At 36.2% G+C, this 72,089-nt stretch overlaps 6 protein-coding genes and 1 long non-coding RNA gene across 7 annotated transcripts in view; 2 read left to right on the forward strand and 5 right to left on the reverse strand.

The window, feature by feature from the left end:
• The first annotated feature begins 8,799 nt into the window (after window positions 1–8,799).
• Window positions 8,800–16,017, forward strand: LOC133285370 (uncharacterized). The gene is made up of 5 exons (XM_061482579.1): window positions 8,800–8,927; window positions 10,081–10,416; window positions 10,894–11,170; window positions 15,412–15,555; window positions 15,670–16,017. The coding sequence occupies exons 1-5, from the start codon at window positions 8,800–8,802 to the stop codon at window positions 16,015–16,017; spliced, it is 1,233 nt and encodes a 410-aa protein (XP_061338563.1).
• A 1,219-nt stretch (window positions 16,018–17,236) lies between these two features.
• Window positions 17,237–23,693, reverse strand: LOC133285371 (hevamine-A-like). Its single transcript, XM_061482580.1, has 2 exons — window positions 23,562–23,693; window positions 17,237–18,094 (listed from the first exon to the last, which is right to left on the reverse strand). Exons 1-2 carry the CDS (start codon window positions 23,691–23,693, stop codon window positions 17,237–17,239), a joined length of 990 nt encoding a protein of 329 aa, XP_061338564.1.
• A 9,108-nt stretch (window positions 23,694–32,801) lies between these two features.
• On the reverse strand, window positions 32,802–36,372 carry LOC133285372 (G-type lectin S-receptor-like serine/threonine-protein kinase CES101). The gene is made up of 8 exons (XM_061482581.1): window positions 36,327–36,372; window positions 35,723–35,934; window positions 35,449–35,659; window positions 35,125–35,362; window positions 34,889–35,036; window positions 34,498–34,789; window positions 33,313–33,552; window positions 32,802–33,187 (listed from the first exon to the last, which is right to left on the reverse strand). Exons 1-8 carry the CDS (start codon window positions 36,370–36,372, stop codon window positions 32,802–32,804), a joined length of 1,773 nt encoding a protein of 590 aa, XP_061338565.1.
• A 13,252-nt stretch (window positions 36,373–49,624) lies between these two features.
• Window positions 49,625–51,211, reverse strand: LOC133285373 (cysteine-rich receptor-like protein kinase 10). Its single transcript, XM_061482582.1, has 5 exons — window positions 50,892–51,211; window positions 50,610–50,820; window positions 50,282–50,519; window positions 50,042–50,192; window positions 49,625–49,933 (listed from the first exon to the last, which is right to left on the reverse strand). Exons 1-5 carry the CDS (start codon window positions 51,078–51,080, stop codon window positions 49,625–49,627), a joined length of 1,098 nt encoding a protein of 365 aa, XP_061338566.1. The 5' UTR covers window positions 51,081–51,211.
• Window positions 51,212–51,394: 183 nt separating this feature from the next.
• LOC133285374 (hevamine-A-like) lies at window positions 51,395–53,088 on the reverse strand. Its single transcript, XM_061482583.1, has 2 exons — window positions 51,659–53,088; window positions 51,395–51,406 (listed from the first exon to the last, which is right to left on the reverse strand). The coding sequence occupies exons 1-2, from the start codon at window positions 52,829–52,831 to the stop codon at window positions 51,395–51,397; spliced, it is 1,185 nt and encodes a 394-aa protein (XP_061338567.1). The 5' UTR covers window positions 52,832–53,088.
• Window positions 53,089–64,305: 11,217 nt separating this feature from the next.
• Window positions 64,306–65,182, forward strand: LOC133285390 (uncharacterized). Its single transcript, XR_009747999.1, has 3 exons — window positions 64,306–64,395; window positions 64,505–64,583; window positions 65,044–65,182. It is a non-coding gene; the product is annotated as an uncharacterized LOC133285390 (long non-coding RNA).
• A 5,550-nt stretch (window positions 65,183–70,732) lies between these two features.
• Window positions 70,733–72,089, reverse strand: part of LOC133285376 (cysteine-rich receptor-like protein kinase 10) — a 1,636-nt gene continuing 279 nt past the window's right edge. The window contains exons 2-6 of the mRNA XM_061482584.1: window positions 71,977–72,089; window positions 71,704–71,914; window positions 71,381–71,618; window positions 71,144–71,294; window positions 70,733–71,041 (exon numbers count right to left, since the gene is read on the reverse strand). The exon at window positions 71,977–72,089 is cut by the window's right edge and continues 99 nt beyond it. Coding sequence (XP_061338568.1) covers window positions 70,733–71,041; window positions 71,144–71,294; window positions 71,381–71,618; window positions 71,704–71,914; window positions 71,977–72,089 — 1,022 coding nt within the window. The remainder of the gene's footprint in view (window positions 71,042–71,143; window positions 71,295–71,380; window positions 71,619–71,703; window positions 71,915–71,976) is intronic.

Genomic DNA, 72,089 nt, shown 5'->3' on the forward strand with positions numbered 1-72,089 from the left:
CTTCTCCTCAGCCACAACTAGTTGCTTATTGTGATTCGGATTGGGGTTCAGACGTTGATGACAGACGCTCAACTTCTGGTTTTTGCGTCTTTCTAGGGGGGAATATAGTATCCTGGTCATCCAAGAAACAAGCAGTTGTCAGCCGATCTAGCACAGAGGCAGAGTACAGGTGCTTAGCAGCCACAGTAGCTGAATTGACTTGGATTCGATCTTTGCTTGCTGAGTTAAAGATTGATACTATCAAAACTCCTCAAATCTTCTGCGATAATCTCAGTGCAGTACTCCTCACTGCGAATCCATTGTTTCATTCTAGAACAAAGCATTTTGAGCTTGACTTGTATTTTGTTCGAGAAAAGATAGTTAATGGCTCTGTTGCGGTTTACCATATTCCCTCTGTTGAGCAGATTGCAGATGGTTTAACAAAGGCTATATCCAGTTCTAAGTTTGATGACTTCAGTTACAAACTCACTCTTCGTTCCTTCAAGCATGAGTTTGTGGGGGGGTGAAAGTGTAACTGTACTAACGGTTAACTGTTAGTAACAGTATCCGTGAAAGTAGCTTAATTAGTTAAGATTCAGTTCAGCCTTTTGTATATATAAACCAATGTAACAGATAGGAGTGTATTCAAGATTCATAATTCTCATTCAATACTAGATCTCTTTCTTCCTCTTTCTCTCATTACTCAGCTTCTGATACCTTACAGATGCCAAATGGTTTCTTCCAATCCATCAAAATCTTATCGTTGGAATCCGTACCAGATAGTGGAGAGTTTACAAGTATGAACATCCTATTTTGACGAAGGCTGCTTTGATTTCAATGTCTTTTATTTTATTTTTCTGAAAAGAAATATAAAAATGAAAAAAAAGCGAGGTAAAGGAAAAAATGATTTCTTTTATTTTTATTTACTTTCTTTTTATTTTTGCAATTGAAAAAAATAAGTTTGAAGAATTTTATTTCCAAGCATTGTGGTATGAAACACCGATACTCCGAATTTTTTTCCCCAACGTATTGGATACGCGTATCGGAAACGTATTGTATCGTATCGAAGAATTAACGGTCGTATCGAGAACGTATTAGGAATGTATCAAAAACGCCGTATCGGAGTCGGTGCTTCATAGGTGGAGGGGTTTGCCTCACCACTAACAGATGGCTTCATGTAAGAATATGAGCTATATGAGTTTGACTGCCCACTTTATTGATAATGTCTGAAAGTTGCATAAGAAGATATCAAATTTTCGCAAGTCAAAGACAATTCAAGAGAAACTATGGTGAAGATTGTTGTGTCATGTTTGAATGATAGAGGGCTGACTTGTGTTTTTAGTTTAACTGTGGATAATGCCTCTTCAGATGATTCTGGAATTCAACACCTAAAGAGAAGCTAATGTTTATGAACAATTTAGTTCTGAATGGAGAATATATTCATATGCAATTTTGTGCCCATATAATGAATTTAATTGTGAAAGGAAGGCTAAAGAAGACTGATAATTCTATTTTGAGGATTCATGGTGCAGTTAAATACGTCAAATCTTCTACTTCTAGATCTGATCGATTAAATGAATGTGTTGAAAAGAAAAAAATTAGGTATAATGGTTCAGTTTTTCTAGATGTTGAAACGATATAGAATTCGACATATATATTTGATGTTAGAGGTTGTATTGAAACTCCGAAAGGTATTTGAGGAGCTTGAATTATTAGACAAGAAGCATAGAGTTACAAAAAGGAAATGGTGTGCCTAAAGATGAAGATTTGGGATCGCCATAGCTTGATTATACCATTTTTGAATATCTTCTACGAATCTACTTTGAATATTTCTGTTACTTCTTATGTTATCAGTAATCTATATATATGATAGAGGTATTTGAAATTGGGATGAAGATTCGACAAAAGTGTGACTCTAGTGATGCAAGTATTAGTCTAATGGCTGAGAGGATGAGAATGAAATATATAAGTATTGGAGAAATTTTGATAGTCTTAACATGTTGTTATTGATAGCTGTTGTGCTTGATCCTGGTGCAAAATGTGATTTTTAGATTGGTATATTGAAGAACTTTTCAGTTGTAGCGAGGCAATTGACTTCAAAATAAAACTAGAATCTTGTTTGAAGTCACTTTTCGATGAATATGATACTCGGGAAATGGGGTTTGAAGGTGATTCACATGAAGCACAATTTGATGGTTATAATAACCCGAACCACTAAATTATGATTTTAAGAATTTAATTAATAATTAAAGGAAATAATTAAATGGAAATTTTAATTTACGTAAATTAAATCACCTTTTTGAGAAAAGTGTGAACAATGATAATTTTGGGAAAAAATACGGATAGGCAAAATTACCCGAAACTCAAAAATAAATTAGAGGATATTACGACAAGCCAATAAGACAAGTTTGAAAGAGAGTTAAATGAACGAGATAGAGGAGTCTTTACCCAGTTGGATGTTACATATCACTTAAAGTAACAAAAGACACACTCTCTCATTCACTTTTCTTCCTCTCCCGCGGGTGTCTTCTACATAGCCAAATAAGAGCTTCTCTTTCCCCCACTATTGTGTTTCATCTTCACTCTCTAGAAACAAGAGAAATCCACTCTCAATCTTCATCTCCACCTCATCCCCTCATCATTTCCACTTAGTAGTTGTGTTTGAGAGAAAGAAAGAAGACCCACTAGTTGCGATTTTCGAATTGTGCAAGAACTAGTGTTGAAGGAAGTGAAAAGCTAGGGGGAAAACCTTCATTTCTTGGTTGTTAAAGCTCCCAAGGTAAATACTATGACTTCCTCTTGTGTTTTTATGGAAATGCCATGATCTAGGTTTAGAAAAAACAGGGTTTTTTTATTACAAAAAAAAAAAAACAGGGTTTTGATAAATGAATAGTTGGAGTATGAACCCATGTGTAGAAATGCATGCTAGGGTGTTGAGAGAGTGGTAATTGGCTATATTTTGGTGTAAAATGGACTCCATTTAGTGTTGGTTACTGATTCTGCATACTGACGCGAAATATCCGGATATGATATCTAGATATGGATGTCCAAATATACCCCGAGGAATATTCATATATGACCCTATTTTTTAGAAAAGTGATATTTTCCTATACAAAATAGTCTTAATACTGTTAAGAGGGCTTAATGGGCTTAATTAGAGCCAACCTACTATGAAGTGGTTAATAATTTTATTTTATAAATTAAAACAAATATATTTTAAAATTTTATTAATAATTTTCATAGTTAATTTAAGATAAACATTTTAACTGAATATATTAGGATATATTAGAGATGTGATGGAATTAAGTTTCCATTAGTTCTTTTGTTAAATTAGACTCTAAACCTCCATCTTAAATTTTTAAAGATCAATTTATAAAATAGAAGATTTTTTTTTCAATTTTTTCAGTTTAAATTAAATTCATGATTCTTCTAGTATTTTATTTATTTTTGAATAAGTTTTTGGGTTGCTATAATAAGCATAAATGTCATTATGACAATTTGACCTAATTAGATAAAAACTAGTTGTTAAATTAATTAAGTTTGCTGGATCAACAAGAGGTTTGCATAAGAAAAAAAAATGTAAAAGTCTAAGCTTTTGTTACATAGTTGCATTTGATAGCACAACTAATTGAGGTTTAGTTCAACTTTTAGTTCTATCTACTATTTGGTAGTTGAAGGACAACAAAAGCAATTTTGTTATTGCATATTATTTAAGGGTTAATATTTCTCATGTTACATGAGAAAATATTTTTCTCCTACACACACAATTCAAATGTGGAGCCCACTCAATGCTTTTTCTCTCTCATCTATTCTCTTTCCTCTCTCCTTTATTTTGTGAGTGTAGGAGATTAATCTTTTCTCATGTAACATAGAAAAGATTATCCCATTATTTAATGGGGAAAGATATTGTGACAACCAAGTTGTGTTACTACCAAGTGACTACCAATCAATCTTACCGTTAGATCGATTATATTGATCCAACGGTTATATTTATTTCCATCTTCGTATGATCATGATTCCCCAAATTTAATACTTTATATTTATTTTCACCTTTGTATGTTATGATTTCCCATATTTAATGCTTTCACTTTAAATATGGGGAATCATGACCATACAAAGATGGAAATTGTAACACTCCGTGTATACCCGGTTGTTAACATTACATCGTATTAAGCTGCGCTTAATAAAAATTGCGGAATATCTTTTTCTTTTCCAATTATGACGTCATATACTTAGCCAAGTTGATTACTTAATCAATTTCATAAAATATCGCATGTATGTAAATTGCAATAAGACGTCTACTGAAATACCTCAATATATAAATAAAGTGTGTATCTAAAATCATGGATCTACAACTCGTAGACTGGATCATAATCCTGATACATTATTACAACTCCAAATAAAACAAGACATAAACAAGACTATGTGTCATGGACAATCTCCATGCTCACCAAATCAACAACGTCTCAACAAGATGATATACAATCATAAACTGAAGCTAAAAGCATAAAGCAGCATGCTTAACCACCATCCAACAAGTCAGCATAATATAACAGCAATATCTAACTCAGCTCCGGCCTCTTGCCGCCTGAGGTCTCAACCCCAACATTTACATGAACCTGAAATAAGCGCCCCAAACGTGGGGTGAGATCTCTAACAGAAATCTCAGTAAGACAATGGGTCCTCAAGGATCTTCCACTCCAAGCTCACTTACATGTGCAATATAAGTTCAAAAGCAATTTAACAATATAATTTCCAAAATAGTGCAATGCAACAGATAATCATGTCATGTGGGTTATAACTATTCTACTGATCAGAGAAACGCAGGAATACGTCTATTACCCACACAGTACCAGCCCATGTTGTATCAGCTCATGCTGTACCCACCCCCAAAGGGCCACCCCATGGTTTCCCTTTAAGGCAAACACCACATAAATATCATACAACAATTGCACTTAACAGCTCCATAGCATTTCAATAAAACAGTACATGAAGACAACATCATGCATATAACCATACCCCCATGGGACATGGTGGAACCACAACATGGCTAAACCGAGGACACGAAAGCTTACCTTGCAAGCTCACTTTCCAATGCCAAGAGTCCACACGACTCAAGTCCAACACACAGTAGATCACAATATGATATAGACCAATAATAAATCAATAAACATGCACTACAAGCATAAATATGAAGACTTGGAGGTTTCTCATGCAAAGGTGACCAAGGAGAAGGGCGGAAACAACCAAGCTCTCAAAATGTCACGTAGGAGGCACCATTTCTGACTTAGAAATGTGTGCCATGGCCTTATATAGGCCCACTTAAGAATGAACGCGCAGTATTAACTTTAATTGCTATGCTTAGTATTTTAATCTCAAACTCAGGATTCCTAACCTACTCAATTTTACATGAATTATCATATTTTTCTTATATTTTTCGGAGCACCTTTCCGGTACGCGCTTTTCATAGCCAGTACCAGTTTTCGGCACCAGTTCTCATCATTTAGACTTGAAACTCGTTTTACAAGTCCTACATATTATTCTAGTAATTATCACGAACTTATTATAATTTTCCGAGATACTTTTGCGGTACGCATTTATACCGACTAGCAGAACCGGTATCTGCACATTTCTTCCGAAAAGCGACTTTCAGCATTCTTACTCACTAATTATAATTATTAAAGCCTCATAATAATTATTAGGGTCAATTATAGAATTATTTCCTAATTTCACATAATTAATTAATTAAATCCCTTAATTAACGGTGCGGGTTCTTACAGAAATAAATATAACCGTTGGATCAACATAATCGATCTAACGGTGAGATTGATTGGTAGTCACTTGGTAGTAATACAACTTGGTTGTCACAATATCCTTCCCCTTATTTAATACGCAAAAGTACTGAAAATATATAATACAAATTTTATTATAATACCCTTCGTTTTGTAAATTATTTATTTTGCATTAAAAAGTATATAAGATAATATTTTAATATTATTTAACTATTTTAATACTTTAATTTGATTTAATTTTATTTAATTTTTACATTTTTCATATGATTATAAAAAAATAAAATATTTGGATGGTGATATAATATATTGTAATAGAGATCGATGATTTATTTATTTTGTAAGGTAAATAAATTTAAAAAATATAATTTTTTTTCAATAAGGTGTTTTCAATTGTTATGGTATTTAACAAATTCAACTTCTAAATAATTATTTACATATTTACATGATTTCAATAGGGTTAAAAGTTTGGGTAAGTTATGTCCTTTTAGCAATTTATAACTATGTACTAAGGGTAGTACATAGTTATAATATTAAAGTTATACTTTTGACACTTTTCACGTCAGCAAACAATGTCTGAAGAGAGAAAAAGAAATAAAACTTTAATATTATAACTATATAGTACACTTAGTACATAGTTATAAATTACTAAAAGTACATAAGTTACATCCTTCAAAAGGACAAATCATTTCCCCATCTCAATAATATCACAAGTCATAATTAAATTAAATATTATTATACGATAGCATAAATTTATGTATTTGTCACTTAGGGGCTGTTTGGTATGCGGATTTTTCTTGAAATGCTGGGAAAGAGGGATGGGAAAAATATTTTTCCACATTTGGTAAGAGGAAGAGTAAAATATTCCGAGGAATTTTTTTCTCCATCATTCCATTTTACACTACAGATTTCTAAAAGAAAATACCGTCTCACCGATAGTATTTTTTTCCCCACCACATGGGAAAATGATTAACAATTTTGTCAAACGAAAATGTCCTGAACTAGGTTATCAGCTGTGTGAAAAAATCTTGCACAGATACACCATTTTAATGGCGGTGAAAGCATCTGCCATTGGCATTAGATTTTCTTCGATCACTGATGGTCCTCAAAAGTTGAGGACCATTAAGTGTAAATTGTTCCACAAAACCCATGTTTGGTTATAAATCACTCCCTTCAACCTTCTTCTCTCCATATAGAGCAACTGTTTTGAATAGTGGACCGGAGCAATACCGAAAATGGAAATTAAGGTAGACCTGGAGCAATTTTAACATTATCTTTTTCACATATGACTATTGGGTTAGTTTGCTTTGTTCAGGACACCTAAGGCCCATCAGAAGGAACCACAAAATGAAGAGAGAAGAAGGAGTGTTGCGCAGAAAGGAAAAGAAAAACCTGTTGTAGTACAACAGCAGTCAAAGGAAGCAATGGGAAGCCGCCACGTCAGCCACAACAGAGAAGGTGGAGGTGCTACCTCTGCTACAGTACGAAAGCAAAGGAGTTGAGCAATAAAAATCAGCCACGTCAGCTGCAGCAGAAAGAGTGGAGGTGCCTCCCTGAATCCGATACTCCTACTCACAAAGGGAGCCAAAAAGCAAGGGGGACCATCTCCATTTAAGGCCAAGCTGGCAAAAAGCAAAGCTACCATTGGAGAGGATTTAAAAAAAGCACAACCCTTGATGAAAGGAACAATGGAGATCAAATGAAGAACCCTATAAAAGGAACAAGCAATCCTCATGAAAGGTGGATCAGCGCCCATCCTAGGACTCGTTATTTTTCTTTGTTTTTTCTTTTTTGTAAAAATGCTCACTAGGAGCTAACTTCCTCTAAGTAGGTGAGGGTTCCATAGAAGTAATCCCTTTTGTCTTAGGATAACTTTGTAAGGAACACATATTTTATAAATGAATTTTGAGTTGCTCTTTGGTTTAATTTATTGATTTTGTGAAACCCTTTGGGCTGGCAACCTCATCCCGGGACCACTCGGTTGATGAAACACTGACAAAGGCGTGTGGAGCATTATCAAGATCCTGGGGTAGTTTAGCCTGAAGAAAGGAGGGAGAAACACCTGGAATGGGGAGCACTGCCATGTGAATCCATGCTCTTTTGAGAAGGCAGCATGGTTTCCTTGCATATTACTCCAAGTACTATGGAGTAACGTGGATAGTAAGGCCTTACCCTCTGCTTACCTATAGCAAAACAAGGGAAGGAGCAAAATCCACTTATAAATTATGCTACCAAGCAGGGTTAACCAAAGGGATGAAAACATGGAACCCGTAACACCTACTTGACTTTTTCTGAAATTAATCTTAACTCAAACTTCTATCACAACCTTTTCCTCATGATAACTGAACTGTGTTTTACCAGCTGATGCTCTTACTTCCATTTCGTTGACTGCTCTTGAAGTTACTTAAATTGATGCATTTTTCTTCAATGACCGTGCTAAGTCATTCACTGCTCTCATCTGGTTCAGAATGGTTAACATTGTTTAACTAGCTTCCCAGAGATTGCTCTTCGTGAAGCTTAGCTGAGAATAGTACTTTCTTTTATTGCTCCATTTTACAAATTAAGTTTCCTTTAGCGCTTCTTACTTCACAACTGCTCCCTGAGGACGATAAATCTGGGGCTACAATACCCTATATTGCTTGACACGTACGCTTGCGTATAGTTGAAGAGGGTTGCTCTTAGTCAGAGTAGATTGCTCCTGTTGGCAATCCTGATTATTACTCTGCACTCTTGCTCTCTGAAAAGATATTCCCGAGCAGCTCTCGGTTCGACCAAGCAATTGGCGCCGTTGCCGAGGATCATTTGGCAAGAAAGGGCATTTTTAAGGAAACATTTTTTTTTTTTTTTTTTTTGATAACATTAAGGAAACATTTTTGTTGTTTAAATTGCAGTCTTTTTGTTTTGATAGACCTCCTCCATTTGTATGAGCACAGAACCTACAGAACTTGGACTGAAAATAGTACTTTTTGATCCAGAACCCGAGAGAACCTTCAGAAATAGAAGAAGAATTCAAAGGTTGAGAAACATTACAATGGAGGAGGTTGTAAACAATGATAACAATGGAAATCATAATCATAAGCCTGAACAAGGACCAAATGAAGGAAGAGGGCCATCATTGAATGATATGGCTGCTCCCTTCAGAAATGGTCCAGAACGAGGGTATGTTCCCCCTCCCTTGAATATCCCGAACTTTGAAATAAAACCTGCAATGTTCCAAATGATTATGAACGCTGGTCAGTTCCATGGACTGCCCATGGAAGACCTTCACAGTCATTTGGACAATTTCACTGAGATAGTTGATAATTTCAAAGTTCACGGTATTTCGGAAGAAAACATACGGATGCGGCTTTTTCCATTTTCCTTAGCTGGAAAAGCCAAAGAATGGAGGAGAACATTGCCCCCAAACTCCATCACCAGTTGGGAGCAATTGGCGGAACAGTTTGTTACCCGATTTTTCTCCCAAGCAAAACAAGCCCAAGTGAGGGCTTATATAGTTTCCTTTCAAATGTATGATGGAGAAAGTCTGTATGAAGCGTGGGAACACTTTAAAGAGTTGATACGAATTTGCCCGAATCATGGAGTTTCTGATTGGGGCATCATTCACACGTTCTATCATGGCTTAACCCCACCATTGAAAGCAACTGTTGATGCAGCTGCAGGAGGAGATCATTTGGATTTTACTTATCCAGAAACCTACCAGTTGTTGGAAAAACTTTCAAAAAAACATATTTTATGGCCTACCTCACGACACAGTGCTCCTAAGAAAGCAGGAGTTCTTGAGCTAAGCTCAGCTGATGCTCTTTCAGCACAAATGGCTTCGCTCCAGAACACTATAAAAAACTGGAAGCCCATGGAACAGAAAAAACCAACTGACCAACTTCTCTTGACTCAATCAAGTCAGAGTTGCCCCACTTGTGGATGTCCTCTTGAATATGAGGACTGTAACAATCTAGCTGTTGTATGCTATGCAGGAGGGTATGGCAACAACAACAGGAGCAATGACAACTATCAAGGGAACAATAACCGAGGCTGGAGGAATCAGAATAATGCTGGAGGTAGTGGAGGAAACTACCAGAACCGACCCCCGTATCCCAGGCAGAAACCAACAAAACTGGGATAAGGGTGAAGGGAAGTCCCAATCTTTTGAGACTTCTGTCAAGGAGTACATGAATCAGAACAGTGCAGCCATGCGAAACCTAGAAACCCAAATTGGTCAGCTAGCTGGAGCACTCAAGCAGAGGCAACCAGAGACACTCCCTAGTGACACAGAAAAGCCATCTCAGAATAACCAGGAGCATTGAAATGCTATAAGCCTACGAGATGGAAAGACTTTACCACCCCCAGATTTAGTGGCACGACCTCGGAAGCGCGAACCAGCAAAACAGCCCATAGGAAAGGAAGCCGAAAAAGCCACTGACCCTTCACACCTTGAAGCTCAGACAGGACCAGAAGAGAAGGTCCAGAGCAATGAGTCTGCTGAAATCAAACCGGATGACGCAACACCTGTAGCAGACCTTAGAGCAACAAAAGTCAGTGAACCAGTTTCAGTACCAACCTATGTTCCCCCATGCAAGAGAAGGAGTGAACCGATTGAGCCTCCTTTTCCACAGAGGTTGAAAAAGCAACACGAGGATAAGCAGTTTAGCCAGTTTCTCGACTTGATGAAACAACTTCACATAAACATTCCTCTAGTAGAAGCTCTGGAGCAAATGCCTTCGTATGCAAAATTTATGAAGGACATTTTGTCAAAAAGAAGAAAGATCGAAGAGTTTGAGACTGTAGCTCTCTCTCAACAATCGTGCAAGTACCTGACTAAAATTCCTCCCAAACTAAAAGATCCTGGTATATTCACCATCCCGTGTACAGTTGGGAAGAACTATCTTGGTCGGACACTTTGTGATCTGGGCTCAAGTGTAAATCTAATGCCAGCTTCCATCTTCAAGCAGCTTGACATAGGAGCAACAAGACCAACCACAGTCACTCTTCAACTTGCAGACCGATCTATAGCCAAGCCAGAAGGAAAAATTGAGAATGTCCTTGTCCAAGTAGACAAGTTCATTCTACCAGCTGACTTCATCATCCTAGATTGTGAAGCAGATCAAGAAGTTCCAATAATTCTGGGCAGATCATTCCTGGCTACCGGTGATGCTATCATAAATGTCAGAAAGGGCGAACTTTCCATGAGTGTAAACGGAGAAGAAGTGAAGTTTAATGTCATGAAAGCAATAAAATTTGATGAAGATAACACTGAGGAATGCTCTAGCATTTCGATCCTTGACTCGGTCATAAGAGATGAACAGCAGGAGCATTTGCAGCCAGAGATAGGCATGAAGGACTTTGAAGAGCTGGAAGAATACCTTGCATCCATCAGTTTCCACCAACCCCAGGGAAGGAAAGAAAGGGTCTTTGAATCCTTAAACCGATCAGAGCAGGAGCAAAGACCGAAACTGCCCATTAGGTCAAGTATTCTAGGTCTTGTATTCTCTATAAATAGAGAACCTTTTTGTACAGATGATTTACACAATTAATAATATATTTCTGATTACCCTTTTTCAAGTCATAGACTAATATTCTTTCATCCCTCTGGATGCAGAACCCTAAAAGCTTTACGAGATTAGTGTGCTGGAGTTTGGCCATGAGTTTAGCTTCATTCTTAAACTCTATCAACCCTTGTCCTGAACTTTTAGAAAGTCGCTTTATTGCTACCTCTTGTCGATCACTTAATGTTCCCTGAAAGTGTTACTAATTATATCAATTCCTGTCTAGACAATTTTAAATTTAATTATGCAGATATTACCTTATAAACAGGACCAAAACCACCCTCTCCTAACTTATTCACAGTTGAGAAATCGTTTGTGGCAGCAATTATGCTTTCGAATGTGAATATTTCGACCTCGTCGCTTGCCTTACCTCCAATCTCATGCAATAGGTTCTTCTGCATCACTTTTCTAGCCACTAGTGGGGTGACATGAAAATATAACTTATAAAGAGGCCTCAAAGTCTTAAAACTCATAGAACCGTATTTAATATTTATTATGTTGTAGTTACATTTTCCTTTGTATTTTCTCCACATGGCACGTCCTGAATAGAACATCATAGGTATTGAAAGGGCTGCTCCCACCCCAATGATGAGGCATATCCACCACCTGTTTAAGGTAACTGACAGGAAAATAATTTTGCACTCTGAAAAAGGTAGCTGAAACAATTTTAGATGGAGGTTAGTGGGTCTATGTCTAATGAATTCTTAATTTATATCCTAGCCAGGTACCTCAAAATACTTCCAAAGAATCAAGAGATATAACTAATTGATTTGGAGCCAATTATGAGTAACCGCATTTGTTTTTTTTATTGTGATTACTTCTTATTGATGATCATGTATATTCAGTCAATCTAAACCCTTTAATTTTTATTTTTCTCATTGGAAATCTTAGGTCAATAAAAAAAGGTTGAAAGAAAAGCAACCTTTTATTCAAAAACATAAATATAAATTTTTGTAGAAAACTGGTAAAACAAAATAACAGCCTTACAGGTTGGGAATCTGGCCGTACATTTGCATTTAATAACGTGGATTGTCCGTGCTTTTTCCCCAGAAGTAATGAATTTCGACCCTTCGCCCCATATCTGGCATCCAGTATTGTTAAAGTGATTTGTTGGGGCATATGCTTCACAGGAACAATTGTTCCTACACATGATCTCACAGCACTGTGTACCAATGCTCTCGTCCTCATAAACTTTGATACCATCCGTGGACGTTTTCTCACATGACCTCACAGAACAGTTGTGAACGTTTTCGACGGAAAATGAATTCCGTCGAAAACGGATGAATAAAATAAATGCAAAAGAAAGTAATTTTGTGAAGGTTTTCGACGAAAAATAGATTCGGTTGAACATTTTCGACGAAAAATAAATTCAGTCAAAAACGAATGAATAAAATAAATGGAAACGAAAATGATTATGTGAACGTTTTCGACAGAAAATGAATTCCGTCGAAAACGGATGAATAAAATAAATGCAAAAGAAAGTAATTTTGTGAAGGTTTTCGATGGAAAATAGATTCGGTTGAACATTTTCAACGAAAAATAAATTCAGTCAAAAATGAATGAATAAAATAAATGGAAAAGAAATTGATTATGTGAACGTTTTCGACGGAAAATGAATTCCGTCGAAAACAGGTGCATAAAATAAATGCAAAAGAAAGTAATTTTGTGAAGGTTTTCGACGAAAAATAGATTCGGTTGAAGATTTTCGACAGAAAATAAATTCCATTGAAAACGAATGAATAAAATAAATGGAAACGAAATTGATTTTGTGAACGTTTTCGACGGAAAATGAATTCCGTCGAAAATGGATGAATAAATATAAATGCAAAAGAAATTAATTTTGTGAAGTTTTTCGACGGAAAATGGATTCCGTCGAATATTTTTGACGAAAAACTAATTCCGTCGAAAACGGATGGATAAAATAAATTCAAAAGAAATTAATTTTGTGAAGATTTTCGACGAAAAATGGATTCCGTTGAAGATTTTCGACGAAAAATGAATTCTATCGAAAATGAATGAATAAAATAAATGCAAAAGAAATTGATTTTGTGAATGTTTTCAACGGAAAACAAATCCGTCGAAAATGGTTGAATAAAATAAATTCAAAAAAAAAATAATTTTGTGAACATTTTCGACGAAAAATGAAATCCGTCGAAAACAAATGAATAAAATAAATGGAAAAATAATTGATTTTTTGAACATTTTCGACGGAAAATGAATTCCGTCGAAAACGAATGAATAAATATAAATGCAAAAGAAATTAATTTGGTGAAGTTTTTCGACGGAAAATGGATTCTGTCGAAGATTTTTTAAGGAAAACTAATTCCGTCGAAAACGGATGAATAAAATAAATTCAAAAGAAATTAATTTTGTGAAGATTTTTGACGGAAAATGGATTCCGTGGAAGATTTTAGACGGAAAATGAATTCCGTCGAAAACGAATGAATAAAATAAATGCAAAAGAAATTGATTTTGTGAACGTTTTCGACGGAAAATGGAATCCGTCAAAAATGAATGAATAAAATAAATGGAAAAGTAATTGATTTAGTGAACGTTTTCGACGGAAAATGAATTCCGTCGAAAATGGATGAATAAATATAAATGCAAAAGAAATTAATTTTGTGAAGTTTTTCGATGGAAAATTGATTTTGTCGAAGAATTTTGACGGAAAACTAATTCCGTCGAAAACGGATGAATAAAATAAATGCAAAAGAAATTAATTTTTGTGAAGGTTTTCGACAAAAAATAGATTCTGCTGAAAATTTTCGACGGAAAATAAATTTCGTCGAAAACGAATGAATAAAATAAATGCAAAAGAAATTGATTTTGAGAACGTTTTCGACGGAAAATAAATCCGTCGAAAACGAATGAATAAAATAAATTCGAAAAAAATTAATTTTGTGAACATTTTCGACGGAAAATGGAATCCGTTGAAAATGAATGAATAAAATAAATGGAAAAGTAATTGATTTAGTGAACGTTTTCGACGGAAAATGAATTATGTCGAAAATGGATGAATAAATATAAATGCAAAAGAAATGAATTTTGTGAAGTTTTTCGACGGAAAATGGATTTCGTCGAAGATTTTTGACAGAAAACTAATTTCGTTGAAAACGATGCATAAAATAAATGCAAAAGAAATTAATTTTTGTGAAGGTTTTTGACGGAAAATAGATTCAGTTGAAGATTTTCGACGGAAAATGAATTCCGTCGAAAACGAATGAATAAAATAAATGGAAAAGTAATTGATTTTGTGAACATTTTCGACAGAAAACAATTCCATCGAAAATGGATGAATAATATAAAGGGAACGGACTGAGACGCATTTAATGCACCTGCTCCACTCATTTAATGCCTCTGTACACTTTGCAAGAAACGTGGATATAAAGTCTTCTTAAAGTAGAGGCGGTGCACCACTTAAGCATTAGGAAACGTGAAGAGCAGAGAATCAAGAGTTCTCATTAGCCAACGAAGAAAGCAAGGCATGGTAATTGAATGCAAAGAACGACTAATCATCAACCAACACTGTCCCATCCAGCAATTTGCACAGCTTCTACACTCTATTGCCACCGCCCCGTCCCTTCACGCAAGAACTCAGCTCCAAAGGATTTACAAGACTGCCACTTCTCTTCCACCTATAAATAGGACGTCCCACACACAAAAACATCATCGAATCCTGGAGGAATTGAAGTCCTAACGAAAGAGATCACCTAGTAGTAGTAGTAGCTTAGTTTTATTTAAGTTGTAACTGTAGTTAAGTGACAACCCCCTTTCTCTTCTCTGTATTTGCCCCTAAGACTCCTCACGAGCATCAAACCATCCTTCTCCATTTTTGTTTCTTTGTAAACTGTCTTTTAATTTAATATAAGTGTTTTTCTCTTCATTCCATTCGTTATCTCTGAACTGAATCTCGGGTCTATGTGATTTCAGTTCGGAATAATTCTGTTTAAAATATCAGCCATGAGATGAAATATCTGTGGAACGGTTAAACTGCAAAACTTTTAAAGAACTATTTTCAAAACTCTTGACTGAAGCTTTTTGTATTTATTTGGCTAAGTGAGCTATATTCATTGTGTATCAATGGAAATTGAACACATACTGAGAGAGGAACTTCTATAGCGAAGGGATTTACGAGACTTAGGGAAGAGAGATACAGTCAAGTCATTCCAGGAGAGGATGCTAGCAGTGTTGCCTCGGATAATGATTTGATCGTGCAGGCATCTGGTGGGGTTAACCGTAAAGGACAGGTATACGATTTAGGTACACTGGGAGGAGCATATAAGAAATGTTGACTCTCCAATAGGCTACCACTTGGAGTGTCCCAGCAAGAGCATGACAGGATGCGCACATTGATTATGCAGTTGCAGGGTACAGTTGCACAGCAAGAGGAGAGGGCTGCACAGCAAGAGGAGAAGGCTGCACAGAAAGAGGAGAGGGTTGCACAACAACAAGAGATGGCTGCACAACAGGAGAAAAAGGCTCAGCAACAGGATAGTTTCATGGTTATAATGCAGAGGCGAATGGACAAAATGGAGAAACTTTTGCGAAGGCTTCCTGAGGCATTTTTAGATACTGAGAATGACGACGAGACTCAGCCCCCGTCTCAAGACCTAGGTGATGACTCTGATCATGCAGGTCATCCACCAGTATGGCTTTTGTATCTTTGTTGGATGTATATGACATGGACTATTGTACATAGACTCTTTTGATTAGTATATGATAGGGACTTTTGTATATGTATGTCCCTTTTGATTAGCATATGTCTTGCACATTTATAGATATGTGACACTTTTGATTAGTATATGACAGAGACTTTTGTATATGTATGTCCCTTTTCATTAGTATATGTCTTGGATATTTATAGATATAAGACTGTTTTTATTTGTATATGACAGAGACTTTTGTATATGTATGTCCCTTTTGATTAACATATGTCTTGGACATTTATATATATAGCACTCTTTTGATTAGTATATGATAGAGACTTTTGTATATGTATGTCTCTTTTGATTAGTATGTCTTGGACATTTATTCATATAGGACTCTTTTGATTAGTATATGACAGGGACTTTTGTTTATGTATATATCTTGGACATTTATATATATAAGTCTCTTTTGATTTGTATATGGCAGAGACTTTTGTACACATAAATTATAGTAAGATCAAATAATTTTGATATGTTACTTTCATTATATTTATTTATCATGTGTGAAACATAAATTGGTATTAATTTTGTAGAGAAACAAATGAAAGTTCGCAATTTCGTCGAAAATTGAGACAAGATTTTTCGATGGAATTATATTCATTTTCTGTTGAAAATTTTCGCCGGAATTAGTTTTCTGTCGAAAATTATTACAAGATTTTTCGACGGAATTTAATTCATTTCCGTCGAAAAATTTCGACGGAATTTGTTTTCTGTCGAAAGTCATTACAAGATTTTTCGACGGAATTACATTCATTTCTGTCGAAAAATTTTGACGAAATTTGTTTTCCGTCAAAGTTCTTTACAAGATTTTTCGACGGAATTTCATTCATTTCCGTCGAAAAATTTCGACGGAATTTGTATTCTGTCGAAAATCATTACAAGATTTTTCGACGGAATTTCATTCATTTTCCGTCGAAAATTTTCGACAGAATTTATTTTTCGTCGAAAATTGAGACAATATTTTTTGACGGAATTTTGTTTATTTTCCGTCAAAAATTTTCGACGGAATTATTTTTCCGTCGAAACTTTCCACATTAAATATTTCGTCGAAATTTTCGTCGAAATTTTTCGACGGAATCTATTATTTCGTCGAAAAAAGTTGTTATCCACGAAGATATTTTCGACGGCTTCATTTCCGTCGAAAATTCCTTCAAAAATATCATTTTCGACAGAATTTTCAGTATTTTCGACGGAATTTTTGCGTCGAAAAAAAAAACATTTTCTAGTAGTAACTGTGGCCACTGTTTTTATCAGAGAACCTTGACCACAACATCACACCTCCATAATTTGGTGACTCCTTTACTGCTGGTAGTATCGTGGATATTAATACATCTGCTGGAACATAACCACTTGTAGCTGATGCTGAATCTGCTGGCAACCCCAGAAATATTTTTCCACCTTTTAATGATGTCGTCCATCGTTTCCATGAATTGACAAAGTTATCGAAATTTCCTTGTGTATAATCGCATGAAAGGTGGTTGTAGAATAGTACCCAAACATAATCAAAAAGGTCAGTATCAAGGGCCGTACCCCAGTGATCGAGGAATGAGCACTGGGGTGCTGCAGACAAGTACACATTTGTGTGTGACTTAAGGTAACGTGCAAGGTCATCCACGTATGGTATATCTTGGCCCATGAAAATATCAATACCATCTAATACTGCATCTCCAAGTAGACGTGATGACGTGGAGCCACCCAGAAAATTGTCCCATAAGTAATCTGAGACATTTTTAGCATCCGCAGAGGAAGCTAGATAGCTCACAGCTGCTCCTCCGATGGAGAGCATGACCTTGATCCCTTGCTTTTGACAATTCCTAATGTCTCTGCCAATTTTAGTGCACCCAATAGAAGAAGGGTCACAATGACCTGCGAGGTTGATACGAGGGATTTTGCCATATCCGAAGGTGGAAAGGAAGGCTATATTGACATAGGAGTATAATCCTGTTGCATATGTTTCATTAAGGCTTCCCTCATTGCCGTTTTGACCCCAGTAAATGCCAATATCCTCGGCTGCAGAGGGCTCAAGTACGAGGATGAGGAACCGCAATACGAGGAGGATCCTGGGCATCTTGCTGTGTTTCTGTTTTAGGTTCACTTCCACTTGTGACTTTGTAATATATCTATCTCACTCTAATAAAATCTGTGACCCCCAACATCACCTTCCACGCGTTTTGTTGTCCTTATGGTTACAATTCCATACACTCGTTTCGTGTTGGAATCTGTAAACCCAATGTTCCCCACAAGAGAACAAGAAGATAAAGACAAAGTGGTGTAAGAGTTGGAATCATCTAGAAGTCAACCCCGGAGAGTTGGGATCTTCTAAAAGTCAACCCTGGAGCTTCGTCAACAACGAATGAATTATTATCATTATTATACTATTATATAGAGCAAATATCATTTTAAGTCCTCCTCAATTAGTCTCTTATAAAAAAAAAATAATCTTGACTCTCGAGGTCCATGAGAAATTGAAAGTAAACTTGTTTAGTTGAAACTGTGGTCCCTCATAAATTCAAAAAAGATCTACATTAATTCCTCAAAAGAACTAAAATAGGTCCACTTTGAATTTTATAGGAATCAGGCGACTAATTTTTTTTTGTAAGAATTAAAACGAAGACCGAATTTTTTATTAGAAAAAAAAATATTTACTTATTATATATTTTGCTGAACTTAGAATCTAATATTAAAAAAATAGGGAGGCGGGACGTATCATACATAGCAAAGGACAGTACAATGTTTGAATTGTATTTTTAATTTTTAATTTTATTTTTAGAATAAAAATTAAAAAAATCAAATATTTATTTGATAAGGTTTATTTTATAAAAATAGTTTTAAAAAGTATAACTATTTTTTTTATTTTAGAATCAAACAGAACTTATAACTATTTATTTGATAAGTTAAAACTATTTTTTTCATGAAGATATTATATTACTCATTATCATCTGACACTGCTTTATGCAGAGAGTTCAAATGTGAATGAATTAGGCTTTGTGTGATGGGAAATTGACTAGTATTTGGTTAAAATTAATTATATTCGCGTATATATTTAAAAGGTATGGAGGATAAAGACTCTGGGAGGTTAAAGAAGCTTATTTGATGATTAAGAAAACTTGGTTAAGTGGAACTAAGGCTTAGGTATACGTTGAAAGACTGAGAACAAGTAACAGATGTTTTTAAAGTTATAAAAATGGATTTTGTGTATCAGTTAAGCTTTTTGTAACTCTATAATTATTTTAATATTAATTTTTTTCTTATATCATAAGGTTCATTTCATAATCAAAATATTTCATAATGAAAATATTTCATTTTCTAAAGAACATGTAAGCGTATAACTTACCCAACTACGTAAAAAAGACTAATGATAATAAATATTACGTGTATGTATATGGGGAGACGTGGCTTCTCTAAAATCTTCACATTGTATGTATATTTCGTAAAAAATAGAGTAAATACTCTTTTTAGTCCCTGGCAATATCTACGAAGCCCTTTTCAGTCCCTAGCAATAAAAAAGGGACAAATTGGTCCCTGAAATAACAAAAAAGAGGCCACGTTCATCCTTCTGTTAACTCTCACATAACGGCCCAACTAACGATGCACAGTTGGCACGTTAGTTTGCTTATGCGGCTTGGATGTGGGACACCGTGGAAGAGGAGATGACGACGTTTTGGTCCCTGTCAAAACCACGAGGGCCATTTTGGTCCCTGTCAAAATGCACGAGGACGTTTTTAGTCCCTGACAAAAAGCACGGGGCCCTTATTGGTCCCTAACCAGAGAAAAATAAGCACATGACTTCATTGCTTTTCTATGCAGTCCAATTTTGCAAAACAGAAGTGCATTACATCAGAAACAGAAGTGTAATCCAATTTTGCAAAACAGGAACATGACATTAAATTGGATTTGTATGCAGTCCAATTTGTTAAACCAGAAGACATGGATGTACAAGAACTACAACTACGTATATTAGTTAAAAAACATCAAAAATGGTAAACTTAAACATTCATCAACCCTGTGAAACATAATAGCTGGAATATGATTTGAGTATCATTATATTTGAAGACATGGATGTACAGTAGCATTACAAAATAAAGCCAACTGCCAGGAATTGAAAGAAAGGCCTCTAATACAATATGGCCAGAATTTACAAAAAAAACATTGACATAATAAGGCCTCCAAATACATAATGGCCAGAATTTTCAAAAAAAGTCAGTCACATAATAATAAACCCTTCTCAGTTGGCTCATGCACTACTCCCAGGTCATATACAGCAGCAGGTCATTTTCTTGAGGCAGGCTTTGGTGGCCTAAAACTAGGTGTGCTCATGAAGGCCAATAATCTGCTTCGTGTGCCACTGGTTGCTGCATTCATTGTTTCATTACTCAACAGCTCATTTTCCTGTTGTGGATTTGATAGAGGTGGGTTGTTTCCTCTCAAGTTGCCTTCATGTGGCTGAGAACTACCAACTACTGCAGTCTAGTCAACTGCCATGCATTGCAATTATCAACAATCATTTACCTGGCTTCTTCTCTGTATTTAAATATCAACAATCATGCAATTATCTTTTATAGAAAAATAAATAGTATAATTGTAATGCTACACTACTGAAGATATTGCTCGTAAATCGCATAACGCTATGTCTTATATAGACTAAGAGAATTAAAGCAGTTCATAGTATTCTAAAGATTGTAAAAGCTGTTTGCAAGAGCCAAGAATCCCTTTTAACAAAGTGGGAAGCTTAATTAGCATTGAAAAAGAAATGAATAATCGTTAATAAGGTCGAAACTTCAGTTAGAAACACAAACTTCATTGAAATAAAATGCCAACAAGGAGTATTTTACTTTGTGATGAAATTTAGTTTAATTACTTTGTGATGAACAAATGGATTGCACTCCTGTTTCTGATGTAACGCTCTTCTGCTTTGCAAAATTGGACTGCATAGAAAAGCAATGAAGTCATGTGCCTATTTTTCTCTGGTTAGGGACCAATAAGGGCCCCGTGCTTTTTGTCAGGGACTAAAAACGTCCTCGTGCATTTTGACAGGGACCAAAATGGCCCTCGTGGTTATGACAGGGACCAAAACGTCATCGTCTCGTCTTCCATGGTGTCCCACATCCAATTCGCGTCAGCAAACTAACGTGCCAACTGTGCACCGTTAGTTGGGCCGTTAGGTGGGAGTTAACGGAAGGATGAACGTGACCTCTTTTTTGTTATTTCAGGGACCAATTTGTCCCTTTTTTATTGCTAGGGACTGAAAAGGGCTTCGTGGATATTGCCAGGGACTAAAAAGGGTATTTACTCAAAAAATATTACATGCTTAACCAAACACTCACTAACGTATACTTGAGCCAGAATATCCTCTTATACAAAATTGGAAAACAGGTAGTTGAACAAGAACAACATTAATATAAAATTGGAAATATGAATCTATATATGTATGTTACTTTTGTTTTGGATTGAATGAAGAACAATTTTCACTGAACTAAATGCAAGAAAAGAACAAGGTTTTTGTTCTGATGGCCCCAACCAGTTAGTTCATTAAGACAGGCTTAATCCCTCTTCATTTATCCATGTCAACCTTCCTGACCATAGCTTACCAACTCTGCACTCTTTTTGCTCACATGTGACAAATTTCCCAATGTAAGACACCAAAATGTCCTACGTTGGGATGTTACCTTCCTTTGGTAGCCCTCCCAGATCCTCTAAATAGATGTTTTCACTTTACAGCTACAGTAGCAGTGACTGCCACCGAGATAACAGAAACCGAAAAGGGTGCTGCAGCAGCAATGCCTTAACACTTTCCAAGGAGAGTTGACCTAGCTCGCCTTCCTATATGAGCAAGGCATCCCCTCCCCCTATAAATACCCCTTCCATCACCAAGCAAGGGTATTTGATCTCTATATTTCGTTACCCTGCCGATTTCATGAGCCCACACTATAACTCAACACCCCCTCCCCCCGGTTTATTGTTGAACACCATATTTGGGACGTCATTGTCTAGCTTGGTCTCTCTCTACCTTTGCTAGTAACACTACCCCTGTAGTGACCTTTACCCCTCTCAAGGGTACATATTAGGCTTGCAGCTCTCAACGGTACATTGACGCTGTCTGTGAGAAACTGTAAACTCCAATTCTCATTCTTTTGCCAGAGATTCTAAGAAAACCAAAAACTTCATAACATTATAACCACACTTCATATGGCGGTCACCACCCGAAGAATACATCAACCCAGGGCGACCACTCCAGAAAGGCAATTCCAAACTGTCCATTCCAGCTCCCCACCGTCAATACAGTCAGCTTCAGCCCCCCGCGCGATTGCGACAACGCTCTCACCAGTTTAACTCACACCTTAAGTTCACCCATCCGCCGTTGATCCACACATTTATCACGCCATGGAAGAAATGCAAAGAGAAATCGCCCATCTTCGTCAAGTCACTCATGTGGACAATCCACCAATCTTACAAGAAGAATAGGGGGAGAGTTTCATCCCAGCTCCACCACCTCTCCACTACGTCATGCCCCCACAAATCCCAGCTGCCCAACATGCAGTCCCCATCATCCCTCAACAAGCACCCCAGCCTCAACAAAGCCAATTAGTCATCATCTACAATAACCATGGAGTGCCGATCATCACCAAATACCCACCAAGACCTTACACTCAACAAGTCGGAGCTCCCTACCCCATGCTGCCGTTGGCCGTTGTAATACCATTTTATGGCCACACGGTACCAGCAGATAATGCGTTCTCCCAACCTCAGGGATCCTATATGATCATGGGCATTCCACAACCACAGAATGACTTCATTGTCATTCTAGCCCCCTCCTACTTTGTCCATTATCAGCCCGAACCACAACAGCCTGCCCCTCATGTTTAACATTCTTCGACTCACCTCAATACCTCTTGGCTTTAAGGGACCATCCATCATTCCCACTTATGTTGGAGATTCTAATTTGTTTGAGTAAATTTAAAAGTTTGAGGCGTGATGATCCTCCATGGTCAAACCAACCTTCTTATGTGCCGAACTTTTCCCATATTACAAGGCGAACGAATGTTGACCTGGTACACAACGATGTCAACCAGAACCATCTCCTCTTGGGATGACCCGGAAAACAATTCCAAACTCAATTCGCAACAAGAAAACTGGTTCCAAAGTCCGTCCACTCACTCTAAAAGATCCGCAGCAACCTGTAGAATCTGTCATATCTTTCCTAGACCGCTTCGATAAAGAAGCCTTGCTCGTCAAGGAGCTTTCGCCTATGAGCTAGCCCACCACAAAGTCACCCTTGAAGAAGTGATGAAGAATGCTCAAGAGTTCATGAGAGTCGAAGAGTACAAAGGAAGCAGAATGGAAGAAAACCCTGGACACGACATGAAGAAAAAGTAGAAGATGATAAGAAGTTTCAGAAAGCCACCGCCAAGTACACCGGCTACGCCCTAGGGTGGACATCACATCCCCGCCCTACGCATAACATAATGCAGACTGATTACAAGGGCAATTATAAAAAAAATGCCTCACATTCTAAAGTACTGAGAGAATCTGTTGGGTATTACAAGTACCATCGCAGCAACAATCATAGCACAAAAGATTATCGATTGCTCAGAGAAGAGATTGATGAGCGAATCAAAGAAGGGGTGTCCAGGAAGTGCGGCACCCCTCCCCACAAAGAGACAGACGAAAGACGGCGACATCACCCTAAGCGTAGCCTATCCCCAGAAAACCGAAGACCAAGCAAAATTGGGTACGGGCCCCCTAGCCATGATCCTGACAAAAAAAATGACGTCTAGGGCACACAAGGAGGAACTGAATCCCGCCAACAAGAATGGTCGAGAAAGCGAAAGTTCTGTCGTCATCAAACATGGTTTAATCAATATGGTATCTGGAGGCTTGAGAAGAGGAGGTGAAAGTGAAAATGCCAGGAAGAGGAACCTTAAACATATTGCCAAAGGCAGAGATCCGCAGGCGCTCAAGAAGCCAAAAGTTGTGTGGGATAGGGACGAACTTGACGAGATTATCCCCAGGCATGATGACCCCCTCGTCATCCAAGCTATAATCGCCAACTTCGATGTCAACCGGGTATTTGTTGATCACGATAGTTCAGCTGATATACTCTTCTTGCCCTGCCTCAAAGCTTTAGGTTACAGTACAAAAGATTTGAAACCAGTCATTGGCGAGTTGTCAGGCTTCAATGCAACCATTACCAAGCCGCTCGGCATAATTGATATACGACTCTCGCTCGGAACGCCACCCACCTCCAGGTCCGCAAACGTACAATTCCTAGTACTCGATACCCCTTCTGCTCATAATGCCAACCTGGGCCGCCGAGTGTTTGTCGCCTTTGAAGTAAGCATTTCCCACCCTTACCGAGCTATGAAGTTTATAGCAAAGAACAACAAGGTGGAAATAGTCCAAGGAGACTAAACCATGGCTAGAAGTTGTTACAATATAAGCCTTCACCCACCCTCAATTGTTACATTTCAAGAAAAGAGCCAACCTAAAAAAGAGAATCTCGCCCAGTCAGAGAACTCCAACAAAGGAAAGAGTCATGAACATTGTTTCTTAGTAGAGTTCGATGCCAGAGATGACCCGCGAGTTGAACACTCTATGCCCACGACTGATGGAGCACTATAACGCATCATTTTGAGTGCGACTGACGAGCAGACAACAACCATAGGGTGACCATAACCCCAAACTGAAAGGAAGATTAATCAAGTTGCTCAGAGATAATAAGGATCTTTTCTCCTGGAAGCCATTGATGTGCTGATAAGTATTAAAGACACTATGTTTCTAGGATCAAAGATATGTTAAATAATGTTAAAAATGGTCAAGAACATAGTGTAAATTAAGTAAATGCAAAGAATTACAGTTTTAATATTTGAATATGATTCTGACTTCGTTTTGTGTTATTTTCAGGTTTAATATGACAAATTATAATTATGAAGAATTATTGAAGTTGGGAGATATGAAAGTCAAGAAGAATTGAAGAATTAAAGAAAAATCAATAATATTATATGCTCGCTCACTTGCTCGAACAAGCGAGAAATTGAGCGAGCTGATAAAATTACCTTGCTAGTTTGCTCGATCGAGCGAGCAATTGAGCGAGCGGCATCTTAAATGGAGGCCCATGGATATTTTCATTAAAAAGGACGAACTAGGGTTATTCCAATTATTCATCTGCGGCCAGAGACTTCTTGAGGGAGCAAAAGGAAGAGCTTTTGGATAGGAGAAGAAGGAAGGAAACATTAAGGCTTCATTGTGGATCATCTCTAATCAAGTTTTATCATGAACTTTCTTTACTTTTCATCTTTTGCTTTAGTTTTTATGAACATGATAGGCTAATTTCCTTTATGTAGTTAAGGTGAGACAGAACCAATGGATTCCTAACGCTGTTTAATTCTTGATGTAATTATTATCCGTATTTCAATTATGCAATTAATCTGTTTAAAACTTAGTCTTATTTATGATCTAATCAATCCTAAGTAAGCAGTAGATTCTTGAATGTTAATAGGCATATTACATTCTTGATTCTGATTGGTTAATTGCTAGAATTTGTATGTCCTAGGAATAGGTTTATAAATTCTATGACTTATGATTCTTGACCTTAATGTTTGCTCTGGAAAAAGGCTCTAAGGGGTTAGGGTCTTTGCCTAAAGTGAAGAACTAAAATCACCAAGGGATTGGGCGTTTAGTTAAATTAGAAAGAATCTTCAATAATTAATTTGAATGGTAATTACATGAAAGTTAGACTCATTAAGAAACTATTAGGAAAGTCGAATCCCTAGCTACACTTGTTCTTAATTAAAAGAAAATCGTTTTCTTGCATTCTTTGTTCTTGCATTTTGTTCTTGATTCTTAACATTAAAAATTAAAAAGACTTTCTTTAAAAATTCTGTTTTACAATTAAAATTAATATTCTCAACAAATTCATTTTAAGATCGATCCTACTTTAATCGCATAGATAAGTTAGTGATTGGTAATCAGTCCTCGTGGGATCGACAATCTTACTTTTAACACTTTATTACTTGTACGACTAGTGCATTTGCCAAAGTTGCAACATATGCCCGACATCGATCCAAAAGTCTGCTGCCATAGGTTATTTATTGACCCGAAAGCAAAACCAGTCACCTAGAAGAAAACAAAGTTTGGCCCTAATCGCCAGAAAATCATTGATGCAGAAGTAAAGAGACTCTATGATGTCGGTTTCATCAGAGAAATAAACTACACCACTTGGCTACCCAATCCGGTATTGGTAAAAAAACCCAGTTGGGCATGGAGGATGTGCGTTGACTAAACAGACCTGAACAAGGTATGCCCCTGATGCCTACACTTTCCCAAGCATCGACCAACTCGTAGACATCGCCTCCGGTTTAGAAATGCTATCCTTTATGGATGCATATTCCGGCTGCAACCAAATCTTGTTGCTCAAACAAGACGAAGACAAGATAACCTTCATCGTACAAAATGCAAACTACTGCTATGCCATAATGCCTTTTGGTCTGAAAAATGCTGGAGCTACCTATCAAAGAATAATGAACAAGGTGTTCAAAGACTTGATTAGCGATGTAATTGAAGTATACATCGATGATATGATCACCAAGTCTCGATCAATAGAAGATCACCTCCAACACCTTGAAAAAGTCTTTAACCGGTTGAGAGAGTATAACATGAGCCTAAACCCCAGCAAGTGCGCGTTTGGTGTACCGGTCGGGAAATTCCTTGATTTCATGTTAATCGAGAGAGGTATCGAAGTCAACTCAGAAAAATGCAAAGCAATTTTAGAAATGAAGAGTCCCTAGACAGTTAAAGAAGTACAACAACTGACAGGGGGGATCCTAACCCCCACCTCCTCTTTTCAGCCTGTTAAGGAAATGAGTTAGTTTCCAGTGGACCAACGAATGTGAAAAATTCTTTCAAGAGTTTAAAATTGTGTTTTCGTGCCCGTCCGTCCTCACCAAACCAGAAAGCGGTGAGACTCTATACTTATACCTCACTGTTGGTATTGAAGCCATAAGTGCAGCCCTTGTCAGAGAATCCAAAGAAGACGATCAGAGACCGGTCTACTTCGTCAGCAAAGTTTTGTAAGGCGCAGAGCTACATTATCAACTGATAGAAAAGGTAGCCCTTACCCTAATCTTTGCATCCTGGAGGCTAAGACCATATTTCCAATGCCACCCCATTGTAGTCCAAACCAATCAGCCACATCTTTTTCCTGCCTGGACAGAGTTTCATAACCAAACGAGTAGTGATCGAGCTTAAGCCCCCTACGACAGAGAACTCCTTCACGCACAGGTCCTCCAGGGCGCTTAAGCCCTCTAATAGGCGCTTAAGCCCCCTTATGAGCGCTTAAGCCTCCATTTGGACGCTTAAACTCCCTCCGATGGATAAATCCTCAAAAACTTTCTGTCTCAAAGCGCTTAAGCTCCCTCCATCTGTGCAAAACACTAATTTTTTCTATTTTCATGTATTTCTCTTGGGGACTTCCTATCCAATGTCATTACACTCAACAAACTTTACATAATCATTATACAATGTTTCAATGAATCACATACAATAATGTTCTTCAAAATAAATACATGCTAAGGAACTTAATATACCATATGACCAAAGTCCCTATCTAGATACATAAGGGCTATACAAAATACCAATTATCATATCCTAAGTCCAACATGTAAACATATATCAATGATACTTCCAAAATGTCTGATACATGGGAACTACCAAATCACATGCATAACCAAAAGAATGCAGCATCATCATGTATCTATCTAGCTCAAGTATGGCCACTTGCCACCAGAGGCTCCTGCAACATCTGTATCTAAAAGGGGTCCCCACAACACGGAATGAGATATATGAATATACCTCAGCAAACCAGGGGTCCTTAGAGCATCTCTCCACCCCATAGTTCATTCATAGTATAATAGCAATAACAATAAATAATGCAGTAAATACATATCCATGCAGTGTGTCAAACATCTCCAATAGACATCCCTCGAGCTCTCATGTTGTCCTAAGGATACTCAGATGCAAATAGTCCTACTGGCCAGCTAAATTACCAAGTAAGCATTACGCAACGTCTTGCAACTAACCCCACACTCAAGCTTGATCGTCTTGCATGGTTTACCCGTACTCTGGATTTACCATCTTGTGTGAAAAATACAACACATGCATATATATATAACAATGCATTATACCACTCTATTGTGGTTGCAACCACTACCCTTTCAGGGCTTGGTGAAATAATAAAGGGATCAATTCCCAAGGTTCAAAGGCTTACCTTAATTTGCTTCCCAATTCAACCTTTGTTCTTCACCAACTCAAACAATCAAGTTTTACAATTATTACCAATAATCTCACAAACAAACACCTACACAAAGGTGCAATGCAATCAATCTATTGCATCCAAGAATATATCAATATTCATCAATCAACAACCATATTCACACCACAATTAAGGCATGAACTTACCAATCCAAATGAGCTAATCAAGATCCATTGCTTCCTCCAATGGGTGGTCATTCAAAGTTGGTCCACTTGCCTCAATCTTAGCAACACAAGGGACAAAATCAATCATCCAATTCACTAATTGCTCAAAATGCTCAAACACTCACAAGCCCAAGCATGAATTTTCTAATATATTAAACAATAACCAAATGACTATCTAGACTAATTTCTACCGTTTATTTATCATTTCTAACAACTTGTACAATGGAATCAAGCAACAATCCAACTCAAACTCATACCAGCCACAAAACACTATTCATAATCTTCAACCCAAATGCAATCTCCATGGAAACAAGGTTTGAGAAGTGAATACTTACCCCAAAAGATCATACAACCAAGGAACTGTGGTCTCCTAAGCTCCTATGGGAGGAAATACCTTCAAACTCCTCCAAACATCAAGTAGGTCGAATTCTTGAGAAGGAGATATCCCTATCCACAAAGCTTCCAACTCCAAACCAAGCTTGGATTCACAATGAAGGAAATATTCTAAGCAATTTTGGCTTTGGAATGAGTTGATTTGATGGAGAATTAAGGGAGTTAGGGTTTGCGTTTGGAAAAGGATTCTCTATTCCTTTCACTCTCTCTTTAGCCGCGGGAAGAAGAAAAAAAAATGAGGTGAGTGGGTTTTTCTTTTCAATTAAAATAGGTTTGGTAAGTTCAACTGGGTAAAAATTTATCTATGTAGTCACCTTCATCCACTTTAAAACTTTTCCTAATAGACTAGAATATTTTTACAGTCATACTTTTATTTTTACATTTACATTCCAGGCAATTTTTCCTACACACATTTTGTAATATCCCGAGCGCTGACGAGGACGGAGAGTGATCGCCGGTGCGAAAGGGCATGGACAAGGAGCTGCTCCTGACAGGCTTCTAGCGGGGGGTTACATGAATGAATCGAATCGACACCTGAAAGAGAGGGATTCCAAAGACTGTGCAGGTATGAGACTGCACAGTTTAAGATAGCTTATAAGAATTAATTGGAACTACCTATACTAACAAGATGCATCTACTTTTCGGTAGCTCAGAATGGAAGAACTCCATAGTTAAGCGTGATCTCTTAGGAAATTTTCCCGAAAAGTGTGCGAGTGAGGAAAAAGTACACTGGGCGTTACACATTTTTACCCCAACACACTGACTATACTTTTAACCCCAAAGTAACCTTAATTTATTTATTTAAGCCTTTTACTCAATTCAACCCAACATTGTATGATTAAATATTTAATCCACGCTATTTTCTAATTAAACAGGTTAGGAATATTATAGTATTTATCTTATATACTTGAGAGATATATAAAATATGTATAAAAGAGAAATATAAAATGAAATAAAATTAGTTGTAATGATCAAAATAATAATATTTAAATAAATATAAAATAATGTGTATATACTACATATAAAACTAATATTATTCATTAAAAAAAAAGTGTTAGTAGTATTGTACAATGTTATGCACTTACCCTTGGATTTTTCTTCTATAATATTAGTAGTATTTGTTGGATTATCTCGGATGAAGTAAATTGGCCTCCCACTAGGAGATGCATTAAAGTCAGCGCCGTTATCCCACATCTCACGGAAAAATTTATAATGTACCCAAACCACCTGGAGCCTTTTATTGAAAAATTGACACCTGATTTAAAATATGGGAAAAGTGTCTATCATTTAAAATTACACAACTTACATCCTTTCACTCTCACAAAGAGGTGGGACCACACCTTTATTTTTTTTTGTTAACTCTCTCTCCTCCTTTATCTAAATGACACAACTTTACATCCTTTAAAATTATACACACTTTTCCCTTAAAATATTTTTAATCTCTTTCCTCACTCCTTTCTTCTCGCATTTTTCTCTCCTTACTCCTTCGCCCATTGAATACTGGGTGATCAGGAGCACTAAATATGCTCTACAATATTATCGTCCGTTGTGGGGGAAAAGAAGAAACATGAGCAACTAGTGAAGCATATAACGCCGCAATCATAAAGAGCAATAATTTCCATTCTGTCGCCCTTGTAACCGAGTGTAGACATGTAACCATGCTTGAAGTCCCCCAATGACAAATAAGCATCTGGGTTCCTCACTTGGGAGGTTTAAGAATAGGCACACATCCTCTAACAGGTGCATTGCACGAGACAGAAGCTCCACCAGTGAGTTGACCCTGGAAATCTAAAATACTAGGATCTTCATGAGCCGAAGATGCCACATAAATGAAGCTAGTTTCGTTTTCATTTGAAATATATGCAAAATAGTGATCCTTTTTGGCAGATGTCAATATTAAATTTGGAAACTGTACGATTGCTCAAATACATAACCAACAAATAAAACAACTATTTAACAATGTCGTGAAAACTTGTGGAGAAAGAGAACAATCTTGTATGAAAATTTTTACTAAACTTCATTGCTTCTCAAATTCTATGTTTTTTCAAACAATATACTAGACTATTTATAGGCTATATTTTGCCTTTCTAAAACTACAACACTAAATAACCATAAACCACAATTAAAGCCAAACTTAATAACAAAACATAACAACTCGCTCTTTACTTTCAAAACTCCTAAAATAAATGCTAAACTTATGACTCATAAACTATTCATAACTAACAAATTTAAAACCATTAAAAATTAAACTGACTTAAACTCATTAAAAATTAAACTGACATTTAACGTTTACTTAACAAAACTCCCCCGTAAACTTAAATGCTTCTCCCATCCTTCATGCCGATCAATTTCTTGCAGTTGTCGAGAAATACCATCTCGAGCGGTTTCGTGAAGATATCCGCGACTTGGTCCCGACTTGCCACGTGCACTAATTCCACACTTCCTTCATTTACATGATCTCGAATGAAGTGAAAACGAATGTCGATGTGCTTGCTTCTCTCATGATTCACCGGGTTCTTTGCCAACTCAATTGCTGATTTATTGTCAATTCGTATCACAGTTGCACTGAGTTGTTGTTGCCCCAACTTCCCCAACAGATTTCTGAGCCATATCGCATGACATACACACCAAGATGCTGCCACATACTCAGCTTCACATGTCGAGAGCGTCACAATTGGTTGCTTCTTTGAAACCTAAGTAAACGCTGTGTTACCCATAAAGAATACATATCCCGACGTGCTTTTTTGATCATCTAAGTCTCCACACCAATCACTGTCAGAGTACCCAATCAACTTATAATCATCCGACCTCGAGTAGTATAACCCGAGTGACACCGTTCCCTGAACATACCTTAGGATCCGCTTCAATGCCTTCCAATGTGAATAGTCTGGCTCCTCCATGAACTGACTTACAATGCCAACACTTAACAAGAGACTCAGCCTTGTACATGTGAGATAGCGAAGACTTCCCACCAAACTCTGGTATTTTCTTGCATCGACTCGTTCTCCTCCATTAAACTTCGAGAGTTTTGCACCAGGTTCCATCGGAGTTGAAACCGGGTTGCAACTTTTCATTTTGAACTTCTTGAAAATCTCTTTTTCATATACCTCCTGAGACACAAAGATACCCAACTCACCTTGTCTTACCTCTTGTCCAAGGAAAAACTTCATCAAACCGAGATCCGTCATCTCGAACTCCCTTGTCATTGTGCTCTTAAACTCTTGTATCATCTCATCATTGTTCCCATAAAAATAAGGTCATCAACATAAAGAGCCATAAATAACATATTAGGTCCACTCTTCTTCACAAAAAGAGCATGTTCATCGGGACATTGTTGGAACCAGTTCTCCTTAAAGTAAGTATCAATACGAGTATTCCATGCCTGCGGTGCTTGCTTCAACCCGTAAAGTGCCTTCTTCAATCTCAGCACCTTCTTCTCTTCTCCGACCTTCATGTACCCCAGTGGTTGTTCGACATAGACTTCTTCTTCGAGCACACCATTCAAGAATGCTGACTTGACATCCATTTGAAATATCGTCCATTTGAATTGAGCCGCTTGTGAAAAGAGTAATCAGATTGTCTCCATTCTAGCAACGGGAGCAAACACCTCGTCATAGTCGATCCCCGCCTTTTGCTTGTATCCCCATTTGTGTGAAGTGAAGTTCAAGAGAAAGATGAATGCTCAAAAAACTAACAAGGTGTACCTCACTTGTCGAATCATATAGGTCTTGCAAACTTCTCATTCTTAGTTGTTGTGGTTCATCATCAGAAATTTCAGAACTTGTCGGGATGGCTATTGTTGTATGTGCCATCAAAAAAACACCTCCTTCTTTCGTTTCTCCTTCCGTGGCTAGGTTGAAAGTCTCTTCCACCTTTTTCTCATCTTGGCTATCTCTTACGAAATGTCCAATCTTGCCACAATTCTAACATTTATCCGAGTTACAATCTTTTGCATAGTGACCATACTTGCCACACTTGTAGCACTCAATGTTGGAGTAATACGACCGACCTCCTTTTCCACGACCTCGTCCTCTTCCACGCCAGTTCTGTTGGCTAAATTGTCCTTTCTCCTCACTCTGTCTTTCTTGACCACGACCTCTACCACCACGACCATTTCCACGTCCCCCACGGCCACGACCTTTACCTCGGAAGTTTTGATAATAGAGGGCCTTCTCGTCTTTGATTGACGCCTTGGTTTGAAGCACTTGCTCAAGTGTCTCCTCCTCCTTCTTCTTCTTACGTTGTTCATGTGCCTCAAGGGAACCAGCGAGCTCTTCAATAGTGAGCGTTGCTAGATCCTTTGATTCTTCTATGGCACATACGACATTCTCAAAATTGTTGGTTAAAGATCTCAAGATCTTTTCCACCACTCTCGCTTCGGGCAACGCTATGGGTTCACCACGGTTTGAACACGCGTGATGAAGTCGGACACACCTTCCGTCTCCTTTATCTTCATTCCTTCCAACTCGCCGCGGAGGGTTTGAAGTCGGACTTGCATAACACTGTCAGCTCCTTTGTAGACATTTGTCAAAATATCCCACGCTTCTTTTGAAGTTGTAGCACTCGCAATCTTCTCAAAGCTTGACTCGTCAGCAGCTCGGAATAGCATGTACAATGTCGCCTTGTCTTTTGATCGCGTCTTTTTCAACGCCTTATTTTGAGCTGCCGTATAACCTGTGATAGATGCCGGTTATGTGAAACCATCTTGAACTACCTCCCAACTATCTTGTGATCCAAGAAGAGCTTTCATTTGGATGCTCCAATTCTCATAGTTTACCTTCGTTAGATGGGGCAACAACATATTACTGGTCACAACCTCCATTGGCTCTAATACCAATTTGTAGGATCGCTCAAATACAGAACCAACAAATAAAACAACTATTTAACAATGTCGTGAGAACTTGTGGAGAAAGAGAACAATCTTGTATGAAAAATTTTACTAAACTTCGTTGCTTCTCAATTCTATGTTTTTTCAAACAATATACTAGACTATTTATAGGCTATATTTTGCCTTTCTAAAACTGCAACACTAAATAGCCATAAACCATAATTAAAGCCAAACTTAATAACAAAACATAACAACTGACTCTTTACTTTCAAAACTCCTAAAATAAATGCTAAAATCATGACTCATAAATTATCCATAACTGACAAATTTAAAACCATTAAAAATTAAACTGACTGCTGAATCAAACCCATTAAAAATTAACAGAAACCTCCCTTGTTCATTCGGTGGTCCACTTTTACAAAAGATGTTCCCTTTCCACCAAATGACCAATTGTTTTGTATCACGTGGGTCCACCCCAAGAGTGAAGGAACCCAAAACTGGCGTGTTTGGTCCTACCCATGATGTTAGGTTCCATAATCGTCACCATACTCTAAGACGGCGAAAAGCATCACTGTGATTCCTTTGTTTTGGAATTACAACGTATCAGTAATTTATTTATTTATTTTACAGAGTCGGAGTTATCAAGCATATGTATATATAATATGGGTTACCATGTCTCAACAAGTACAATTCAGAAATTGAGAATTTATCACTTAAGAATTTAAAGTGGAAGTCTGCGAATGCAATCATCTAGTTGGGTACACGATGTTACAATTATCTTCCATAAATACTAGTATTTGTTACATCATTTAAGGAATGATGTTCTTGCTTGCTGTAAGGAAGTTCTGACACTTCCACAACCACATTGATGAAGAATGCTGGCTGCTTTGGTTGGGAAAGTTGTATTGTATCATTTGATAGAAAAGAAACAATATCTAACATTGTAGGTCTATCTGTTGCTTGATCTTGTACACACAAGAGCCCGATATGAATGCATCTTAAAACTTCATTTTGAGTATTTAATTCATTTAATGCTGGCTCTACTAGCTCGAGAGCTCTACCTTCATTCCAAAGCTCCCATGCCTACAAGAGTCCCAGCATCCACACCAAACAACAATATATTCTTAACCATCGCTAATGATAAAGTATAACTTTTAGGCACAATTGATTTGAGAAACTTACATATCCTATGAGGTTGAGTGGGCGATCCGAATGATGGCGACTATGATTCTTCTTGCCACTAAGAATCTCTAATAGCAGAACACCAAAGCTAAATACATCTGTCTTGATAGACACAACACCCCTTATTATCTCTGGAGCCATGTAGCCACTGCAAAGATAGCAACATGAACAAATGTTTGCATAAAGATAAATAAAAACAGAAGATTTTGAAAATGCATGATCATTTATAAACTTACTATGTACCAACAACTCTAGTAGTATTTTCTTCTGATATTCTTTGACCAAATATTCGAGCCATGCCAAAGTCAGATATTTTAGGATTCATCTCTTCGTCAAGTAATATATTGCCAGCTTTCAGGTCCCGATGTATCACCGTTAGTCTTGAATACTTGTGAAGATAAAGAAGTCCTTGAGCTATGCCTCCAATGATGTTCAAGCGTTTGTCCCAGTCTAGCAAACTCTTTCTAGTTGAATCTATTTTGATAGAAGGATTCTAATTAATATGCTATATGCTAACGTTTGACAGATTCTTACTTTTGTTAATATAAAAGAAAGCCTACCAAAGAGGTAGAAATCTAAGCTCTTGTTAGACATGTACTCATAGACTAATATTCTTTCATCCCTCTGGATGCAGAACCCTAAAAGCTTTACGAGATTAGTGTGCTGGAGTTTGGCCATGAGTTTAGCTTCATTCTTAAACTCTATCAGCCCTTGTCCTGAACTTTTAGAAAGTCGCTTCATTGCGACCTCTTGCCGATCACTTAATGTTCCCTGAAAGTGTTACTATATCAATTCCTGTCTAGACAGTTTCCAATTTAAGTAAGCAGAACTTACCTTATAAACAGGACCAAAACCACCCTCTCCGAGCTTATTCGCAGCTGAGAAATTGTTTGTGGCAGCAATTATGCTTTCGAATGTGAATACTTCCACCTCATTGCTTGACTTTTCCTTTTTCTTACTTTTTCTGGCTTTGCCGTACACCATCGAAAGCATTGCATTACCTCCAATCTCATGCAATAGGTTCTTCTCCATCACTTTTCTAGCCTCTAGTGGGGTGACATGAAAATATAACATAAAGAGGCCTTAGACCCCGTTTGTTTCATCTCCTAAAAAAAAAGTAACTTTTACCTCTTTTTTATTTTAGAAGTATTTTTTATAAAAGTTAAAGTTATTTATATTTTTATAAAAATATTTAGCTTTTGACTTCTGCTTTTTTTAAAAGTTAAAAATTTTAGCTTTAAAAAAAAAAGTAAGTTTTTAACTTTTTTTGTGACTTCTGCTTTTCTTAAAAGCAGACATCCAAACAAACTAAAAACGAGAAGTGTTTTTTTTCTTTAAAAAAAAAGCTTTTGAAGAAAAAAAAAAAACTCATCCAAATGAACCCTTAAAGTCTTAAAACTCATAGAACCGTATTTAATATTTATTATGTCGTAGTTACCTTTTGCTTTGTATTTTCTCCACATGGCACGGCCTGAGTAGAGCATCGTAGGTATTGCAAGGGCAGCTACTCCCACCCCAATGATGAGCCATATCCACCACCTGTTTACTGTAACAGACAGGAAAATAATTTTACACTCTGAAAAAGGTTTCTGAAACAATTTTAGATGGAGGTTAGAGGGTTTATATGACTAATGAATTCTTAATTTATATCCTTGCCAGGTACCTGAAAATACTTCCAAAGAATCAAGAGATATAACCAATTGTTTAGGAGCCAATTATGAGTAACCTGTATTTGTTATTTATTGTGATTACTTCTCCTTATTGATGATCAAGTATATTCAGTCAATCTGAACCCTTTTCTTTTTTATTTTTCTCATTGGAAATCTTAGGGCAATAAAAAAGGTTGAAAGAAAACCAACCTTTTCTTCAAAAATATAAATATAAAATTTTGAAGAAAACCGGTAAATCAAAATAACAGCCTTACAGGTTGGGAATCTGGACATACCTTTGTGGTTAATAAAGTAGATTGATTGAGCATTTTCCCCAGAAGCTCTAATGAATTTCGTTCCTTCGCCCCATATCTGGCATCCAGTATTGCTAATGTGATTTGTTGGGGCATACGCTTCACAGGAACAGTTGTTCCTACATACGATCTCACAGCACTCTGTACCAATGCTCTGGCCATCATAAACTTTGATACCATCCGCGGACATGTGACCTAAACGTTCCACGAAGCCGCTGTAGCGGCTTCTGCATTTGGGAAGGCTTTGCTGTGTGCAAAGAGGACTTACTTGAATGTTGGTACTGTAGCCACTACTTTTATCGGAGAACCTTGACCACAACATCACACCTCCATAATTTGGTGACTCCTTTACTGCTGGTAATATCGTGGATAGTAATACATCTGCTGGAACATAACCACTTGTAGCTGATGCTGAATCTGCTGGTAACCCCAGAAATATTTTCCCCACTTTTAATGATTTCGTCCATTGTTTCCAAGTATACACCAAGTTATTGGAATTTCCTTGGGTATACTCGCATGCAGGATTGTTGTAGAATAGTACCCAAACATAGTCAAAAAGGCCAGTATCGAGGGCCTTACCCAAGGGTGCAGAAGGAAATGTGCACTTAGGTGCTGCAGACAAGTACACAGTTTGATTTGCTGTTCCTGAGTGTGACTTAAGGTAACGCACAAGGTCCTCCACGTATGGTATATTCTGCTCTATGTCAAAATCAATACCATCTAATATTGCATCGCCAAGTGGGCGTGATGGCGAGGAACCACCCAGGAAATTGTCCCACAAATAATCTGAGACATTTTTAGCATCCGCTGAGGAAGCTAGCCAATATATCGCAAAACCTCCTCCAATGGAGAGCATCACCTTAATCCCATGCTTTTGACAATTCCTAATGTCTCTACCAATTTGAGTGCACCCATTAGAAGAAGGGTCACAATGACCTGGGAGGTTGATTAGAGGGGTTTGGCCATTCCCAAAGGTGGAAAGGAAGGCTAGATTGACATAGGAGTATAATCCCGTTGCACATGTTTCACTAAGGCTTCCCTCATTGACGTTTTGACCCCAGTAAACGCCAATATCCTCGGCTTCAGAGGACTCAAGTACGAGGATGAGGCACAACAATAAGAGGAGGATTCTGGGCATCTTGCTCTGTTTCTGCTAGGTTCACCCCCACTATGGTACATACGACGTTTTGTACACCGACGATACGTACGACTTCCATTTAAAAAATTACACTTGCATTTATTTTTATTTTTTCATCCTATTCCGAGAAGATGGGGCATTTTTATATAGTGTCCTAAAGACTTTGCGTAGCTATTTCGCTCTAGTAAATAAAATCTGTGGCCCCCAACATCACATTCCACGCGTTTTGTTGTCCTTATGGAGGAAGATCTTTCCACGCTCTCTCTGTCTCACTAACCTTTTGAGTTTGACCTTGATACAGTAATCATTGACTGATGATCACCTTAAGGCTTAAACACTGCACATTTAGTCTTTCTGTCACAATATTAATAATATAATATGAGTTAGTCTTGGATATAAGTTAATTCTGCTCTTATTATAAATAATATCACAATTAATTTATTTCGATATTACAATTAATACCTTTAGTTATATAAATATCTTTCTAATCTTTTTTAATGTTTATATTTATACATATTATATATTTTTGTACTTTTAAATAATTATCTTTTTTTCTTCTTCAAATAAGTATTTAAGAAAAATGGCGAATAATATCTAATTTTAGTGTAATAATAAGTTTTAATTAGTTATTATTTTATTTCATAATTTCATGCAATGTACTAGTGCTAATATGATTTTATGCAAATTATATGAATTCCCGCGGCCTATTTATTTAGTGCTGATTATGTGATGTTTGTCAATTGGAAAAGAAGACATAATAAGTGGAATTGAGAAGAGAGAGTCTCCACGGTAACTAAATTTACGTGATGAAAAAAATAAATAAAATCATCTTTTAGTAAATAATTTTAAAATTTTGTAAAATCTCAATTTTTAACCGCCACACACCAAGAAATAAATTTTTTTAAATTTTGCTTATCCACGTGATGAATCATTGTAGTTCTGAGACAACTTCAAATCACCACCAAGGGCACAAAATTATGGATACCGTATGGCTATTTTCAGAATGGTTTCCACATGATCACGAACAAATCTCTGGTACTACTGTAGCACTAAAGATTCAGTACATTCCACCAATAAAAATATTACATGTTAGCTAAAGTTTTATTTTCTCTGACAATTTTTTTCTCTCTCCTATGATGTGTAATGCTTTCATTGATGATATGCACTGAATCTTGGTGTAACAGTAACACCAAAAATTTATTCCAGGATCACACCCTTGTTCAATTTTGGACGTGCATTCATCACCTCAGTTGATGTTAGGGCGTTTATCTACCTATTGGGAGAAAGCAACATGTTGAGAGAAATCCCAAGTTCGCAACAATGAGGGCTTATATTGCTTTCCTAATAACTATAATACACAAGCCCTACTTACTAGTTCAATCCTAATAACTCGTATTGCTTTTTCCTTTTAAGTATCTCAATATGTTTGAAGATAAACAAGACCTGATGCTATTCCTTGAATGATGCCAAGTGGTCTCTTCCAATCCAACAAAAGTTTATGGTTGGAATCCGTACCAGATAGTGGAGAGTTGACAAGTATGAACATCCTATTTTGACGAATGCTGCTTTGATTTCAATGTTTTTTTATGTTATTTTTCTGAAAAAAAATGAAAATGAAAATGAAAAAGAAGAAGGAAGTAAAGCAAAAAAAATGATTTCTCTTATTTTTATTTACTTTCTTTTTATTTTTGCAATTAAAAGAATAAAAAACTGACCACGGAATAGTTGTTATTATCTTCTTCTTTTCTTAGGTTTTCCCTTGTTTTTATTCCACTGAAAGTTGGCATTTTGTGGGCAAGTAACAAGGGCTCTTTCGACCAAGACAAAAGCACAATCGAACCCTGGAACGCTGACACGTTAATTTTAAAAAATGTTATATTTTGATATGTTGTGACGCGTTTTGATATTAAATAATATTTTTAATATATATAATATAATTTATATTTAATACATATAATAGTCCATAATAAGTCATATAACCAATCAAATATTCAAATTTCATAACATAAATATAAATAAATAAAAAATTCATACCTTGTTAATTTTTCATGTCAAATTTCATAACAAAAAAAATTGATTTATAAATTATTTTTTTTATGTTTAGTTAATAAAATAAAATTCCTCACCAAAAAAAATAAAATAAAATAAAATTAAGACTTAAAAAAAATGTGTCGAAGCGTAGACCGCGTGTCGTAAAAAGTTGACTCTGTGTCGGAAAAACGTGTCGGAGAGTTGACCGTGTATCCCAAAATATTGACCGCATGTCAAAATGTGTCGGTGTCCGATACGCATTTTTTACAAAAATTAAACATGAGAAGTATAATAACTTACACACGTGAAATGATTAATTATTTTTTTTTGATAACATTAAGGAGCGAACCCCAAACAAAGACAAACAAACAACCAGAAACAAAAACAACTATCCAGGGTCTATATCCCTACAAGAGGAAATTCCCTGAAGATCGTGATCAAATAACTGAGCAAGGTGAAACGGCATAACTCTATGACTCCAGAATCCAGTATCTTTGTGAAGAGCAGACTTGGCTAACCAATCTGCACAGGAATTAGCTTCTCTTGGAATATGAGAAAGCGTTACCTCTCAATCCTGACCGATGAGTGCTTGTATCTTAACCATTATACGAGGCTGACAAGATGCAATGCAATCAGCAAGCAAAGAGAATACTTCAGAAGCATCTCCTTCTAGTTCCACCTTCTTAAATCCCAGTTGCCAAACCAATTCCAGACCTTTTAGAGTTCCCAAAAGCTCCGCCATTAAAGGAGTGCAAGCACCAATATGATACTCAAAGCCTCCCAACCAAGAGCCATCATCAGATCTGATAATCTCACCACAAGCAGCCACCTCAGTATTCCTTTCAACTGCCCCATCAATATTAATCTTCACCCAATTTAGCCTTGGAGGTTTCCATAAACTCATACGAATTGGATGAATGCTAGTAATAGCCATAGCCTTCCTACCCATGCAGTTACGCACCTCCTCTATATACATAGCAATTATGTGCGTTCCATGGGTTGGATGCTTGAAGTTAGTATCATGGACACTTTTGTTCCTCCATCCCCAAATGAACCAGCAAGAGATAAAAAAGACATCACGCCAATCATCTGAATTACTTTGATTCCAAGCTTTTGAGATATTATTTTCAACCCAATCTCTAAGATCCAAGCTGTAGAATAAGCTTTGCCAATTAGCTGAAACCAGAGAATTCCAAACACTTCTAGCATGCTTACAATCTCTTAGAACATGAAGATTTGTTTCCAACTCACCAGGACACATTTTACAATGACCAGATTCCCCACTCCATCTAGATGTGCAGTCTTTAGTAAGAAGGCGGCCATGCATTATGATCCACATCCAAGATTTAACACGCTGAGGCCCATGCCATTTCCATATGGTAGTCCAAGAATTTTTCAACGGCATGAGAGGAAAACCAAGCATGTTATAATACGCGGTTTTAACTAAAGAGCAGCCAACCTTTTGATTTCTCCAAATAATGCGGTCATTTCCATCCGATGCGCTAGGAATGAGAGCAGCTTGGATCCTTGCAACAGCTTGATCATTGAGATATTGACGAATATAGGGAAAGTTCCATTGACCAATATTGCTGTTCACGAAGGCACTAACAGGGAGATCCAACTCCAAACCTGTTGGAGTACGAGTAGCCAGAGAGGCAAGACACTCAGTTAAACCCAACCAATTGTCTGTCCAAAATAATGCATCATTACCGTCTCCAATCTCCCATTGCGTTGCTTAAAGAAAAGATAGCCAAAGACTACACAGATTTTTCCAGAAGTATAAGTCATATGCTTTATGATTTACTTCCCTCCGAAGATCCAAACCTCTCTTATATTTACTTGTTACAACCCGAACCCACAACGAATCGGGCAAAGTAAGTATCGTCCATGCAAGCTTGTGAAAGAAAGCCATATTTTGGACACTAAGGTTAATCACCCCTAAGCCACCCATGCTCTTAGGCTTGCAAATATTATCCCATGCAACCAGATGAGATCTCCTTTGACCATTTTTATCACCCCAAATAAAGGAATGCTGCAACTTCTCTATTTCATCACAAATGGCTACAGGAAGCAGACTGTGTTGCATTTGAAGTATAGGAGTTGCTGAAATAACGGAGTTGGAAAGAGTAATTCGACCGGCAAAAGATAAAACCTGGTTACTCCAACCAGATAACTTGTGCCTAATTCTTGCAACAACATCAGCATAATGGTCTTTAGTTACTCGACCATGTTTCATCATGGACCCAAGATATCTCCCTATATTGTGAGTTTGCTTGAAGACACACACATTTGTAATATCATCTGCAATGTGAGCATCTGTATTTTTCGAGAAAAAAATACTAGATTTCGGAATACTAACCTTTAGGCCAGACATTGAACTAAAAGTCTCCAAGCAATCCACTATAACTTTGATTTGATCTAGAGAAGCTTCTGCAAACAGCATCAAATTGTCAGCAAACATCAGATGGGCTATCTTAGGACCTTTTGATCCCACGGAGATTGGCTTCCATCTCTTATTGTCAACCGCATCTTGAATGAGATGAGACAATTTTTCCATGGCTAGAACAAAAATGTAGGGAGATAAAGGATCACCTTGACGAACTCTTCTTGAATGAAGGAAGTCACCTGCAATGGCTCCATTCCAAAGCACTGAGACCTTATCGGAGTTGATACAATTCATGATAATATTTGTGAACCAGTGTGGGATTTGAATTTCATCCAAAACTTTACGAACAAACTCCCAATTTAACATATCATAAGCCTTTTCCAAGTCGGTTTTAATTGCCATGAAACATCTTCTTCCTCTCATTCTACGCATTGAATGGATCAGCTCTTGGGAGATGATGATGATGTTGTCCTGGATATGTCGTTTAGGAACAAAACTAGCTTGGAAGGGAGACACCATCTCTTCCATTAGGGGCTTCATTCTGTTAACCAGAATTTTACTGAGGATTTTATAAATGACATTGCACAAAGAGATTGGTCTGAGCTGCTTAGCACTTTCAAGTCTCTTTACTTTTGGAATGAGGACCAGAAGAGTCGAGTTCACAAGGTGAATCAGATTGGGATTCTGAAACATCATGTTAACATCCTTAATAACATTCGTCTTAATAAGACTCCAATTCTTATGAAAAAAGGCAGCTGGAAAACCATCTTTCCCTGGAGCTTTTGACCCATTGATACTAAAAACAGCTTTTGAAATTTCGTCATCCGAAAGATTACGAGTCAGATTAGATAGCAGATCATCGTGCAGAAGGGGCCAAGTAGTCTTTGTTTTCACCCAATCACGATTAAGGACTTCCTCACTAAACAAGTTGCTATAGAAATCTGTTACCAATTGATGAAGTTGTCTAGCTTCCTTCACCCAAATCCCATCAGAATTTTTTAACTCCAGGATCCTATTCGAACTTCTTCGAGTAGCTGTTTTAATGTGATAGAATTTGGTGTTTCTATCCCCATCATTTATCCATTTCACCCTGGCTTTTTGAAACCATAAGATCTTCTCTTGTATGAGAATCGCATCAAGGTCCTTCTTAACCTCCTTTTCTCTAGATTGGAGAGATAAGTTGGTATGATAATCAGCATCATTCTGAATTTCTGCAATACTATGTAATAGGTTAGTCTTCATGTTGAAAATGTTGCCAAAGACTACCTTGTTCCATCTTTTTAAATTTGGAGTCAGATCATGCAGATTCGTTCTAGTGTCTTTCACAACATTCCAGCTCCTAGCCAAATACTGAGTAAAGTTATAATGCTCCATCCAAGCAATCTCAAAGCGAAAGGGACGATTTTTCCAACCTGTGTCCAAGTTAGTCAAGTAGACCAAAATGGAACTATGATCGGAATAAATTCGTGGAAGAACCTTAACGCCAACATCAGTAAAGGTAGTCTTCCAACTTACATTAGCACAGGCTCGGTCCAGCCTCTTAAAAACACAATCAAGATGAAGAAACTTTGGACCCTTCCATGTAAACCAAGGACCTGATCCTCCAAGATCCAGCAGCTTGCAATTATGAAGAACATTTGCAAAATTGGAACATCTGTTTAAGTTAACTCTACAGCCATCTTTCTTCTCATCATGATTTTCTATTTCATTAAAATCCCCAGCCACCAACCACGGCCCATTACAATGGAGACTAATGTTTAGCAGATCATCCCATAGCTCCTTTCTATTTTCTTCCCTAGGACTCGCATAAACTGTCGTGCAAGAAAAGGAAGGAACATGAAAATTCTGAACTTTAAAATGAACAAACTGGTTCGTGTGATTAACAATTTCAACGAGACCAGTCTCATCATTCCAGAGGATCCAAATACCCCCTGAGTAACCTTCTGCCTCTTGAACAAAAGCATGCTTAAACCCAGATTTTCGGATAATGTCAGAAGCTTTTTGAGCACTACACCGAGGTTCTAGAATCACTACAATTAATTTGATTAACCATGAAATTAAACATGGATTATGAGATAATTATATGATAATTATTATGGAAGTTCAATTATGCCAAATAAGTCATGTAGGTACAAAAAGTACTATTATGTAAATTATTAAGTTGATAAATTAAAGGATATTAGATATAAAAATGATGTCATAATAATTTAACTATAATTAGAAAAATAAAAATTTAGTTAGGTCAAAGTTGGAGAAATACCCATTAATAGGACTATTTTAAGTCAAAAGTCAATGAAAATGCCATGTATGCTGTAACACCCCGTCTGCAGCTGATTAGTTAATATACATATGGTATAATAGCGTGTACAAAATATGAATTAATCAGAAGACTTAACATAAGTATTACCTTTAATTATTGTAAAAAAACAGATAAACTTTTTCTTTTATCCAAATACTACTTTGATTACGTTATCTTAATGAATTAACATATTTGCTATCATTCCCCGCATTGCTACACATAATTATTGTATATGTATAGTCCTGTACTTGTACAAATTTCTTGAATAGTCTACCTATTTCTATTCTATCTATACTTATACTTGACAGATATATTCCATCCAAATATGATCACATGGACCATTCTGAACAGAAACCTACGGACAATATAAAGGCTATAATACGGATAAATCAAAAATCCAATAATACAGAAAAATCCAGACAAAACATAAATCAACATTGTCATACTTAGAATTCATCCATGAATTCACACAAAATCTGGCTCAGTACCAGTCCTGAACACAATTAAACCTGCGAATCTTAAACTTATAGCAGATAAACACACATATATGAAATACCTCGTATGCAGAACTATGGTTTAGAGCCAATACATAAATACATGCTAAAATTCATAACTTCATAACAAATACTCAAAATAAAGGCTAAATATGCCTTTCAAAATGATAATAACTATCAACTTGTATGGATATTACACATGCCTCAAAATAAGTATATACAATATACACACAAAACTCAAAACACATAATCTAGCTCCAATTCTAGCCACTCTGCACAGGCTTCTTGCCCTAAGATGACTGATCAACAACTGTTGGAATACCTAAGATGTCTGAGCAAACCAATTAGTTAATTATAAAATACAATATAGGAATATAAGGGAGGATCAGAGGTGAAGTGCATCCTGGCTACAGTCTTTTTACAAATTTTAATCAAATTCATATTTTCTTTCCATTCTTGATTAATTCTTGCATGATTTTTAATATTCTTGTTTTTAAAATTCTGTTTTTTTAAAAATCCCAAAATCAGTTACTTTCACAATACAAACAAATTTTCTTTTCCAACTTAAGGGGAATAGTTGAATTAATACTTGGTGCATTAATCCTCGAGGGAACGATCTTTACTTATCACTTTTATTACTTGAAACGAACGGTATGCTTGCCGATTTCGCAACACCTAACGTGTCCAAATCTAATATTTTTTTAAAATTAACGTGTTAGAATATCGTATCATGCCGTGTCTCGTATCTATATCAGTGCAATATATGTATCGAGTACTTCACCTTTAGTTTTGCCCTGTTTAGTGCTATGTTTTTAAGCAAATTAAACAGACCCATATTTATAGATCAACACCTTATATCTGTATATCACACGGGTTGATATGACAAATAATGTGTTAAGGGGCAGGATCCTTTGACACCGGTGTCAAATTTAAAGTTTGACACCTCATATAAGAGCCATTAGATAAAAAAAGATCAACGACTCTGATTTGTAAGCATGTGACACCATTGATCTTCTTTGATCTAACGGCTCTCAAATAAGGTGTCAAACTTTAAATTTGACACCGGTGTCAAACTTTAAATTTGACACCGGTGTCAAAGGATCCTGCCCCATGTGTTAATTTTATTTTTAAATAAAAATTACTTAAATAACCATTAATTAATAAATAAAAGTTGGGTGAGTGAAGATAAAAGTATTATTATATAATTACTTCATTTAAATTGATCGACACAAACAATACACTCACAAGAATACACTTAGAGCCTGTTTGGATTCTCTTCTTTTTTAAGCTAGAAACTACTTATAAGCTAAAGTTAAAAAAAGAATTTAAAAAAAGGCTAAAACTTGTTTGGTAATCACATAAAAGTTTTAGCTTAAAAGTTACTTAAAAACACATATTTCAAGAAAATTATCTCTCTCTATTTTTATAACTCTTCATTTTAAAAAAGGCATACAATTAAAGAAAAACAGATAAGAGCTAAAAAAAAACTCCTCCTAGAAGCTTTTAGTTTTCAGTTTTTTCTTTATTATAAAAAAAGAGCTTTTCATTATAAGAATTTTTCCCAAAATCTGTTTGACCTAACTTATGTTTGTAAGTAGCTTCCAACTTAAAAAAAAAAATATAAACAGACACTTACATAAACACGACACATTTTTTAATTCGATTGCTTTTTCGCCTACATGAACATGAATACGAAAAATTCATGTCATGTTTGGATCGTAATGAAAATCATCATCCCTAATTAGCCCTTGCTTTGAGCTTCTAGAAAGTGTCTTTATTGCTATTTCTTGCCCATCTAGTGATTGTCTTTGAAGTGTTTGTTTATTTAATCATATCAACAAGCGTAACTTTGATCAGAAAATATTGAGAAATTTGAGATGAATATACTGTTACATTCAATAGCATGAATAATGTACAATCCCATAAAATTCAAATTCCTAACCAAGTGATCACGAGCTATAGTATCATATAATAGAACAATTCAACCCAACAAATTAAGATGGGTTTTATATTAATATCTTTAAGGATTACTTGTTAAAAGTATTTAATATTTTAAATATAAAATATTGAATTAAATGTTATAAATTTAAAATATATAAGTATTTATTATTTTAAAATTTGTTGTTTTAGTTTTCTTAACTAGCAACTCACATTATTAAAAAAATGGTTGGATTCGGTTAATAAGTACTTTTGAAAATTAAGGCATATATTAACAAATAAAACATAAAGTATTTAATATTTCAATATTTTAAAAAATCAGTTAATATTTTTTAAAATATTGAGATAATTTAATAAAACTAATAAATAATTTTTTAATTCCTTGACATATATCTTAAAAGAATATATTCATAATTAATTTTTAATTCCGTAAAAATACGCTTGGTCGACATACTTCAAGACGGCAAAAAGCATCACTGGGTTTCTTGTTTTTTGGGTTACTACGTATGAGTGAAATAATTTAATTTGTTTCATTTTTTGTTTTGGGGACGGATGCGGAGTAATAAAGCATATGTGTATGGATTACTTTGTCTTACGAGATTGGCTTTTTTACCCTTATAACCCTTTATTATTAATTAATTACCGATTTGACCTTGATTTTAAACTATTTCAAAAATTTAACCCCCTCAAAAAACATAACACCAATTTGCCCCTGTTTGACCGTTGACCACCAAGCCTACCCGGGTACACCCCTCTCTACCCGGGTATTTTTTGAAAATTTTTGTCTACCCGGGTAGGGAGGAGTGTACCCGGGTATTGTTCTTCGCACCTGAGAAATTGCTTGAATTATTTACCCGGGTAGAGAGGGGTGTACCCGGGTAAATTTTGAGAATACAGATATTACTTTGTATTCCATCTATGTGGTGCAGAACTATACATGTTGGTTTCTCACTTTGAAGCTTGTTGGACTCGCTGTGTTCCGAGATTGTCCAGGAAGCTATTCAAACAATTATATGTATATCAGTAGAATGCAGCATGTAAATATAAACGAGTCAATTGTTAACACCCCTACTCATAGTGTCCCCTGAAGAAATTTGGTCATTAACCTATCTATTAGTAACCTATCTATTTTACTATAATTAGTCATCTGTGAGATTGGCATTTTGGATATAACGCTCTATAAGAAACACCAAAGATGTGCTCTTTACTTGTTCCCTCTCTCCCTTCAAGAACCTAACCATGCCCGAACACTCGTTCACCACTTCGCCAACCCATCACCGATTTCGTGGATCAAGGGTTACGCCACAAGCTTTCCTCTTCCACCTGTAGAGTGTAGATCTGATGTTTAAGAAATTGCAAAAAGAAATTAACCCGGAAACTGAATGCAATAAAGCATCTGTGTTGTACTTTACCATTCAACAGGTTATGATTATTTACCCGGGTACATAATTCAAAAAAAATTCAGATTCAAGAAATATACCCGGGTAGGGAGGAGTGTACCCGGGTAGGTAAAAAATTTCAAAATATACCCGGGTAGGTAGGGGTGTACCCGGGTAGGCTTCATGGTCAACGGTCAAACAGGGGCAGATTGGTGTTATGTTTTCTGAAGAGGTTAAATTTTTGAAATAGTTTATAAATAGAGTCAATTTGGTAATTAATTATTAAAAAAAAGGCTATAGTGGTCAAAAAGCCTACGAGATTTGTCTAATAATCCTAAGCGGCTAATGACCAAAGCTTCCTTCTATTTCCTTCTTTATGGCAACTCATGATTCATTGTTCAATACTTCAATTCATTTGGTGACTTCATTGTTCAATGCATTCGTTTCTGGTTCTGCTCACATCTCATGCTGCCGTGCTCTCCTTAATCACCGGTATTTGTTCTTTTCTCTTCTTCTCATTCCTGCTTTGCACCATCTCTGATCTGTTGAATGTTTTTCTTTTTTAATTTTTTTTAATTTTTTTTTTCTATTCCTGCCTTTTGATCTGTTATGTGTGTGTGCCTGTCAATGCTAACGCATAACGTCAAAATGAGAATTCAACTTACAACCTATTCGATTTCGATCTATATTTAGGTACAGCTGTTCTAATTAAAACATTCTAGGTATCTTTAATTATTCGGAACTGTCAAATGATTTGGACCAGTCCAATCCACGTGCAGTGAAAATAATGATCCTTGTACGATGATGGCATAGATGCATCGTCAATCTGTAAAAGTCTCTTCATTGCTTTTTTAGTTTCTCTGGAAGAAAATATGGCACAAAACCAACATGTGGTTTTGCTCTGATTTGAGAGCATCATCAATTTTCAAAATCCATCCTCCGAGTTTTGCTAGAACTTCAGCCGGGTAATGAGGAAGCTTATTAATTAATTTTCCCTAAATCTTAACAAGTAGAAATCAGAAATTGATAATTTATTGCTCTTTAGAATTTAAAGTGGAAGTCTGTGTTCATAAATGCAGCTCTCCCAGTTGGGTACACAATGGTAAAATTATCTTCCATAAATACTAGTATTTGTTACATCATTTAAGGAATGATGTTCTTGCTTGCTGTAAGGAAGTTCTGACTCTTCCACAACCACATTGATGAAGAATGCTGACTGCTTTGGTTGGGGAAGTTGTATTGTATCATTTGATAGAAAAGAAACAATATCTGACATGGTAGGTCTGTCTGTTGCTTGAACTTGTACACACAAGAGGCCGATATGAATACATCTCAAAACTTCATTGTGTGTACTTAATTCATTTAATGCTGGGTCTACTAGCTCGAGAGCTCTACCTTCATTCCAGAGCTGCCATGCCTACAAGAGTCCCACCATCCACACACACACAAAAAAAAAGGAATAAAATTCTTATCCATCGATAATGATAAGTATAAATTTTAGGAACTAGCCACTTGGGAAACTTACATATCCTATGAAGTTGAGTTGGCAATCTGAATGATAGTGACAACGATTCTTCTTGCCACTAAGAATCTCTAATAGCAGTACACCAAAGCTAAACACATCTGTCTTAATAGACACTACACCATATATTGCATACTCTGGAGCCATGTAACCGCTGCAAAGATAGCAACTTGAAAGAATGTTTGCTTGGAGATAAATAGAAGACAGAAGATGTTGAAAATGCATAATCATTTATAAACTTACTATGTACCAACAACTCTATTTGTGTTTTCTTCTGATACACTTTTTCCAAATATTCGAGCTATGCCAAAGTCAGATATTTTAGGATTCATCTCTTCATCAAGTAATATATTGCTCGCTTTCAGGTCCCGATGTATCACCCTTAGTCTTGAATACTTGTGAAGATAAAGAAGTCCTTGAGCAATGCCTCCAATGATGTTCAAGCGTTTTTTCCAGTCTAACAAATTCTTTCTAGTTGAATCTGTTCTGAAGTAAGGATGCTTATTAATATGTTATGCTATATGCTAACATTGGCCAGATTCTTAATTTGTTAAGATAAAAGACAGCCTACCAAACAGGTAGAAGTCTAAGCTCTTGTTTGGCATGTACTCATAGACTAATATTCTTTCATCATTCTGGATGCAGAAGCCTAAAAGCTTTACAAGATTAGTGTGCTGGAGTTTGGCCATGAGTTTGGCTTCATTCTTAAACTCTATTAGCCCTTGTCCCGAACTTTTAGAAAGTCGCTTTATTGCTACCTCTTGCCTATCACTTAGTATTCCCTGAAAGTGTTATTATATCAATTCCTATCCAGATGGTTTCAAATTTAAGTATGCAGAATCGCAGATACTACCTTATAAACAGGACCGAAACCACCCTCTCCTAGCTTATTAGCGGCTGAGAAATTGTTTGTGGCTGCAGTTATGCTTTTGAAAGTGAATACTTCCACCTCGTAGCTTGTGTTTTCCTTTTCCTTACTTTTTCTTGCTTTGCCGTACACCGTCATCGCATTACCTCGAATCTCATCTAATAGCTTCTGCATCTTTTGTCTATTCACTAGTTGTGTGACATGAAAATATAAGTTATAAAAGACCTTAAAGGCTTAAACTCATAAAAAACCGTTTTTAAAATTTATAATGTGGTAGTTACCTTTTTCTTTATATTTTCTCCCAAAGTCACGGCCTAAATAGAAGATCACAGTTATTGCAAGGGCTGCTACCACCCCAATGATGAGCAATATCCACCACCTGTTTACTGCAACTCACAGGAATATTATTTTCAACTCTGAAAAGGTTGCTGAAACAATCTTAGACGGAGGGTTAGAGGGTTTATGACTAATGACTTCTTAATTATATCCTAGCCAGGTACCTGAAAATACATCCAAAGTATCAAGAGATATAACCAATTGATTTGGAGCCAGTTATGAGTAACCTGTATTTGTTATTTATTGTGATTACTTCTTATTCATGATCAACTATATTCAGTCAATCTGAACCCTTTTATTTTTTATTTTTCTAATTGGAAATCTTAGAGCTGTAAAAATGTTGAAGGAAAAGCAACCTTTTCTTTAATAAAAAATATATAAAATTTTGAAGAAAACTGGTAAAACAAAATAACAACCTTACGGGTTGGGAATCTGGCCATACCTTTGAATTTAATAACGTGGATTGTCCGTGCTTTTGCCCCAGAAGCTTTAATGAATTTCGATCCTTCGCCCCATATCCGGCAACCGGTATTGCTAATGTGATTTGTTGGGGCATACGCTTCACAGGAACAGTTGTTCCTACAAATGATCTCACAGCACTGTGTATCAATGCTCACGCCATCATAAACTTTGATACCATCCGTGGACATGTGACCTAAACGTTCCACGAAGCCACTGTAGCGGCTTCTGCATTTGGGAAGGCTTTGCTGTGTGCAAAGAGGACTTACTTGAATGTTGGTACTGTAGCCACTATTTTTATCGGAGAACCTTGACCACAACATCACACCTCCATAATTTGGTGACTCCTTTACTGCTGGTAATATCGTGGATATTAATACATCTGCTGGAACATAACCACTTGTAGCTGATGCTGAATCTGCTGGTAACCCCAGAAATATTTTCCCCACTTTTAATGATGTCGTCCATTTTTTCCAAGTATGCACGAAGTTAGTGAAATTTCTGTGTGTATAATCGCATGCAGGATTGTTGTAGAATAGTACCCAAACATAGTCAAAAAGGCCAGTATCAAGGGCCGTACCCAACTGTGCATCAGGAAATAAGCACTGAGGTGCTGCAGACAAGTACACTTTTTTGTGTGACTTAAGGTAACGTGCAAGGTCTTCCACGTGTGGTACATATTGTTCTATGTCGAAATCAATGCCATCTAATATTGCATCGCCAAATGGGCGTGATGACGAGGAGCCACCCAGGAAATTGTCCCACAAATAATCTGAGACATTTTTAGCATCAGCTGAGGAATTTAGATTATAGCTACCTTCTGCCCCTCCGATGGAGAGCATCACCTTGATCCCTTGCTTCTGGCAATTCTTAATATCTCTTCCAAATTTAGTGCACCCATTAGTAAAAGAGTTACAATGACCAGCGAGATTGATATGAGAGGGTTGGCCATATCCGAAGGTGGGAAGGAAGGCTATGATTACATATGAGTATATTCCTGTTTCACATGTTTTAGTTAGGCTTCCCTCATCTTCGTTTTGACCCCAGTAAATGGCAACGTCGTCGTTGGCTTCAGAGGGCTCAAGTAGGAGTAGGAGGAAGAGGAATAGCAATAGGAAAATTCGGGGCATCCTTCGATATGGTTGACCATGCGTATTCAAACCAAAGAAATCAGACTCATCAGTGTGTGGTGTGGAATTTCAACTGAAATATGTTTCATTTTCGTTCGAAACGTAGGTTGAATCCCAGTCTCAGAATCTGTTTTCATGTGCCATCTTTGTTCATTTCGCGCTGTACTAAGTTTCCGGCATTGATCTTGTGTGCAAGCTTCGCTTGAGTATAATACTATGGACTCTGCTTCACTATTGTAAAAGATTTTCAAGCTACCAAATCATCAATGACAAGTTTTGCTTGTTGCATAAAAAGCGAGATGTATTAGTTGGCAAGTCAAAGTCACCCTACGTTGTAATGTATTCCTAGGTTAACTTTTCCACTTTTATTGGCAACTTTGTTTCAATTTTTGGGATGCCATTAAATACGATGATTTTGATGAAACTAAACTAAAAATAAAATATACAACAATTTGATGAAAATTGCAATGATTTTGTTATGGAGCAAGGTGAGCCTGCTGATGAGTAGAATACAAGCGAAAAGAAAGAGATAAATAAGGAGAAATTCCAAAGGCTAAATTACAAATTATTGGAACAATCATAACTATTGTTTGTTACGAAAATTAAACATGGGAAATATGTTTCTTAGCACGAGACAATGTAACACACAGAAAAATGAGTTAGATCTATTAAATAGAAGAGAAAAAGAAAAAAGTTAGTCTTATTTTTTTTCTATGTTACATGAGATAATTTATTCCAATATGAGAAACATATTTTCCATTAAATATATGGAATTTGCATTTATCATTTCACATGACACAAGAAAGTTTCCTATACACACAACATTTTGTGAACCCACACTTTTTGAAGCAAAAAAAAAAAAAACTATGGCATGCAAAACGAATCTCTATAACATTACACAATCACTTTTCCTACAACATAACTCTTATAAAACCCTAAATATATACAATAAAAGATAAAAGACAAAAGTGACATTATGTTCTCTCAAGTGCTAGACAAGTAGACAGAAATCAGTTGCTTCCACACAGTTGCCGCTGTCTGCACTTGCAGACACAAGCTTGAGAATTTTTTTTTTTCACAGGATGGGAGATTTAGGAAGATTGAAAAGAAAAAAATAAACATAGGCCCAACCATGGTAGTTAAAATCGAGATCTTACCTAAAATCGGAAAGAGGATAAAAAATCATAAAATGTAAAATCTTAACATAAAAAACATCGTAAAAAATCATAAAATCGTAAAAGTGTTTGGAATTTTGATGAAATCATTTTGATTAAAAAAATTTGTAAAATCATAAAATCACATATTTAAATCAGAATTTTAACTAACATGGACTCAACCCAACCAACCCCTATAATTCTTTTCTTTTCTTGTTTATATATTTTTTAATACATTTAAAATTTCTTTTAAAAAAAATCTTCGGGGGCCCCACCCTAAGTCTGCAGACATAATTTTTTTTCTGGGTCCACCATTGTCACCACCATCTTCATCTCCATCGCCTCCTACCTTCTTGGGATATATATGGGCTTATCGTTTCTCGAGTTGCTTGAGATAATTTTATCTTCAGCTACTAAATCATAACTGCACAAAGATAGATCAATGATGATAAAGGAAGAGAGAGAAAAAGAGAATCATAACCACTCGAAGGTGAATCAATTAATATAAGGAAATAAAGAAACAAAACGACATAATTTTGGAGTGGCCGGAGATAAATTTATCTCAAATTGCCGGTTGTCCCAATATATATGGCTTATCGTTTCTCAAGCTGCTTGAGATAATTTTATCTCCGGCTACTAAACCATAATCGTACAGAGATAGATCAATGATGATAAAGAAAGAGAGAAAAAGGGACATATCCATTCAAAGGTGAATCAATTAATAAGAAAATAAATAAACAAAATGATGTAGTTTTGGGATGGACGAAGATAAATATATCCCAAGCTAATTGAGAAATATTTTTCTCTCTCTCACACACACACACACACACACGTATATATATATTGGGTGGATCTTTTGACACCGGTGTCAAATTTAAAGTTTGACACCTCCTCTGAGAGTCCGTTAGATAAAAAAAGATTAACGGTGTCACATGCTTACAAATCAGAGTCGTTAATCTTTTTTTATCTAACGACTCTCAGATGAGGTGTCAAACTTTAAATTTGACACTCGTGTCAAAGGATCCTATATATATATATATAGGATTAATATTTCTTATGTTATATGAGATAATTTTATTTTTTACACACACATAAAAGTGTGGGACCTATGTCAAGAGAAGAGAAAAAAAAAATATGAACTTCACACATAAAGATAAAATTATCTTTTATAACATGAGAAATATTAATTCCTAAATTTATGTGTGAGTTCTCCTATTGCATGAAGAATACACTCCCTCGTGCTGATGTGTGCCTAGCTCTCTCTCTCTTTTCAAATGTATGGACTATGATGCACGGACACTGACACGGGACACGACACGCCGACACGTTAATAATAAAAATAGCATATTTTGACACGTTTTGATATTAAATAATATTTTTAATATATATAATATAATTTATATTTAATAGATATAACAGTCTATAATAAGTCATATAACCAATCAAATATTCAAATTCCATTCAATATGTTTGTTTAGGTTTTTTTTGTGATATATATATATATATATATATATATATATATATATATATATATATATATATAATTTAGCTAACATTATAATATATTCCGAACTTATATTTGATTTAAAATATATTAAATGATATTATATATTTGATTTGTTACGCATTCCATGTGACATGTTTTTATTGAATAGAGTATAGTACTTTGAAAACGTACAAGAATCTATAGGGGATGTTGTCCGTTGTGATCAATGTCTGGAGTCTTCTATTCTCGAAGGCTTCTTTTGAGAGGTTGGAGGGGAAGGGAAGGGAAGGGAAGGGAAGGGGATCCAAGGAGGAGGAAGGGGAAGGAGGAGAAGAAACTTGAAAGGTATTCTCTTCCCTTATTTGGGAGTCAAAAAAATGGTAAGGGATAAAAATAGAGGGTTAATAAGATATTTTTACCACTTTACCTCATTTTTAAAATAAATATAATTATTATATTTTACAAATTAAACAAAATTTAAAATTTCTAACAAAATTATTTATGTACTTTTTACAATACTAAAAAAGATCATATTTTTGACGAAATTTTTACGTTGCTAATGTCAAAAATTTCGTCACAATTATTTTTTCGTCACAATAATTTTCGTAGAAAAGCAACGAAATTTTTTCTCTCACAAAAAATTTCACAAAAATAAATTTTCTACCAAAATTTTCAACGAAATTTAGTTTTCGTCAAAAGTTTTGACGGAAATGATTTCCCCCCCCCCCATCAAATGTTTTAAACGAAAAAAGAATTTCGTCAAACATTTTGACGGAATATTTTTCGTTCAAAATTTCAAAGGAAATGTGTTCTGACAAAATTTTTGAGAGAAATGTCTCATTCGAACTTTCAACGAAATTTAGAATATGTAAATAATTTTGACAAAATATTTTTTCCGTCAAAATCTTTTATCGAAATATTTTTCGTCAAAATTTTTTACGGAAATATTTTCTGTCAAAATTTTTTGACAGAAATGTGTTCTGTTGAAAATTTTGATGGAAATGTGTTTCATTAAAAATTTTGACAGAAATTTTTTTTTGCCAAAAAGTTTAACGAAAAAGTTTATATCGAAAACTTTCTATAAAATTTAAATTCTGTAAAGAATTTTGATGAAAACTTTTTCTGTCAAACTTTTTTGGTGAAAATGTGTTTCGTTGAAAATTTTGATGGAAATATTTTTCGTCAAAAATTTCGATGAATATGTTAGGGAAATGTTTTGACCAAATTTAGATTCTGTAAAAAATTTTGAAAAAAATATTTTTCGTCGAATATTTTTGCGAAATTTTTTGATGAAAATATTTTCCGTAAAAAATGTTAACGTAATTATTTTACGTCGAAACTTTTCGATGGAAATGTTTCTTCGTCAAAATTTTGGATGAAAATATTTTCGTTGAAAGTTTTGATGGAATTTAGATTCTATCAATAATTTTGCCTGAATTTTTTTTTCATAAAAAATGTATGTCACTCATTATGGCAAAATCTGGTTCCGTCTCTAATTTCGTCTTTAGTTTTGACGGAAATTTTTGACATATATGATTTTCATCAAAAAAATTCATCACTATTTTTGACGAAATATTTTTCGTTGATAAATTCTGTCAGTATTTGAGACTTTTCTAAAAATGTCACATTTAAAAATGATTCACATTTATGTAGTTTTCACATTTTAATGCTAAGGGTAGATAAGTAATTTTTAATATTTTTTCCTTCAAACCCCCCAATTTGGGGGAACTTTAATTTTAAGAAGGAGGAGGGTTTAGTAAAAATCTCTAATTCCTTCTCCTCATTTTTTTAAACTCACAAATAAAGGAAGAGCTTTCTAAAACTCCTTTTTTCCTTTCCTTCCACTCCTAAAACCAACTCCCAAACAAAGCCTAACATTCTGCATATGTATCTCTCTCTCTATATAGTTCTTCCATTCTAAATGTTCTGTATCTAATATTTTGATCACAGTTACTTTGGTGTTTTGGTCAACTAAAATTGATAGATATCAATATCAATATTTCAATTTGTTAGTTAGTTATAGTTAGTTTTTGTTTCTGTTAGTTAGTTGTCCACGTGGCACCTTTGTAACTTACTTGGTTCCAAAACTATAAATAGAACCAAGCTTCTGTAAATTAATACTTTTGATTCATTATCTTAATGAAGAACTTTCAGTTTGTTTTACTTTCTAAGATGGTATCAGAGCTCTACATGGAGCTCTGATATTCGCCGTTTCGATTTCTGCATAGCTTCATTTTTAGAAGTTCCTTTTACGCTTCTGGTCTTCCTTCGATTTTCTTTTAGGAGATCACTTCTGTATTCATGGAAGGTGATGAAATGGCGAATCAGAGCTCCAACCTAAGCGAAGAATCAGACGCTATTCCAGTTCAGGTGAAGAATGGTGGTTCGGTTAAGGCTATCGTTCATGATATTTCAGATCCAGAAAGTCCCTACTATTTGCATCCAAGTGAGAATCCTGCACTTGTGTTAGTTTCGACGCTGCTAAACGGTAAGAACTATCATGGCTGGGCTAGGGCCATGAAGATGTCTTTGATTTCGAAAAACAAGTTTTCCTTTGTCAATGGAACAATTTCTGTTCCTGAAATCTCAGATCCAAGGTTTGCTACTTGGGAGAGATATCATACCATGGTGATTTCATGGTTACATTGATTGATCATATAATCTATTTCACAATCTATTCTTTGGTTGGATTGTGCTGTTGATGTGTGGAACAATTTGAAAGAACGTTTTTCACAGGTTGATGTTTTTAGAATTTCTGATCTGCAAATGAAATTTACAAATTACAACAAGGTGACAATTCGGTCAGTGATTATTACACAAAGTTAAAGATCTTATGGGATGAACTTGAAGCCCTGCAACCTACACCTACATGTAGATGTATTCGACCTTGCTGCTCAATTTCTTCACAGATAAGAGAAATTCGAGGCAGAGATTATTCTATAAGATTCCTGAAAGGCCTCAATGAGCAATTTACTCATGTGAGGTCCCAAATCATGCTGATGGACCCATTACCAAATGTCAATCGTATGTTCTCCTTAGTGACTTAACAAGAAAGACAGATGGTGCAACTGGAAGGCAATATGCCTAAACTTGAAACTCCCAGAGTTTTCTACAATTATGTTGATCAAGCCTTTAAGAGAGGGCATGGATTCTCAACGGGACGAGGAAGAACATGAGGATCTAGATTGTGTACATACTGTGGAAAAACAAGTCACACAGTTGATACTTGTTTTGAAAAACATGGATATCCTCTTCGCTTTATACAGAGGAATCTTGCTCATAAGGCAAATGTAGCCACTGTGACAGATCAAGATCAAGGAGCAGAGATGCAATCCTCAATCAATCCCACTGATGAAGGGAAAGACAAATTCACCAAGTACCAGTATCAAACTATACTGGATATGATTCAACATCAAATGCAACAACAGAATTCAACCACACACATGAGCAATATGGTGAGGACTAAGGCCTACAACATGAATACTGAATCTTCTGAACCTCCAGGTAACTCTATAATCCCATGGATTTTAGACACTGGAACAACCGATCACATTACTTACTGCTATGGAAGTTTATGTCATGTCAAGAAAATTGATCTTGTTCCAATTTCTTTGCCTAATGGAAGCATTATATATTCACATAATTCTGGTACAGCTATGTTATCAGATACTTTGAGCTTGAAAATGTCCTATTTGTAGAAAGATTCACAGTAAATCTTATATCAGTTAACAAACTCATATATGAAGTTAACTGTCGTGTCTTGTTTCAGCATCGAATTTGCATCATTCAGCAGACACCATCACTGAAGATGATTGGTTCTGCTGAGTTGGAAAGATGGCTGTATGTTCTCAAACAAAATTGTAAATGTGAAGATAATTCAAGCAACAATAGAAAGGATAACTTGAAGACAGAGAGAGAAGTTGATTTCTCTCAAACTAGTTATCTGGTAGAAAATTGTAATGATGATGTATGGCATTTGCGTTAAGGACATTGTTTAAAGGCTGTAATAAGAGCCATGATGCTCCAATATCCTTTCATTAAGTGTAAAAACATTGATGGTCCTTGTGACACTTGTCATTTAGCAAGGCAAAAGAGATTACCTTTTCCTATTAGTCATACTGTATCAAGTTCAGCATTTGATCTTATGCATATTGATATATGGGGGCCATGTTCAGTGCCTTCGATTCATGGCTATAGATATTTGTTGACTATAGTCGATGATAATACACGATTTACTTGGGGAATCCTCATGAAAGCTAAGTCTGAAGTGAGGAATCATGTTCAATCTTTTGTCTCTCTCATTGAAAATCAGTTTAACATAACAATTAAGGCTTTTCGTAGTGATAATGGGCCAGAATTCTTCATGACTGATTATTTTAACAAAAGGAATATTGCATCAAACCTCATGTGTAGAGTCACCTGAGCAGAACGGAATTGTTGAAAGAAAACATCAACATATACTAAGCACAGCAAGGGCACTCTTATTCCAAAGTAAAATACCTCCAGGCCTGTGGTCACACTACATTATGCATGTCATTTACCTGATTAACCGTCTGAATACTCATGTACTGCATAATAAATCTCCTTTTGAAATGTTGTATAATGAGCCCCCTATAATCATACATCTTAAGGCTTTTGGATGTTTAGCTTATGCCTCTACAAATGTTGCTGGCCGATCAAAATTTGATCCTCGGGCAAGAAAGTGTGCCTATATTGGACACAAAGATGGAGTCAAAGGATTTGTACTCTATGACCTAACTTCTAAACATATAGTTATCTCAAGGAATGTTGTCTTTTATGAACAACACTTCCCATTTACTGAAGAACATGCAGTATCTCATGCTCCTTGGCCACTTGGTGGTGATATCAATAACATGTATGATATTCCTTCTTCAAATACGAATGATGCAGCATCCATTGATCAAAATATTGATCTGGTAATTCCTACACAATCAAGTGACCAATCAGAGGTGATAGTTGCATAGCCAAACATATCTGCAGATGTATTAGCTCCAGGCACAATCAACAATACTCCATCAGCAACAGATGCTCCCAGACGTTCGACCAGATCAAAAGTACCACCTAAGCATCTAAAAGACTTTCATTGCATGTCAGTATGAAAAATGCTCAAACAAATATTCTTCATTCTGCCACAACATTAGTGCCTTCATTGAACCAACCACCTATAAGCAGGCTTCTCAATCCACTGAATGGATAAATGCCATGAATGAGGAAATTGAGGCACTCAATCAGAACCAAACATGGACCTTTGTTGATTTACCAGTTGGAAAACGCCCAATTGGATCCAAATGGGTGTACAAAATCAAGCACAACCCAGATGGGACTATAGCTTGTTACAAGGCACGGTTAGTGGCAAAAGGATACAATCAGTTAGAAGGTGTTGACTATTTTGAAACCTTCTCACCGGTTGCAAAACTCACAACCATTAGACTCCTCTTAGCAGTTGCCATCTCTCGTAATTGGTGCTTAGAGCAACTAGATATCAAAAATGCCTTCCTCCATGGTGACCTTAGTGAGGAGGTTTATATGTCAGTCCCTAATGGAGTGCTTGCACCAGCTTCAAACAAGGTTTGCAAGCTTCAAAAATCATTGTACGGGCTTAAACAAGCCAGTCGACAGTGGAACACACGATTGACAACAGAGTTGCAGCTGCTTGGATACAAACAATCTTCAGGTGATCATTCTCTATTCACCAAAGCCAAAGGTAACTCGTTCACAGCATTACTTGTGTATGTAGATGACATGATATTAACGGGTAATGATATACGTGAGGTTAACACTATTAAACGACATCTAGATACTCTTTTCTGTATCAAAGATCTAGGGCCTTTAAATTTTTTCCTTGGTTTAGAGGTGGCTCGTTCCAAAAGGGGATTCGTTCTAAATCAAAGGAAATATGTTTTAGAATTACTCAATGACAGTGGCTTACTAGGAGCTAAGCTTGCATCTACACCCATAGAGCCAACCCTTCGCTTGAGACAGAATCAGGGTGTTCCATATCATGATCCAGCTTCCTATAGACGTCTTGTTGGGCGCTTATTGTATCTCATAAATACAAGACCGGACATTTCATTTGCAGTCCAACAGCTTAGCCAATCTGTTGCTAATCCAATGAAAACACATTTTGATGCAGCTTGCAGAGTTCCACGTTACTTGAAGGGTTCCCCAGCCAAGGGCCTCTTCTTTCCATCCAATAACAGTTTGCATCTCTCAGCCTTTGCAGATGCTGACTGGGCCACTTGCCCTAATACAAGGAAATCAACAACCGGCTTTTGTGTTTTTCTTGGATCTTCGTTGATATCTTGGAAATCCAAGAAGCAAAGCACGGTTAGCCACTCCTCAACAGAAGCCGAATATCGAGCCTTAGCAACTTTAACATGTGAAGTTCAGTGGTTGACTTACCTTCTATCTGATCTTGGTGTTCCCACTATGCGTCCTTCAGCAGTGTATTGTGATAATCATGTTGTAATTCATTTGGCTCGTAATCCTTCCTTCCATGAGAGAAGCAAACATATAGAACTTGATTGTCATATCACTAAAGAAAAAGTGCTTTCAGGACTCATTCATATGTTACCAATATCAACTACTCAACAATTAGCTGATTTCTTTACAAAAGGTTTACATCCTGGTGTGTTCCATGGTTTTATGTCCAAGTTGGGTCTCCATGACATATGTCTTCCAACTTGAGGGGGGTGATAGATATCAATATCAATATTTCAATTTGTTAGTTAGTTATAGTTAGTTTCAGTTTCTGTTAGTTAGTTGTCCATGTGGCACCTTTGTAACTTACTTGGTTCCAAAACTATAAATAGAACCAAGCTTCTGTAAATTAATACTTTTGATTCATTTTCTTAATGAAGAACTTTCAGTTTGTTTTACTTTCTAAGAAAAATTGTTGGAAATTCGAGAACCAGAGCTGAAATCCCACATTACTTAAGAACAAATTAAGTGATAATCATATAAATAAAAAAACCTAGTCTGATAGTGTGAGCATGTAATCAGATAGGGACTCAAATCTTTTTACCAATTTTGTCTTGAACCATTTCTCCTCTTTCTTAGTTGACAGTTATATTTTGCTTAATCTAACAATATTTTATGGAAGGGAGGACCTAATTAAAGATAGGGAAATGGGGCAAAAAATTTGAATTCAGTGGGATAGAAGCATAGAAGAATAATTAAGATCATAAGTATAATAACCCGTACCTACACAATGATTAATTAAAAATTTTTGCATAATTATATGAGATTAATTAAATAAAAATCTAATTACTTTTTAGATAAAAGTGTAATTATAATAAATTTTGAGATAAAAATAAAAATTAGGTAAAATTACCCGAAACTTATAAATAAATTAGTAAGACTGTAAGAGACTAATTTATTATGTTTTATCACTTTATGAGATAAAAACACATATTAAAAAGAGATATGATATTTTTAATACCAATTAGTGTTACTATCAATGTCATTATCATTTTGTTTTACCGTTAGATCGATTATGTTGATCCAACAATTTTGATTTAACTTTCTAAAATCTTTTTTCTTTTTCCTATATTTAATACTTTATATTTATTTTTACCTTTGTATGATTATGATTTCTTTTAATGTTTTTTTGCATTAAATATAAGAAATCATAACCATACAAAGGTGGAAATAAAAATAACAGTTAGATCAACATAATCAATCTAATAGTGAAACAAACTGATAGTGACATTGACAATAATATTAATTAGTAGTAAAAATATCCTAACATTGACAATAATATTAATTAGTAGTAACAATATCATATCTTTATTAAAAAAGATATTGTTATACTTTCTGCTAAAAAGTAATAAAAAAATAAAATTAAAATAGTAAGAGAACAAGTGAATCTCATTGACCAAAGTCAGAGTTACTAAACACTATTAGCAAATTTCCAAAACTGCATCTCCATCATCGACATTCTCTCTCTCACCAACCGTGGAAGCCATTGTTGTTTAAGGAAAAACTTGATAAAATTGTATAGTGTGAGTTACACTTAACCAAATCACTTGATTCCAAAAACAAAGTTGCTTATAATCTTCTCCTTAGCAAAGCCCAACCCTCATCATTTTGTAAGAAATATTGTAGAGGGAGATTTTCGCACTTAAAAGCTTAGGTCGAAAATGATGTTTGAAGATTTCGAGAGAGTTTGAGCTCATTGGTGCTTGGGAAAGCTTCCTCCAAGGATCCTAGTAGGATTTGTGGTAAGTTTTCACCACTCAATTCATGCTTTCATGAACTTTTGAGAAATCTATGTTAAATGAATAGTAAAATTCGAAAATTATGGATAGTTGAAGAGTGATTTGGGTATAGCTTCCTTTGTTAAATATGCTTAAGATTGCTTCTTGATGAAAGAAAACAAAATAAATCACCATTTAACTCAATTTAGAAAATCATGGTTTTTGGCTATGTGGCAATTTCGAAAATTTGATGGTTTGAGTAGTTGGAAAGTGATTTGCATGCGAGTTCCTTTGTAAAACATGCTTAGAATTGGTTCTTGTGAAAGGATAACAAAAGAAATCATCATTTCAGTATTTCACTATAACTTAGAAATTGGTCACGAACAAAGTGTTGAAATTTTAGGTGTTGTGACGTTGGTGACTTGGAATGGGATGAGTACCCTTTGTAAAAGATGTTGAGGAACTAAGATTAATGGTGAAAAGTAGTTGAAATAGTCATTTGTATTACTTTTATGTAAATAGCCAAAAATGAGCATGTATAAAGTGTTGATTTTCTTGTGTTTCAAGATTTGGATAGAGTTGTGTTGTTGATGAATATGTTTGATTGGTAGTGTAGCTTGAAGTCTAGTGATTGCTTGATGAAGGAAAAAGCATTGGCCTAAGCTTGAGGTGGAAACCTTTGATTCTTGTGAAATCAAGAATTGGGTAAGTCTTTGAACATGTATTCATGTGTGTTGTTGTTGATAAAATAACCATTGAGTTGATTGTTGTTATTGAATTCATTGTGTTGATTGAGTTTGTAACCTTTTAATAGGTAATTTTGGTGTATAAAGTGTGATTGGTTGGCTTGCTTATGTGGCAAGAAAGCTTGGCAAAAAGGAAGTTTGCTTAAGGTAAATTTCTAGACTTCGGGGTAATCCCCTTGTGTGTTCCACCATACTCCTTTAGGATGAATGGTTGGATGATGTGTAGTATGATATTGATAGTCATGATATGTTCATGCATTACTTTGAAATGACGATGAAACTATATGTATGGTGTGCTATGTATATATGATTCTCTAGTCATGAGAAATGCATGATTGTGTGGGGTTTCCCCTGGAATGGCCTTGGAAGGATTGTCAGGTGGTATAATACCTAAGAGAATGGCCTTGTAAGGATTGCTCTCAGAAGTACCTAGTGGATATTATATATGTATATATAATAAGCTTGAATTCCATTAGATATATTGTGATGGATAGATGGATGATATATTATGTTGTTATTATTGTATATGCACATGAAGTAAACCTATGGGTAGAGTGATCTCCAAGGACCCTTAGTTTACTGAGATAGTTATCTCACTACATTTCAGGTACTACTCTCTGGGCAAGAGGCTCGAGTAGGTTTGTGGGAGATTCATATTTTGAGATATGCATCATGTTGATATTTATGTATAAGATTTAATTGATGATGTATAATCGTATATTTTGTATAGCTTTCGTTATTTGAGAGACATGTATAATGTGAGAAAGGCTTGTAATATGACATTGGATATTTTGTGTATTTGGACTCTTTTGATGTAAATGTGAAGTCCAATATGTGTATGACAATGTGGTATTTGTTGGAACCCTGTAACATCCCGAGCGCTGACGAGGGCGAGGAGTGATCGCCGGTGCAAAGAGGCATGGACAAGGAGCGACTCCTGACAGGCTTCCAGCGGGGGGTTACATGAGTAACGCTTGGCCGCTTCAAGAATCAACGACTATCCCCACATACTAACACGATACTTTTCAGTGTGTTTTTTCCTCACTCGCACACTTCCCGGGAAAACTTCCCAGGAGGTCACCCATCCCAGAATTTCTCCAAGTCAAGCACGCTTAACTATGGAGTTCTTCCGTTCCAGGCTACCGAAAAGCAGATGCATCTTGTTAGCATAGGTAGTATCAATTAATTCTTATAAGCTATCCCAAACTGTGCAGTCTTATACCTGCACAGCCTTTGGAATCCCTCTCTTTCGGGTGTCGATTCGATTCATTCATGCATGTAACCCCCCGCTGGAAGCCTGTCAGGAGCCGCTCCTTGTCCGTGCCTCTTTGCACCGGAGATCACTCCCCGCCCTCGTCAGCGCTCGGGATGTTACATGCCTACCAGCTTCTGCCTGGTTCGTCCTCGAACCACACCGTACTGGATGAGAGGCACTACTCTGATACCACTAGTAACGCCTGGCCGCTTCAAGAATCAACGACTATCCCCACATACTAACACGAGACTTTTCAGTGTGCTTTTTCCTCACTCGCACACTTCCCGGGAAAACTTCACAGGAGGCCACCCATCCCATAATTGCTCCAAGTCAAGTACGCTTAACTATGGAGTTCTTCCGTTCCAGGCTACCGAAAAGCAGATGCATCTTATTAGCATAGGTAGTACCAATTAATTCTTATAAGCTATCCCAAACTGTGCAGTCTTATACCTGCACAGCCTTTGGAATTTCTCTCTTTCGGGTGTCGATTCGATTCATTCATGCATGTAACCCCCCGCTGGAAGCCTGTTAGGAGCCGCTCCTTGTCCGTGCCTCTTTGCACCGGCGATCACTCCCCGCCCTCGTCAGCGCTCGGGGGGAACGAAGCATGCCTTATAAGGGTGTGGATACCTCTTCTAGTGTGATGCCTTTTGTGGGGTGTCCCAAGAAACAAAACCGTGAGCTCGACGGTGCTTGTGCGCGGGGCAAAGCAGACAATATCATGCTACAGGGTGTTTGGGGCTGTTACATTTGGTATCAGAGCCTGGCCCTGGACCGGTGTGTACAGCGGGGACGCTGTATTCCCAGTGGGGGAGGATGTAATGTCCCACATCGGTTGGAGAGGGGAACGAAGCATGCCTTATAAGGGTGTGGATACCTCTTCTAGTGTGAGGCCTTTTGTGGGGTGTCCCAAGAAACAAAACCGTGAGCTCGACGGTGCTTGTGCGCGGGGCAAAGCGGACAATATCATGCTACAGGGTTTGGGGCTGTTACATTTGGTATCAGAGCCTGGCCCTGGACCGTGCCTTATAAGGGTGTGGATACCTCTTCTAGTGTGAGGCCTTTTGTGGGGTGTCCCAAGAAACAAAACCGTGAGCTCGACGGTGCTTGTGCGCGGGGCAAAGCGAACAATATCATGCTACAGGATTTGGGGCTGTTATTTTCGCGAAGTACTAAGTGTTCGGCATTGATCTTGTGTGTGGCTTCGCTTGAGTATAACACCATAGACTCTGCTTCACTATTGTATCAGATTGCCCCTTTCCATGTAATCTCCTTGAATTGATGTGTCATCACCCGACCTGAAACAATGAAGCCTAGTGAAGTTGTTTCACCAAGCATAAAGCTCAATGTTCTTTCAATTTATGGGATGCCATCAAATACGATGATTTTGATGAAACGAAACTAAGAACAAAGTATACAACAATTTGATGAAAATTACGATGATTTTGTTATGGAATATGGTGAGCAAGCTGATCAGTAGAATATTAGGGATGGACACATGGCAAGCCAATCAGAAAGCATGAGCAAATTATACGGGAAAAGGAAGTGATAAATAGGGAGGAATTCTAATGGCTAAATTACAAGTTATTGAAACAATCATAAATACTGTATGTTACAATAATTAAACATATACAATAAAAGACAAAAGGGACATTCCATTTTCTCAAGTACTAGACAGAAATCAAATGCCTCACCACCATCTTCATCTTCATCGCCCCTTGTCTTGGGCTTTTTGAATTTTGACGTTGCATAAAAAAAATTATTTATTAAAATATAGTGGGATGGTAAGATAGGGAGATATGATAATTGAGAGTCATAGAAAGGGCGACGAGACTGTTTTGAAAGTGTTTTCGTTTTTTTTTCCCTCAAAAACTGTTTTGAATATGAATTTTAAAAATTGATTTTGAGAGTAAAAAAACAGAAGAAAAAAACTTGTTTAAGTATAGTTAAACTAAAGTTATAAAGAAGTTGTAATTGTTTACAAAAATGCCATTAATAAAGTTTTAGAATTATAAAAAGGGTTCCCTTTTTCTATAGTCAATAGTCAATGTAGATAACTTATCTACATTGAGTTCAAAACGACGTCGTTTTGAGGCGGACATCAAGGTATTTTTGTAATTATAATTTATTTCAGGTTATAATAGTCTTTTTCATTATAATTTTTAAATTTTTCAACTTAAAACGACATCGATTTAGCAGCGAATATAGATAACTTACCTACATTCACTTTAGAAATATTAAAGCCTTATAAGAATGCCACGGTAAAAATAATTGTTTTGAGTCCTTATATTTATGAAATTGCCACCACCAAAACAAAAACAAAAATCAAAAAACAGCTTTAGAGAACCTCCGCAGGTTGTTTTGGTTTTTTTAAGTTTTGAAAACTAAAAAACAATCATGACTTTGGAAAACATTTTGCAAAACAATCATTTCCAAACAAATTTTTTTACTTTTTGTTTTAAAAACTTAAAAACTATTTTTTGATAATAGGGTTGTGCATGACAATCATTCTATTTCTTGACACTGTTTTTGAAAAGAAGCAATTATTTTCTATTTCTGTGCCTTGAAACGGTTTCTGGAAAAAAAAAAAAGTGTTTCATAACATATTTTAATTTTATTACGAGAATAAAAATTGCATTTGATAACACAACAAATAATAGAGTAAAAAATCATTCATATTAAAAATTAAAAAAAAAAATTGGATCTTCACTTTCCTTTTCAAATGTTGTGGTGGTGGTGGTGGTGACGGCAGTGACTGTGGCGATGGTAGTGGCGGCGGTGCTAGTGGTGGTGACGGCAGTGGCTGCGACAATGGTGACGATAGTGGTGGTGGTGGCGGCAGTGGTTGTAGTGGTGGTGGTCATGGCAGTGGTTGCGACGATGGTGGTGATAGAGGTGGCGATGGCGGTGGTGGTGATGATGGCAATGGCTGCAGCGATAGCTGTGGCCATGATGGTGGTGGTGGTGGCATGGTTGTGGCAGCATGGTGGTGGTGGTAACGGCAGTTGCTGCGGTGATGTTGGTGGTATGGTGATGGTAGTGGTGGCATTGTGATGGTGGCGGTACGACGGCAGCGGCGACGATGGTGGCGGTGGTCGTGTCAGAATGATTGTGGTGATGGTGATTGTAGTAGTGGAGAGTAATTGAGAAAGACAAATATTTCTTATTTTGTGCTTGGGAACAAAAAAAAATGTAAATTTTTTTTTATTCTTTTTCTGTCCCAATACAGAAATTGAACCGGTTCATTCTCGATAATAAAAAAAAAAAAACCGATTTGTCAAATATTTTTTCTATCTATTTGTATTTCTAATAACACAAATTAAAAAAAAAATGATTCTAATAAGATTATCATGCCAGCCCTTAAAAATCAAACAGAGCCCAACTTACGGAAATATCTAATATATTACTGTAGTGCCATTTGTTTGGTGTTATCGGCCAATAAAAATTTATGAATGACTATGATATTTGTACACATAAAAAAGAGAAATATTTTTTTATTCAAATATAAAGTGTTCAACGAAAAAGTTACCTAGTACACTTGTATGGAAGATGTTCTCCCAAAGTACCATGCCGCAGCACTACTCTGCTCCCGTTGGGTCCCTTTTTTTTTTTTTTTTTCTTTCTTCTGTACAACTGTCAAAAAGCCTCTTTCCTACCTCCACCATAACCCTCATCCAACCCTTCATTTTTTTGTTGTCATCGTAGTCCAAACTCCTTCACACCGTGTCCTCCGCCAACAACCACCACTTCCGGCGCAAACCACGGTCACCAAAACTCCCCACATCCTCTCTAGCTCAGCCCTTCATTTTCTTGAAACAAGACCTAAACATTGGGTAGGAAATTGTAATGTAGGTAAAATTTTAGTATGCTTCGAAGTTCGAACTGATATTTGATTTAAAATTTATTCAATGATATTCTATATTTATTCTAACGGCTTTTATAGTTATGCATTCCTCGTCATATGTTAAGACTAGATTAAATGAGGTCTCTTAGTTTACGCAGCTTAGTCTTCCCCAACCACATTGGTAAAAAATGGTGGCTGTTTTGGATGAGTAAGTTCAATTGTATCATTTGAGAGAAAAGAAACAACATCTGATATGGTAGGTGTAAGTATCTGAAAAAATTTACTTTTCTTTTTCTGTCGTTAAGTTGGTCTTTTTAAAGCCAATGTCAGAGACCAGCAACCAATTATCTTAAAGTTGCACATACTGTCATAATTTTGATGGCATACACTTGGTCAACATACTCCAAGACGGCGAAACGGCGAAAAGCATCACTGTGATTCTTTTATTTTTGGAATTACAACTTATTAGTAATTTATTTATTTATTTCTTTTGGTACAGAGTTGGAGTTATCAAGCATATGTATATATAATATGGGTTATTTTGTCTTAAGAGATTTGTCTAGTGATTCTAAGCGGCTATTTCCTTCTTTATGGCAACTCATGATTTTGGGGAATTCATTGTTCAATACTTCAATTCATTCAGGGATTTCCTCTCCAACTCTTCTGACTCTGCTCACACCTCATGCTTCGGTGCTCTCCTCATTCATCTGGTATTTGTTAATTTATTTTCTTCTCATTCGTGCTTTGCTCCATTAATGATCTGTTGATTGTTTTCTTCCCCTTTTTCTATTTTTTGTTTCAATTCATGCCCTGTGATCTTTTAATGCTCGATCTGTTATCTGTTATATGTTTGTGATCAGACTGTCAATGCTATTGTATATTATAACCCCTAGATAGAAGCAGCCATTTCAGGGAGCTACTTTGCTTTTCCTTTCTGATTAGTCTTCCGCTTCAGAGTATTTTGATTTACCTTATATTTTACTGCATCACGCTCAGCCTTTTCTCAAATCATGAAAGCATTATACTTGTCATTTATACACGCTAAAACACTTTTATAACTGAAATTGTTTCTACTTATTGAGAATTTATTGCTCTTAAGATTTTACAGTGGAAGTATGTGTTCGTAAATGCAAATATCTAGTTGGGTTCACATCATTCAAGGAATAATGTAACACTAATTGTTACATAAATATACAGTTATCTTCCATAAATATTAGAAATTGTTACATCATTCAAGGAATAATGTTCTTGCTTGCTGTACGGAAGTACTGACTCATCCGCTACCCCATTGTTGAAGAATGCTGGCTGCTGTGGTTGGGGAAGTTGTATTGTATCATTTGATAGAAAAGAGACAATATCTAACATGGTAGGTCTATCTGTTGCTTGGTATTGTACACACAATAGGCCGATATGAATACATCTCAAAACTTCATTCTGAGTACTTAATTCATTTAATGCTGGGTCTACTAGCTCGAGAGCTCTACCTTCATTCCAGAGCTGCCATGCCTACAAGAGTCCCACCATCCACACAAAAAAAATAAAATAAAATTCTTAATCATGGACACTGATAAGTATAAATTTTAGGAACTAGTCATTTGTGAAACATACATATCCTATGAGGTTGAGTTGGCGATCCAAATGATAACGACAACGATTCTTCTTGCCACTAAGAATCTCTAAAAGCAGCACACCAAAGCTAAATACATCTGTCTTGATAGACACAACACCACATATTGCATACTCTGGAGCCATGTAACCACTGCAAATATAGCAACATGAAAGGATGTTTGATAAAGATGTATAGAAGACAAGAATTTGAAAATGCATGATCATTTATAAACTTACTATGTACCAATAACTCTATTTGTTTTTTCTTCTGATACTCTTGGACCAAATATTCGAGCCAAGCCAAAGTCAGATATTTTAGGATTCATCTCTTCATCAAGTAATATATTGCCTGCTTTCAGGTCCCGATGTATCACCTTTAGTCTTGAATACTTGTGAAGATAAAGAAGTCCTTGAGCTATGCCTCCAATGATGTTCAAGCGTTTTTCCCAGTCTAGCAAATTCTTTCTAGTTGAATCTGTTTTGAAGTAAGGATGCTGATTAATATGCTATATGCTAACATTTCCAGATTCTTAATTTTGTTAAGATAAAAGACAGCCTACCAAAGAGGTAGAAGTCTAAGCTCTTGTTAGACAGGTACTCATATACTAATATTCTTTCATCTCTCTGGATGCAGAACCCTAAAAGCTTTACGAGATTATTGTGCTGGAGTTTGGCCATGAGTTTAGCTTCATTCTTAAACTCTGTCAGCCCTTGTCCTGAACTTTTAGAAAGTCGCTTTATTGCGACCTCTTGCCGATCACGTAATGTTCCCTGAAATGTCATTATATCAATTCCTATCGAGATGGTTTTCAATTTAAGTATGCAGATATTACCTTATAAACAGGACCAAAACCACCCTCTCCTAGCTTATTAGCAGCTGAGAAATTGTTTGCGGCAGCAGTTATGCTTTCAAAAGTGAATATTTCGACCTCATTGCTTGTCTTAT

This window comes from Gastrolobium bilobum, unplaced genomic scaffold (genome assembly GCF_033153095.1).
Source record: "Gastrolobium bilobum isolate Gb01-03AN ecotype WA unplaced genomic scaffold, APGP_CSIRO_Gbil_v1 utg1211, whole genome shotgun sequence".
Lineage (NCBI taxonomy): Eukaryota > Viridiplantae > Streptophyta > Magnoliopsida > Fabales > Fabaceae > Gastrolobium > Gastrolobium bilobum.

Bases quoted from the DNA above. Each gene is read 5' to 3' on its own strand.
- LOC133285370 (XM_061482579.1), top strand. From the start codon at position 8,800: ATGGAGGAGGTTGTAAACAATGATAACAATGGAAATCATAATCATAAG. The intron at 10,417-10,893 runs GTTTCTCGACTT...AATTCTGGGCAG, and splicing joins GAGGATAAGCAGTTTAGCCA to ATCATTCCTGGCTACCGGTG. The intron at 15,556-15,669 runs GTATACGATTTA...TTGATTATGCAG, and splicing joins GGGTTAACCGTAAAGGACAG to TTGCAGGGTACAGTTGCACA.
- LOC133285373 (XM_061482582.1), bottom strand. From the start codon at position 51,080: ATGCAGAAGCTATTAGATGAGATTCGAGGTAATGCGATGACGGTGTAC. The intron at 50,821-50,891 runs GTAGTATCTGCG...TAACACTTTCAG, and splicing joins GTTTCGGTCCTGTTTATAAG to GGAATACTAAGTGATAGGCA. The intron at 50,520-50,609 runs GTAGGCTGTCTT...ACTTCAGAACAG, and splicing joins CTTAGACTTCTACCTGTTTG to ATTCAACTAGAAAGAATTTG.
- LOC133285374 (XM_061482583.1), bottom strand. From the start codon at position 52,831: ATGCCCCGAATTTTCCTATTGCTATTCCTCTTCCTCCTACTCCTACTT.
- LOC133285371 (XM_061482580.1), bottom strand. From the start codon at position 23,693: ATGTCGCCGTCTTTCGTCTGTCTCTTTGTGGGGAGGGGTGCCGCACTT. The intron at 18,095-23,561 runs GTACTTGTAATA...AACCTAAAACAG, and splicing joins CTATGATTGTTGCTGCGATG to AAACACAGCAAGATGCCCAG.
- LOC133285372 (XM_061482581.1), bottom strand. From the start codon at position 36,372: ATGCTCTACTCAGGCCGTGCCATGTGGAGAAAATACAAAGCAAAAG. The intron at 35,660-35,722 runs GTAAGTTCTGCT...TAACACTTTCAG, and splicing joins GTTTTGGTCCTGTTTATAAG to GGAACATTAAGTGATCGGCA. The intron at 35,363-35,448 runs GTAGGCTTTCTT...CTATCAAAATAG, and splicing joins CTTAGATTTCTACCTCTTTG to ATTCAACTAGAAAGAGTTTG.